At 31.4% G+C, this 63,226-nt stretch overlaps 3 protein-coding genes across 7 annotated transcripts; 2 read left to right on the top strand and 1 right to left on the bottom strand.

The window, feature by feature from the left end:
• Positions 1–20,535: 20,535 nt before the first annotated feature.
• On the top strand, positions 20,536–25,338 carry LOC105112964 (glutamine synthetase cytosolic isozyme 1-1). Its single transcript, XM_011008908.1, has 13 exons — positions 20,536–20,771; positions 20,864–20,903; positions 20,988–21,091; positions 21,296–21,344; positions 21,434–21,540; positions 23,740–23,827; positions 23,919–24,047; positions 24,131–24,205; positions 24,293–24,346; positions 24,438–24,475; positions 24,605–24,764; positions 24,875–24,935; positions 25,023–25,338. Exons 1-13 carry the CDS (start codon positions 20,698–20,700, stop codon positions 25,112–25,114), a joined length of 1,071 nt encoding a protein of 356 aa, XP_011007210.1. The 5' UTR covers positions 20,536–20,697; the 3' UTR covers positions 25,115–25,338.
• Positions 25,339–36,718: 11,380 nt separating this feature from the next.
• Positions 36,719–54,705, top strand: LOC105112963 (uncharacterized). 5 transcript variants are annotated; one of them, XM_011008904.1, is made up of 25 exons: positions 36,719–37,110; positions 37,572–38,176; positions 38,303–38,427; positions 38,524–38,618; positions 38,708–38,926; positions 39,439–39,529; positions 39,996–40,047; positions 42,862–42,927; positions 45,369–45,526; positions 45,751–45,821; positions 45,915–46,109; positions 46,284–46,286; positions 46,421–46,528; positions 47,198–47,287; positions 47,436–47,511; positions 47,830–47,926; positions 48,004–48,073; positions 48,164–48,343; positions 48,422–48,544; positions 49,136–49,219; positions 50,086–50,270; positions 50,498–50,636; positions 50,726–50,782; positions 53,932–54,003; positions 54,133–54,705. In XM_011008904.1, the coding sequence occupies exons 2-25, from the start codon at positions 37,605–37,607 to the stop codon at positions 54,238–54,240; spliced, it is 3,036 nt and encodes a 1,011-aa protein (XP_011007206.1). In that variant the 5' UTR covers positions 36,719–37,110; positions 37,572–37,604; the 3' UTR covers positions 54,241–54,705. The 5 variants fall into 5 exon arrangements, with proteins under 5 accessions (XP_011007206.1, XP_011007204.1, XP_011007205.1 ...); XM_011008902.1 differs by having other exon boundaries at positions 46,248–46,286; XM_011008903.1 differs by having other exon boundaries at positions 36,720–37,110; positions 46,248–46,286; positions 48,167–48,343.
• A 7,551-nt stretch (positions 54,706–62,256) lies between these two features.
• LOC105112962 (uncharacterized) lies at positions 62,257–63,181 on the bottom strand. Its single transcript, XM_011008901.1, has 2 exons — positions 62,637–63,181; positions 62,257–62,527 (listed from the first exon to the last, which is right to left on the bottom strand). The coding sequence occupies exons 1-2, from the start codon at positions 63,142–63,144 to the stop codon at positions 62,523–62,525; spliced, it is 513 nt and encodes a 170-aa protein (XP_011007203.1). The 5' UTR covers positions 63,145–63,181; the 3' UTR covers positions 62,257–62,522.
• Positions 63,182–63,226: the final 45 nt, after the last annotated feature.

The following is a 63,226-nucleotide window of genomic DNA, read 5'->3' as shown; positions in this document are numbered from 1 at the left end:
GAAAGAGATAGATGGAAGAGGTTAGAGAAAATAAAATCTATAATTCATTAAAAGTTATAAAAATATATTTATTTAGGATTTTTTTTCTTGTATCTATTTATTTTTTTAAATAAATTTCAAAAAATAACTAATAAGATATTATTAATTATTTTTTAAATACCATAAAATTTCTAGGCTTTATAGTTCTAACTATATGCATGATATAGCAGTTCAAATTTTTGGAGAACTTACGAGTGTACTTTATCACTTGAGTCAACATTTATTTTTTTTCAATAGTTTTTTCTTGTTCTAATTTTAAGTTATCATAAAAAAATAATAAAAAATTAATAAGTCGCCATGTAATGAGATTTCAAAAAGAATTGATGACATTATTCCAAAGATAATGTCTATATTAAATATAAGATTGAGTATCCATGTATTTTTTTTTATGAGTTCCTATGTAAGAAAATTGATGAAATACTATGAAATGAGCTTCACAAATCATGATGAGAAGAAAGGAAAGAGAAAACAAAGAAATAAAGAAACAAACTTTGTAACCCCACTGAAACTCTGATTATAACACCATCAATATCATAAAAAAAATATTGAGAAAATGAATTCAATAACATCAAGAAAGATTATCAACAATAATTAGAAATTGTTATGCTTGTCGTTCAAAGATGGTAAGTGACTCACTTACTTTTGGCAGTAAATGTGACCCACTTCAATTATTATTGGTGACTCATCCATTGCATTTTAGTATCCATGTATTTTTTTTTTTAATGAGTTTCTTTGTAATTTTTTCTATAATATCAAATAACACATCAATAATAAAATAAATAAATAGTTTAGTTTATGCCCATGTCATTGCGAAGACAATCTAATTAGCCTGTGTTTTTTTTTTATTAATGAAAAAGAGTTGATGAAATATCATATTTTGTACATGTCATGAATGAGAAACATTACATTTAATAAAATAAATATCATATTTATGATTGGTGACTCATCCATTTTATTTTAGTACCACGTATTTTTTCTTTCGATGAGTTCCTTTGTAATTTCTCTTATAATATCAAATAACATATCAATAATAAAATAAATAAATAAATAAATAAAGAGTTTAGTTTATGCTTATGTCATAATGAAGATAATGTAATTAATCTTTGTGTTTATTTTTTTATTAATGAAAAAGAATAGATGAAATATCATATTTTATACATGTCATGAATGAGAAACATGACATTTCAAATAAATGATAAGAAGGGATTCACAAATTACAATGAGAAGAGAGGAGAGAGAAAACAAAGAAATAAAAAAAAAGACGCTGTAAGCTCACTGAAACTCTGATTATAACACCATCGGTACAATCAAAAAAATTTCAAAGAGATAAATTCATTGACATCAAGAAAGGTTACAAACGATGATCAGAGTGTCACACTTGCTGTCTAAAAGTGATGAGTGACTCACTTGCCATTGGTGGCAAGTGTAACCCACTCAAGTTACAGTTTGTGACCTTTCTTAGTGTCATTGGATTTATCTCATCAAGATCATTTTGATAATACTAATGGTATTGTAATTAGAGGTTTAGTATGCCTCCTGAATCTTTTTTCTTTTTGTTTCCTTTTCTTTCTCCTCTCCCTCTTCACAAATTACGAGGAGAAATGAAAACAAAGAAAAAAGCCTTGGAGACACACTTAATCTCTTATTACATCACCATTAGTACCATATAAAAAATTCTCAACGAGAAAAATACAACGACACTAAAAATTTCACCAACGGTACTACAATGGGCTACATTTGTTGCTATAGGCAAGTAAGCCACTTACCATCTTTAGATGGCTTGTGTCGCACCCTCGCGGTGGAGCATGGCGTCACAATGACCCTTGATTGATTTTGGGGCCTTTTGTTTTGATTTGTGGATAAAGAAGTTGCCACCAAATATTATGGTCACTAGGAAACCTAACTAGTCTTTCAGAGATTTTAAGGCAAGGGACTAGTTGCGTAAAGAAAATGTATTAGCACCTATAGTATGTCCTAACTAAGGTAATCTGCTTGGTGTTTGGTTTGTCTTATAATTGCTATGGTGTTGGTGTTTTCTAATCCCATCAGTTTTCTTAGGATAAGTTTGCTATGATAAATAAATTTGGACTCAAAGTCTTAAAAAGAAAGAATCCTTGGTCAATGTGGATCACATTCTTAGATATATCTATGAAGTACTAAGGAGAATCAATGTAGATTTTTTGAAATCAGTGTTTAATTTAAACTAAATTTATTAAAATCCAAGAAGATTCCATGTGCTTTAAAAGCTCATTTTCCCCCTAGTATTTCAAGAGTTTGTGACTTGTAAATCGCAAAGAAGATGGATAAAAATTTAGAAATCTAAGGAAATTAAAAGCGCTTTAAAAGCCTCTTTTTGCCTTAACGTTTCATATTTTCACGGCTAATAAACCGTGGAGTCAAAATTTAAAATATCCTTAATTATAATTGAGACTTCTTTCAAGAATGTGTGATGACTTATTATTTCTAGAAAATTATTTTGGATATTTACTACTTAGGGTTTCTTTATTCAAATATTAACAGTGAATAATAACAAATTATTCCCAATAATATTTTGGATATTTTTTCCTTAGGGATTTCTTTATCCAAACATTAGCAGTGAATAATAGATGAATTCCCCCCAAAAATGAGATTTTTATATTTTTTGAAATATTAGCCAACATCCTTTGGAGTTTTACAAACATGTTGTAAAATCCAAAAATACAAGAAAATAATATTTGTCTCATTACGTCGAAAACCAGATATTCTAAATACGAGATTAATATTTTTTTTACAACATAAAAAAACAAAATAAATACATGAGAAAAAAACAACAATATTACTTTTTTTTAGGGGGGCTAGGTCCAGCTCGACCTACGTGGTTGGGCTGAACCTAGTAAGCCTAGCCGGGTCACTAGTCCAAACTAGTGACCTGGCTGGGCACAAAGGCATGCGTGAGTTTCCTCTCATATATGCCTTGGCTAATCACTGTTCAAGTGAATTAAATTTCACTTGAACAATAACAAATGTATTAAGGATGCATGCAGAAACTATGCAGAAGTTGGGAATAACAGACAACTTAATTGGTCTGCTACCGATCGGGCTTTTTTTGCCTTTCGCTGCTTTCGTTCGTGGGTTCTTCTTCTGTATCTTTGTTCCCCTTGTTCTCTCCTATTTTTTGTCCTGTTTTTTATGTTTTCTTTCTCTCCCTCTTTGGTAACTGAGATGGATGAAGACAACGGTACTGCAGCTTCTGCGCACAGTTGATGGTCACTGCTTCTGTAGACAATTAAAACGATGGCTACACCGGTTGGTGATCTATTTTCCTTTTCTTTCCTTCTACTGATGTTCTCTATAGAGATGATGAGGAAGACGACTATGAAAACGTGTTATGCTGGTTGAGTTCATGCCCCTGCCTCTATGTTTTTCTGCTTTTGACAATGGCATTCTGCTTTTTTTTCTTTCCTTCCTCTCCCTTTTTTCTCTTCTCTTTCCTGTCCTCCTTCTCTCTTTTTTTGTCCTCTTTTTTCTTTAGTGATGAAAGGATCAAAGAAAAAGCCTCTTTATTCCCCTGTTATCTGCATTATCCTCTCCTCTCACTGTCTCTTTTTGTTTTGTTTTTCAGCTCTCTCTGTTTCCTGCTCCTTTCTTCCTCTTTTTTATCCTATTCCCTTCTTATTTCCCCCCTTTTCTCCTATTTTCTATCTTGTTTTTTATGTTTTCGTTCTCTCCCTCTCTGGTAACTGAGAAGGATGAAGACAACGATACTGTAGCTTCTGCACATAGCCGGTGGTCACTGCTTCTGGGGACAATGAAAATGATGGCCATGCTGGTTGATGATCTATTTTCCTTTTCTTTCCTTCTGTTGATGCTCTCTGTGGAGATGATGAGGGAGACAACGCTAGTTGAGTTCATGCCCCTGCCTTTGTGTTTTTCTGCTTTTGACAGTGGCATTCTGCTTTTTTTTCTTCTTTCCTATCTCTCCCTTTTTTTATCTCCTCTTTCCTGTCCTTCTTCTCTATTTTTTTTGTCCTTTTTTTTCTTTAGTGACAAAAGGATCAAAGAAAGAACCCTTTGTTCCCCTATTATCTGCACTATCCCCTCCTCTCATTGTCTTTTTTTGTTTTGTTTTTCAGCTCTCTTTATTTCCTGCTCCTTTCTTCCTCTTTTCTGTCCTATTCCCTTCTTCTTTCCCCCCTTTTCTCCTATTTTTTGTCTTGTTTTTTTGTGTTTTCTTTCTCTCCCTCTCTGGTAATTGAGATGGATGAAGACAACGGTACTGCAGCTTCTACGCATAGCCGATGGTCATTGCTTCTAGAGACATTTAAAATGATGGCTACACCGGTTGGTGATCTATTTTCCTTTTCTTTCCTTCTGCTGATGCTTTTTGTGGAGATGATGAGGGAGACGACGATGAAAACATGTTATGCTGGTTGAGTTCAATCCCCTGCCTTTGTGTTTTTCTACTTTTGACAATGGTGTTTTGCTTTTTTTTCTTTCCTCCCTCTCCCTTTTTTTCTCTCCTCTTTCCTGTCCTCCTTTATTTTTTCATCCTTTTTTTCTTTAGTGATGAAAGGATCAAAGAAAGAACCCATATGTTCCCCTGTTATCTGCAATATCCCCTCCTCGCACTGTCTTTTCTTTTTTTGTTTTTCAGCTCTCTTTGTTTCCTACTCCTTTCTTCCTCTTTTTTATCCTATTCCCTTCTTCTTTTCCCTTCTTTTCTCCTATTTTCTGTCTTGTTTTTTGTGTTTTCTTTCTCTCCCTCTCTAGTAACTAAGGATGAAGACAACGGTACTGCAGCTCCTGTGTACAGCTGGTGGTCACTGCTTGCTGATGCTTTATGTGGAGATGATGAGGGAGATGGCGATGAAAACGAGTTATGCTGGTTGAGTTCATGCCCTTGCCTTTGTGTTTTCTTCTTTTGACAGTGGCATTCTGTTTTTTTTTCTTTCCTTCCTCTCCTTCTTTTATCTCCTCTTTTCTGTCCTTTTTCTCTATTTTTTTATCCTTTTTTTTTCTTTAGTGATAAAAGGATCAAAGAAAGAACCCCTCTGTTCCCCTGTTATTTGCATTATCCCCTCCTCTCACTGTCTTTTTTTTTCCAGCTCTCTTTGTTTCCTGCTCCTTTCTTCCTCTTTTCTATCTTACTTCCCTTCTTTTTTCCCCCTCTTTCTCCTATTTTCTGTCCTTTTTTTGTGTTTTCTTTCTTTCCCTCTCTAGTAACTGAGATGCATGAAGACAATGGTACTGCAGCTTCTACGCACAGCCGGTGGTCACTGCTTATGGGGACAGTGAAAACGATGGCCACGCCGGTTGATGATCTATTTTCCTTTTCTTTCCTTCTACTGATGCTATTTGTAGAGATGATGAGAGAGATGATGAGGGAGACGATGATGAAATTGTGTTATGCTGGTTGAGTTCACGCCCCTACCTCTGTGTTTTTCTGCTTTTGATAGTAGCGTTCTGCTTTTTTTTTCCTTTCGTTTCTCTTTTTTTTTCCTCTCTTCTTTCCTGTCCTCCTTCTCTCTTTCTTGTCCTATTTTTTCTTTAGTGATGAAAGGATCAAAGAAAGAACCTATATGTTCCCTTGTTATCTGCATTATCCTCTCCTCTCACTGTTTTTTTTTTTTCCAGCTCTTTTCTTTCTCTCTCTTTTCTATCCTACTTCCCTTCTTCCTTTCCCCCCCTTTTCTCCTCTCCTTTAGGTCAGCAGAGGCAATATATATATAGTCTATACACAGCTCTTATTAGAAAAGATTTAATGCATTAATCTAGGATGCAAATCCCAGCTGATTTGCAGCCAAATAATACAAAAGAGGAAACTATAATATTCTTATTGATTATGTGCTGATTCTAGTGATTTCTTGCCAACATCAACACATCATCCTAGCCATCTATGTTAGGGATAAAATCCCAGTCATTAGATGATGGTGAGGTTCTTCTCTTTATGGCAATTTACAGCTGTCAAAAGCTGCTGTCTCTTATGAATTCTAGCTACACAAAAACGTGAATTCCTTTATTTGGTGTGGTAGAAATCTTGTCATTTATGATGATCCAGTCCCCCTCTCCAGCTTCCAATATCCTTTTTGAAAGTGACAAGCATTTGCTATACCAAGTGTTATAAAACATAAATCTAGATTAGTCATTTAACAAGCAGAGTATTAAAGAGTAAACAAGATAACAAATACAAAACATGCTAGTATCAAATATTAAAGTCCATATTAAGTTTACACTATACTTATTCTTACACTATTAGTGTAACCTTTTCACCTTGACTTAATAAATTTAGCTAAACATAATGAAAGAAAGAAAAATAAATAAACAAAATAAGAACATAAATAAGATAAAAGTTAACCAAGTAAAGGAAAGGAATTGAAAGGCATAAACTTGATATTAATGAAAACAAAACTTACGAATTACAAAAATACAAAGAGAGAAAGCAAGAGCATGATCTTGATCTGGAAACCAAGATGCCTAAATGCATGGAAAATGTCTCCTTTTATAGGCCAAAATTAGAAACTATTGATTTGATAATTAATTGATGAGTGGATAGCCAACTCTTGACTTGGTGACAATTCTTATCTTCTGTTGTCTACTCGAAATGTCATTGATAACGTTAGAACTAGAACCACTTGAAAACATGAAAGTTGTAGGAAATTATCTCAGCTTTCCAGAAAATAAAATGGAGGTCATTTGGACTTTTAGAACTCTATATATGGGCTAAACACTGAACAATACTCAGGCTGTAGGACAGATTCATACTTTGTTGTTGCTACAATTTAGACTTGAAAATGGCCTTTTTATATGAAAGTTGTAGGCCTATGTCTTACCTTTCCATCCATATAAAGTAGACCTAAATCTGAGATCTACAGCTTTAGATATGACCCAATTACCGAATAGTGTTCCAGTTTGGACTGCACCAACATCTCTTTTCTAAGTTTGGCCATCTCTTTGTCATTTCAATTTTAGTTCTTAAACTCATCAATCAATCCTTTCATTTATGTGATAGGACTACATTTAAAATGAACATTTACCATAAATTAAAGGTATCTTATATTATTAGATATATTATTATAAAACATGCTTTAGTTAAGGAGTTAATGATACTTCAAGTGCAAAATGATGATATAAAACCTTGATAAAAATACACTTTTAAGTACTAATCACTTATTCAATTAAATCCCTTATTTTAGCACTTTTCAATTCAGTCCTTGGTAAAAACAAAAAAGTCCTTCAAATCAGGCCCGCAAACTTGGGCTAAACCTTTCTCACGACATGATTCTCTACTTTCACATTAGATATTCAAATGGGAATATCTTGAGCTTTTGATATTGAAATCAAGCAATTCAAAAGCCCAAATTCATTTGCGCGTCTAGGATTACAACTTTGATGAAGGATTCGAAGTGAGATAAAATCATTTTAGAGAACAGAATCTGACATTAATCTGGTTGATAAAAAAAGGTCTCTTGATCTAATTCAGAAATTGATAATGCCGAGCATCCTGATATGACCAAGAATATGACCTAAGAATAAAGAATAAAAATTATGATGGAAGCAGAGTCTTTAGTGCAAAACTCGAGTCAGAATTCTTCTCGTGGTAAAATCTCTGCTTTCATATTAGATATTCAAACAGGCATATCATGAGTTTTAATATCAAAATCAAGTGATTCAAAAGCCCAAATTCATCTGAACTTATAGAGCTACAACTTTCATGAAGGATAAAAAATGAGATAAATTCATTTTGAAAAGCAAAATCTAGTTGTAACCTGGTTAGTCAAAAGAGTCTCCTAATCTGATTTAGAAACTAACAACACCAAGCATCTTGATATAACTGAGAGTATGATCTAAGAATAAATCAATAACATTTATGATGAAAATAGAGTTTTTTAGTGCAAAACTCAGGTCAAGATCTTTCTCGTGCAGAAATCTTTCCTTTCATGTTAGATATTCAAATTGGAATATCTTAAGCTTTTGGTATCAAAATCAAGCGATTAAAAAGCTCAAATTTATCTATGCGTCCAGGACTAAAACTTTGATGAGGAGTCAAAGTGAGGTAAAATCACTTTAGAGAACAGAATCTGACAGTAATCTAGTTGGTCAAAAAAGGTTCTTGATTTGATAATGCTGAGCATCCAAATCTGACTAAGAGTATGCCCTAAGAAAAATGATTCCTAGGACCCAATAAAGGTATAGGTTAATTTTTCAACATTTCATGATTGATATAATATAGTTAGGATGGTTAGATATCATACGAAATCAAGTCAGAATCAGAGCATAAGTTGGACCAAAAAATTACAACAGCAGCAAAACCATTTTTTTTTAGTGCAAATTTTGAGGGGTTTATCCAATCTTAGAGACTAGATAAAGAAGGAAAAAATTTAGCATTATGAAGACTCTTGATTAATTTAAGAAAACCTGATGATTTTGGTAGCAAAGGGGAAGGATAAAAAGTGCAAAAAACAACTCAAACAGGGTTTCGAAAAAAAATATTTTTTTCTCTACTTTTGTCAATCTTATAGCAAACATGAGTTAAACTCCTACACTCAGTTTAAAAGAGGTATACACCATCTCCAGCATGTGGGGTCTAAAAAATGAGTAGCAACAACTAGTGTGGCTCACTTCAATCATAATTGATGATCTTTTTTAATGTTGTTAGATTTATCTTGTCGAGATTTTTTTGATAGTACTAATGTGTCTTTTGGGGCCTCTTTGACATATCTCATTTCTAAATAATGATAATTTTGAATGTTTTTTCTTTTTCAATCGTGACATGTATAAACTATGCTATTTTGCCAACTTTTTTAAAAATTATGTTATTTTGCTAATTGTTTTTTTAAAAAAACCATGCTAATGTGAGTTCTCATGGCTATAAAAGTTTTTTCTATTCTCTTAATTTTTTAAGCATAAAAAAAATAAGAAAGGGTTCTACTTGTTTATAAATTCAATACGACACAATGAGTCTATACTGTCAATGTTGGTTGACACTATGCATATTAAATTGGTGCTTTGATAAACATGTTTTTCACTAGAAATCCTATCATAAATGAAACTATTTTATATCAAAGATTGTGTTATTTCTAGGGTTAAGGCTGCTCCATTCTTTGAAATAGTTATTGTTGTGCTGATTCATGTGAATTTATCAAGTATGTTTTTAAAGATGCATTAGTATCTTCAATGATAAGGGCATTGTATACTTTTTAATCGCTAATATTTAGGATCTAGTTAGCAAATACTTGTGGTGATCTTATTTGGTCCTCATTTAAATTATCTAGTGGAAGTCTAATGTTTCTTTAAAGGATAAAAAACATGGGATTTTTTTTAGCAAGGATAATGTCCAAACATAATCATAGACATGTTTCTAATCAATGCTTAGTTTTGTAATAAAATCCAAACACTACTTTTTAGGATCATATCAACATCATATTTAAGCTCCTTTGTTAAACTCATGAATCTTAGTTATTATCCTAATATTATGTTGAAAATGAAGTCTTTCAATTCAATAGTATATCATCATTAATAAAATTAAGGTCAAGAAATGAAGAGAAGATATCTCGGGTTAGCAACTTTGCAAAAAAATATAATGCTCATGAAGAGATGCTATATTCAGGGAGAGGAAGATGTTAGGACAACTACACCAAATGCCTTTGTTCATTCTCTATCATAGCTTGAAAGTTTAGCGACTTTTCAAATTGATTGAAACATGGGACATATATATATAAAACCATCAACTATTTTTAGATCATAAAAAATGCTTTCTCATTTGACATGATTGAGGAGCCTTATTATAAAGTATAACTATTAGACAACAAAAACAACATACATAATTTGACCATTGTTACGTCCTTTTAACAATTTTTTTTTGTTAGTATCTTAAATGTTTTTATAAGGTGATTATGAGTAATAAAATGTTCTAGTAATAATGTTGTTTTAACTATATCTAAACTACCATGTTGAAATTATTTTGTCTGCATTTTGCATTCTTAAAAATGTATGAAGAGAGTCAGTTATTGGAAAAACTATATTGAATGCTGTAATGGAAAGTGTATCTACAAGTGCTCAATAAGAGGGTCTCAAAAAATGGATTGAAAATTGCAAGAGTTGTCAAACAACTTTATAGGAACAAACAAATCAACCTCAACTATACACTTATATGTGCCTTTACTAATGTATTTGAAAGGTATTTTATAAGCATTTATTGATAACAAATTTTAATATTATTTGAGACTGGTATCTAATAAGAAGTTGTTATTATAAGAGGCAACATGGTAGTTGTTAAGATTTATATTCCTTTTCATAACATATTTTGATTGATCATCTTAGCATTTATAATAAACAAAACCATTCGCGTCGAAAATAGTTTTTTACTTGATTTTTTTTTGGGAAATACTTTGAGCACTAACCTAATTTATACATAAAGCTTCTATATTGGTAACACTATATAGATTTTGTGATGAGAATAAAAAAGAAACATCACATGATTCATTGCATGTCATGTTTTGACTAATTACTAGAGTAAAAGCCAAGATGATGAAAAAGGCATTCAATAGACTTATTTATGACATTCGAGCCGAGCAACTTTTGAGAAGTCCTTTAAGGTGGCGTCAAACATGAAGTTGGGTTCAAAGGACGATCAAGCTTTGATCATAAGACCCAAGCAAGAGATAAGATTGTTTAACATGTTTTAGAGTTTGGTTACACAATTTTATATTGATTATCATAACTATTAATTTGATTGTTGGATTGAGCTGAAATTCTATCCTGAGATTTTAATAACTGTATTTCCTATAGGGTTAGAATTTTATAGTGATCAAATATTGGAAAGACCATATAATAAGGCCAAGAATTTACTTCAAGGATTGAGATTTTATTTATACAAGTCTTAGGCTTTATGTTTTATTTTACTTGTACTTTTAAAATAGCTTATACTTGGTTTTTAATTTAGTCCAATATTTTAGTAGGGTTTATTTTGTTGACCTATAAATACTTTTTTCAGTTTGTAAGTTGCAACAACTTGATGATTTCAGAAACAATATTAGGAAGGATATCTCTTGATCTTGGTTCTTTATTCAAAAATTATCAAAGATTCCTTCTTTAAGATGTTTAATATTTATAACTTTGGTTCTTGGTTCATTATAATTGTTGGGATTTTTATTTAATAACTATAATTTCTTGATTTAGGTAATCACTGGGTTAGGTTTCATCAAATTTAATTTTGGATTTGTTGGGTTAAGATTGAATCTTGATTATAAATTATAGGTTTCTTACCCTCTAGATTCATATTATTATGAATCATAAACTAGGAGATAATATTTTAGCAATCAAGATTAAATTATTTATCTAGGATCTCAGCTAACATGATCGAATCAACATGTTAAGTATTGCGACATTTGAACTCAAATTCAAGCCAAATTAATGGATGGCAATATGGTAATTTAAAAAAAACTTAATAAAAAAAACATCTAATAAAAGTGAGAAGTAATGATAATAGAAATGCAACAATTACTCACCATTGAAAAAGAGGAAAAAATTTCAATACTAGTAATACTATGATGAAATTTCCTTGATTTAATGAAACTTATTGTATCATTAAGCTTAACTTAATGAATTTTCATAATGGTATTTGGCTTATCTTAATATTTATACATCCTTATTTTGTGAAGCTCTTTTAAAATTTCAAGTTAATTTAAATTTTAGTAAATATAATAAAAATATTTAGATTACTATAGTGTCTGCAGATAGCCATAGAGTCTTGGTCATTATTAATTATATATATCATGGTCTACCAATAAGACAAGAAGGGACAATGATTTTCATATGATTGAGCCATCAACATCACCCTTGAGACCAACATCATATATGCCTTTATAGATGTTTTGCTAATATTTATATAATCAAAACAACTTTTCTCAACATTGACAAACACATAAATAAAACATTATTGGTACAACTGACCACCTACAAAAAAAGTGTCATCTTTAAGGTGTTCGTTAATCCAAAATAGTGTGCAATGCTTGTATTTAAAAGTTATATCACCAAAGTCTGACATATGCATCATTTCTACATGTATAAGCATTTTTAAAGAAGTCTATGAGGATAAAACAATAAGATTCATCAAAAAATAAATTATAAGAAAAGAAAAAAACATTATATGAAGGCTTACACTCTCAAATCCTTTTATAAAAAACCTGGCTAGATAATCTTGATTATTGAGTAGGTGAGAGATATATGTTATGGTTGACATTGGAAAGTGCGATAGAGGTAGATACAAACCTTTTATTAGTGGAATCATTAGGAACTTGCAGGTCAGATCGATGTTTTTCAACTCTATAAGATGATGAAATGTTTAGAAAAATAATAGGATTGATCAAATTTAAAACATGGTTAGGAGATGATCGACTAAAGTTGATTGTGTGTTATTAAAGGAAAGGCCATCGGCCATGAAAATGGTAAATATTTGATAATAATTTGATTTGAAAGCTTGCCTAGAATGAAATCACTACCGTTGACTTATACGTGACTAACTGAATCAATGATGTCATCAAACTAGTTATCATGTTGTAAACTATGAGAAGGAATATCATATCATAAAAAGTGATCAACATCATTGTGATCAATATTTACTTAATAATTAGAACAATCAATTCTATACATAAAAAAAAATTCAAATCGGAGTTGTTAAGGATTATTTCACAAGGTCAAATTTCATTGTGATCCTGGCTATAACATCAAAGGATTCATTAGGAGTATTCATTTAGTCTATTCTAAGGTCACACGACTAAAAGATTGATGTCTCCTCCCAAGTGCAGGAGTGTCGAAGCAATAGATAACCCGGCAAGACAGGGGTCGAACTACAAGGAGGTTAATTATATAAATTATAGATAATAATAATACAACAACAATAACAATAATAACAATAACAACAACAACAACGATAACAATAATAACAATAATAATACTAGTAGTCGTAGTAGTAGTAATACTAATAATAATAGTAATAGTAATAGTAATAGTAATAATAATAATGATAAAGAAAAAGAATGATAAAAAGAAGAAAAAGATGAGAACTTTGAGATGGAATATTAATGTAAGGATTAAACAATGATAATAACAAATATCAAGGTTAGAGGTTCCACTAATGGTATGTCAAACAAGTATAGTATAAACTCTTATTATTCAATTGGAAACCACACACAAAAGATGTTCCAGTCAGATTATAGCTTGTTAACATGATTACATTAGTCATCTAATTGGACCCTCCTTTGTGTGTGGTTTCCAATTGACTAATTAGAGTTTATACTTTACTTGTTTGACATACCATTAGTGGATCCTCTAACCCTGACATTGTTTGTTATCATTGTTTAATTCTTACATTAATATTCCATCGCAAAGTTCTTATCTTCTTCTTCTTCTCCTCCTTCTTTTTCGTTATTATTACTATTATTACTATTAGTATTATTATTATTATTATTATTATTATTATTATTATTATTATTATTATTATTGTTATTACTATTATTGTTGTTGTTGTTGTTGTTGTTGTTATTGTTGTTGTATTATTGTTATTTATAATTTGTACAATTAACCTCTTTATGGTTCGACCTCGGTCTTGCCGGGTTATTTATTACTTCGACACTCCTGCACTTGGAAGAAGACATTAATCTTTTTGTCATGTCAAATTTTTGCTCTATATAAAAATTGTAGGCCTATGTTTTACCTTTCCATCCATATAAAGTAGACCTAAATCTGAGATCTATAGCTCTAGATATAATCCAATTACCGAATAGTGTTTCGATTTGGAGTGCACCGACATCTCTTTTCTAAGTTTGGCAATCTCTTTGTCCTTTCAATTTCAGTTCTTAAATTCATCAATCAATCCTTTCATTTATGTGATAGGCCTGCATTTAAAATGAACATTTACCATAAATTAAAGGTATCTTATATTATTAGATATATTATTATAAAACATGCTTTAGTTAAGGAATTATTGATATTTCAAGTGCAAAATGATAACATAAAACCTTGATAAAAAAATGCACTTTTAAGTACTAATCATAAGGCCTAAAATGAAGTGGATACAATAATAAGTCTTTGGCTTACTTAAGACATCAATGACATTGTTTCCATAAGAGTTATATATTTCATTCACTACAAGAAGTACTTAATATTATTGAGAACTTATCTTATAGCCTTTGACTTACTGATTTTACAAGGATTTCATATCAAATATTAAGAATTAATTGGTCAGAAATTTATTTTTACCTTACAAGGCATCATGTTTTTATTCAGCAAGAATTTTTCAACAATTATTTATCTTTGGTATTTTTCCCTATCATATACAACAAAGGGTGAAAAATAGTTTTAGACTATTATTTTATTTATTTTTATTATATCTAAACCTTATTTTAATTAGTTTGGGCTTGATTTAAATTGGGTAAATGTCTAACCCATTAGTGTTAGGGTGTTAATTTCAAGATAATAAATACTTTTTGTAAGGATCAAATAAAAAAGATTTGATAATATTATATGCTTGCCGAATGTATTCAAATTCTATGAGCAAGATGATTCTTTAATAAACTAAATTGACATATCGAAGATTAACTAACTTCGTGGTATCTTTCTTATACTTCTCGTTCATAAATTGGCATTCATAGGGTGAGGGTTCTTATTCCAATAGTTTTAGTACTTTAGGACATATTTTCATTGAGTCACACTCATATTACACCTGTTTTGGTTTTTCAGAATTTGTTATCAATCTAGTTATGAGTTACGTGACTATATGATCATGAGATTTGCATCAGTTGGTATCAGAGTTAGGCTCTGAAATCAGGTAGGAACTTTTTAAAAAAATTATTTTCTTTCTGTTTCATAAGTTTAGCTCTTTGTGTTTTTGGCATCTCAGAACAAAACGAAAGTGTTTTTTTTATTTTTTTTATTTTCCTTAAACATATAAGTAATATAACAAGCAAAAAAAAAATAACAAGAAGAATAGACGTTATTTAATCTAGTTTCAATTTTGTTGTGAAAACATAAGCAATAGAGAAATCAAATCAAACCATTTTAAAGTCACTTCAAAATTCATATACTGATTATTTGGGGTAAAATAACATTATATGTTAAATTTGGGCTCTTTTTTATTTCATTTGATTGGGGTTTCGATTCTAAGTTAAATTATATCGCAAACTTAACATACACGAGTTATCAATACCTAGGCATAAGATAACAATTTATAAACTAAAATATATTAGTGATAAGGCACAAGGATACTACATATCAAATTTGAGATTGTTCCAATATCGTTTGATCTGAATTTCAATTCTGGTTTTTAAAATTGTATAACATGTCAAATTCACGTCTAGTTATTAAAACATGTTTAGTACTATTTTTTTAAGTATTTTGATTTTATTTCTTTTATATTTAGGTTATTTAGGAGTCAAATAAGTGTTTTCATTATTTTTTTTATTTTATTTTGAATTTTCATATCATCTATATTTTGTATGAATTTGCTTTGTTTCTCTCGAAATCATAATGATAGTTTTGTTTTGCTTATTTTCTTTATATTATTGATTCTTGAGTCACTTTATATATATTTAGATTGCGTTATGATAGCCATTGATTTTGGTTCATTGATTTTCAATTTTGAAATAACAGTAATAAGGTGAGCTGAGAGGTAAAAGGCATAGTTAATTGAGTGAAAAGTCTTGAATTGTGTGAAATACGGGAGTTATGAGGATTTTTTTGTGTTACTGATTAGTTTTATAGATTTCAAGATATCTGAAAATAATGACTCCACTATATTAAAGGCAGATAACACTTTTCAGATGCAAGCCTTCTCCAAACAACTTGAGGTAATAACTAAGGTGATGAAAGATCTGAAAGATGAGATGACTTTAATGAGACAACAAAATGATGGTGTTCAACATAGAGTTGATCTGATACAAGTAAGGAAAAGAAATTTAGGTCACGAGTTTCAAATACTTGTGATTATAATGCTTTTATGATGATAGGTAAAGAGCACGAGGCAGAACGAATTACAAAGGTTTATAAAGAAATCAATAAAGAATGGATAGTTTTGGTTCAACATTGAAATGATGAAAAACAAAAAAAGAGCATCAATGGTTCATACAAATTACAAAGGTTATCATTCAAAAATATATATACAAATGGATGGCAAGAAGTACTATTTGAAATTATGTTCAGCTATTGCTTTCATACAAAATTGTTAGCAGCAAGTGCGGGCAAAAAAAGAAGCTCTAATGAACTAAATTAACCTACAAAGATTACCTAGCTTCGTGACATCTTTCTTATACTTCTCGTTTACAAATTGGTATTTGTAGGGTGGAGGTTCTTATTCCAATAGTATTGATGTTCTAGGACAAGTTTTCATCTTGTCACATTTCTATATGACTTGTTTTGGCTTTTCAAGATTTGTTATCAATCTTATTATGGGTTGTATGACCATGTGATCATGAATTAGCATGAAAAGGAAAAAAAAACTAAAAGGAGGAAAGAAACAATGAGTTAAAAGGAACAACCAAAACAAACCTAGGTTATAAATGCCAAGCATAACAAATCATGATATAATCATTAGCTGGTCGGACACCTTTTTTCTTGACATTTTAGGTATACATACATACATAGATATAGATGTGTGAGAAAAATATGAAAAATATAATTAAAGTGTAAATGAAGGCTAATCATTATATTTAAACTAAGATAACTAGAAAAGACATTAAAGATACAAAAAACAGGAAAAGTATCAATTGGTGCACCTTGCATGAAAGGCTAAGCAAACCTATACAATCTTATGATATGACATGATATATATGAGTCATATGGTTAATTAAGCATTCATATCAAATAGCATCAATGATATTCTTTAAAAATTAAAATTAAAAAAAAAAAGAATCCTTAACAATATAGTCCTTGTAAATAAAAAGGTATAAAAGACAAGGAGAAAACACATTAAAACACACTCAATGAAAACAGGAGGCCAAATCCTAATTCAATTCAAAAAGGAAAAACCATGTCTAAAAAGCAAATAATTAGATAAACAAAGAAATTTTTTAAATACAAAGAAAGATGCAAAACCCAGATTGAACACAATAAATTATGATGGAAAACTAGACTAGGCATTCCAATAAAAAAAAAAAAAGAATATAAGCTATGGGGATGAATATAAAAAAAATAAGCAAAAGGTAAGCTAGAACACAAAATAACCAAAGGACATCAACGAAGCTTTTAGTGAAACAAAGCATATTCGTATGTTGCATCTAATGTATTGAGCTTGATCTACGTGTTAAAACAAAACAAAAATAAACAAGTGAAAAAAAAGGGGAAAGTTGGATGAAAAAAGCGATAAAAAGGGGAAAGATGTTATAAAAATATTTTGAATATTAAAATAATTATAATAGCAAACTTATAATATTTTAAAAATATTTTTTTATTGATTAAGTTCACACATTTCTATATTAGTAGGTAAAGCATTAACAACTATATTAATGGTAATATGTTGAGTGTTTTTTTTTTAATATGTAAAAAGAAGTGTAATCATGAATAAACATTAATAATTTTCATCATGTGTTTTCATCGATTTATAAAAAAATTGCAACTAAACTTATCTTGGATTTTTGGGTATTTGACTGTCTTTTTCATTATATAATTCATTGTTATAAGCTTTTCTTTTTATTTCTAATAATATCTCATTGCTCATTATACATATTTAACCGACCATATTATAATAGATAAGCTTTTTCAATGAATTAATGAAAATAAAGGATTAAAATAATGAGATTAATTAAAATAACTCTTTTAATAATGGAATAGTAAACACTAAACTGAAGAATAATAGTTATATCAAAACTTAAAAAATGAGCAAACTAAGCACGTCGATGAATGTTTTAATAATTATTTGGGCTATCTTGTGCAAGCAAAAACAGTATCTATCTTTTTCCTTCATTTCCAAACTCAAGAGTTAATTAGAAATTATATTTAAAAAAAAATAGTTTTAGAACATAAACAAAGATTGGCTAAAATTAAAAAAACATTATTTAAAATTAATTTTTTTATATTTTTTTGTTTTGATATGCTAATATTATAAATAAATTTAAAAAAATAAAAAGAAATATAATTTTGATGCATTTCTAAATGAAAAAAAATTTAAAAAGCAATCTCTGTTATATTCTCAAATACCTTTTAAGTATAGCATTCTTTAGTTTTTAACTAGTTCATTAATTTTTCATCATTTATTGAATACATTCTAAATCAAAAAAAAATTAATAACAAATTTTTCATAGAAACTAATCTATTGACCTAGTAAAACATAAGCCTATTAAATCTTAAATGAATGTTTTTACAAACAAAGTAATTTTCACGTCTATTAACAAAAGTTAAATCGTGAAGGGGTTTCACTATAGTTTTATACACATATTATTATGGATTGCTATAGTAAAATTATCCTTTTACCCTTGAATGAGTTAAATTTAAGCTTTTGATTTGGGGTTTTTTTGTTTTTTCCTCTAGCTTAGTGGTTATTAAAAGATTATTTGGGGTGGTATGTGTCTTTTTAAATTTTTTAACACACTAAAAATATTTTTTTACCTCTAGAGTCAACAAATTTTTGAACTGTTACCTAGGAGTTTTCTTGACTTTTCACAATTTCCGTAACAGTAAAAATATTTCTCTACTCTCAAGATAAAAAAAAAAAAAAAGCTAGGCTGATGTTTTAGGTTTTTTCACTTTCCATGTACAATAAAATAACACCTTTAACCTTAGAAAAGACAAATATAAGGTTTGCCTTTAGGGGTATTTTAGTATTTTTCACATGGGTATTTTGTGTAATTAAAAGGGTCATAAGGGTGTTTTGGTATTTTTATATTTTTTTAATTGTATAATCCAAAAGCTGCTAGTTTGTGTTCCACACACTAGGGGGCGTATGTAACGCCGCTTGGTAATCAAATTTGGCTATTTGTTGTTTTTTAAAATGCGCAACTATGCTCTCTTTCATATAGTGTGACGCGTGTAGGCTAATAATGGTTGAATTGCCACCAATGATCAATTTTTTTAGTTTTTTCTTTCTTTTCTCTCTCTTGATAGCTAAAGTACACAATTGTCCTCTTTACTTGTTGTTTTTCAATTTTAGTTTTTATTTTTTATTTTTTTATTTTATTGTTATTCCTTTTATAGAAGGTTTTTTTTTTTCAATTTTGTCCTTCAAATGCAATTTCTCATATGTTTGTTTTTTATTTTAGTTCTCATTCTTTTAATTTCTTATTTTTTTTATTTCTTTTATAATTCCACCATTACTATTATTATCAATAAGTAATATCATCATTATTATAAGTAATAATTATGATGATAATGAAAAGAATAAAAATAATAATATTATTAGTTATAGTAGTAGTGTAATAATTATAAAAATAGTATAAGCAATAATAATAATAATAATAATAACAACGATAAATGTAGTAATCACGATAATAATACTTATAATAATTATGATATTACTTATTAATAATAGTAGTAATAGTGATAGTTATAATGATAGTGACAATATTAGTAATAATAATAATAACAATAAAAATAATAATTATTATAATAATAATAATGATTATTTATCATTCAATATTATATTTGTTGAGAATTGAGTTTCACTATTTTTTCATGTATGGTATTTTTTTTTATCTAATATCCTTATTACTAGTTTGAAAAGTTTACATGGCTCGATGTTATTTTTTATTTTTTATCTTTTTTTTTTAATTTTATTATTTAACATTAGTTTTTGAAGAAAAAAATCATTCAGGTTTCCTTTAAACCTATTTAATAAACTAATTCATATCGAGCTAACTCTTGAAGATTTATAGTCTTACTTGAGTTTATAGCATTGCAAAAAATCTTCGCATTATTAATAAATTTTTTTATGTTTTTAAAAAATGATTCCACATATGATGAAACATTGACAAATAAACTAATTTATATGAAACTAGTTTAAGATTTAAAACATTTAAAATATTTTTTTAATATTTTTAATATTTTTTATTATTTAAAAAATAAATTGATATTAACTCGTTACATAATGCAAACTAATCTACATGTTAGATAGATAATTTAATTTGCTTATCCCTATTTACATATATTTGGTAGTGTAATATATTTTTTTTGTTATTTAAAAAATAAATTGATATTGACTCATTACAGAATGTGAATTAATATACTTGTTAGATAAATAATTTAATTTGCTTATCAGTATTTATATATATTTGGTAGTGTAATATATTTTTTTGGGTATAATTATTTTAAGGTAAGACAACATGTTTATTTTTTAAAAAATTAGTTATCGAATACAAAATCCATTCTTTTATAATTATATAATTACGGATTATATATTTTTGCATAAAAAGTTTATAATTAATTTTTTTAATACAAATATTTTTTAACCACAAATTTCATAAACTTGATCGGTGCTCCTTGACTTGGGGGATGCAAAGTTCGTGTTGAATATTCTTCCTAGAACTTTCGCTGAATTCATGTTTTACCTCCTTGTTTGTTGGAAAATTTAATAAGGTGGCATTGACTTGGAAAATCTCCTCTCCTTAACAACCCCCGCCACGCCTTCCTTTCTCCTCTCCTCTCCTCTTGATTATTTGACTATTGCCACTCTCCACCCTCTTCACAGCATCAACGATGTCTCTCCTTAATGATCTCATCAACATCAATCTCTCTGATACTACTGAAAAGATCATTGCTGAATACATATGGTACTCTCTTTTTTCCCCTCTTTCGTCTACGATCATGATCACCAAGTTGTTTCACTCATGTTAACACCTTTTGTTTTGGTGTGTGTTTGTAGGATTGGTGGATCTGGAATGGACTTGAGGAGCAAAGCAAGGGTGGGGTTTATTTTCTTTCTTTTTTGGAGTTCTTGATCACTTGGGGCCAGTGTTTTACCTTCAGTTTTGTTATGTATTTAACAGACTCTGCCAGGTCCCGTGACCGACCCTGCCAAACTTCCCAAATGGAACTATGATGGTTCTAGCACAGGCCAGGCCCCTGGTGAAGACAGTGAGGTCATTTTGTAGTATGTACCAATCTTTCATCACTCTTAATTTGCATATCACTTTGCTTTCGATCTTGATCAGTGGCCATGCTATGATTTCTCGACGAGTAATGGTAGATCTTGCTGAGTATTTTTCTTGAAATAAGAGGGTTCGATCAACAGGTTTTTTCTCCCTCTGCATCTAACATTTTGATCCCTTTACTTCTTGAATCTTGACTGTATCAGCCCACAAGCAATATTCAAGGATCCGTTTAGAAAAGGAAACAACATCTTGGTAATTAATTCTTGGCCGTTAGATTCAATTTTCTCGAATCTATCCCGTGAAGGGGAAATAATGTCTCTTGGGCTTGAACCAAATTTTAGGTGATGTGTGATGCCTACACACCAGCTGGTGAGCCAATTCCAACAAACAAGAGGTTCAATGCTGCCAAGATCTTTAGCAACCCTGCTATTGCAGCTGAGGAGCCATGGTAATCACCTTTCCTGATTCTACAGGAGAAAACATACCTATCATATCTCTCTGAAAAATAATAGCTTTTATATATATAATACAGTATGTAGTAACATATTATACACATAGATATGTAAAATATAATATGGTTTTGTGGTTATCACATGCCAGATGGCATTTATTGTGTTACAGTAAATAATATTTTATATTTTTAGATTATTTTATTGTATTAGTATCAAAAATAATTTTTTAATATATTTTTATATAAAAAATATTTTAAAAAATAACCCACGAATCAAATACCATCTAATACGTTGGCAATTTTGGTTGTGATTTACGGTGGTGTCCTTTCCGAGGGGTCCAAAGCCATTATTTTTCTTTTCTTTAAAATGACTTTTTTTTTTTGCCTCTGTATATGAAGCACATCCGCACCCCAACTCGGCACAGATGGTGCCCTTTGGAATCTTAAAATGGTCAAAGTCATTGTCTTTATCGATAGCAATGGTTAATATGTATGAATTTTTTAACCACGAGTTGGTGGGATGTGTGCATAGCTTAGTTGCCATTAATATTTTCCTCAGCCTAAAGATTTTTTTGTTTTGGCTAAAAGTCCATTGACTTAATTATATAATTTTGTAAAACTGAAAAAGGGGTGTTTTTTTACTATTTATCCAACATGGATTTAAGCATTTTTTAGAGCTTAGTTTATTTTTACATTTCATAAATATTTTTGAAAAAAAATTATATTTTTTTCTTTATCTTAAATGATTTTTTTATATATATTTTCAAACTATTTTGATATACAAATATCAAAAATTAATTTAAAAAAATTAATATTTTTTATAAAAAAAAATCACTACCACAATATCTAAAAGGTTCCTAGTCATTCAGTTATAGCTATTTTTAAAAATGTGTTAGATTTGTAGTTATCTTATAATACCACATACAAATCTTTCATGCTTAACCATAGATTTAGGGCTTAAAAGTATGAAATTCATATAGAAACTGAACTCTTTGGTTTTGTTTCACCAACTTATTTATGGTAATAAGAAGATTTAGAGATAAATAAGTGTACAGTTTTAATTGTTTTGTCATGCTATATGTCTTGATCTGTCTAAAGAGAGGATATGATAGACTCGCTCACATATAAATTGCTTTGCATTGTTGTTGGAAACTTTCTTGTTAACATCATGATCATCATCACAGGAATTAAAATAAATTGTTGACATTATTATTCTATCTATTTATACAACTTGCACATTTTCTACAAAGTTTCTTGTTTCAATAATTTGAACTATGTGAGGTCATCTAGCTTCTAATGCAACTAGGGCTTGAACCAAGCAATCGTTTGTCCTACATGGACAGCCGGATTGATTTGTGTTATGGGTCGGCTTTGTGTTTCTATAGCATTTTATCTTCTGTATATCACTTTCTTTACACTTCATGATTGAATAATTTATATGGGGTTTCAAATTTATTTGTTTATACTTCATATGGAGTCAACTATTGGGGCATGAATTAGTCAACATTGGGCTTTAGTGTTTTATAAAACAAGGTTCGGAAATTGCTCTATGCTATGATAACATTTTGTCAACATGATGTTTTTTTTTTTCCAAGGGTTGACTTTCTTTCCAATTGTTTGCCTAACCTTTCTTTTCTATGAAAATAATAATTTCAGAAAAAAAAACTCTTTTGGTTTAGGACTTTGCCTTTCCCAAGTGGATGTCTGCGAATAAAAAAAAACCCTTCTGGTTAGGTGTCCGCTACTGTGACAGAATCAAGTGCTTAGCTACCACCTTACAATAATGACTTTATAGGATTTAGTAGCTGGTTGGTCATATGCTGGCATGTGAGGATCAGTTAGCATCAGAAAACAACAATGGTTTTGACCAAATCCTTCAACTATCTTGATGATCATGTCTTTCACTTCTTACTAATGTGCTCCTACACCGTAATACAAGAATGTAAAGAATCTTGTACACCTAGAATGCTGTTTTCTACCACAACAACAAAGGTCAATCAGCGTAAACTGGCTCAAGATCTATCCAGAAACCAATAATTATATTCATTAGCTTGCAAAAAACAGAATTATTTATCAGTAGCAATTATATTTTGTTTCATGATATTCTGGGATCGCCTTCTTTTATTGCATTGACCATAAATTTGATTTCAGTTAGCATTGATAATTAATTCTGGATGTCTTGTATGCTATGATCAGGTATGGAATTGAACAAGAATACACTCTTCTCCAGAAGGACACCAATTGGCCTCTTGGATGGCCAGTCGGTGGCTTCCCTGGTCCCCAGGTTCGGAGTTTGTTTCGATATCTTCCGAGCATGATTAATAAAATAAATTATCAGAATGTCACTCTACAAGTTCTGTGTTCATGTAATTCAGGGTCCATACTACTGTGGAGTGGGGGCTGACAAATCTTTTGGCCGTGATATTGTTGACTCCCACTACAAGGCATGCTTGTATGCTGGCATCAACATCAGTGGTATCAATGGTGAAGTCATGCCTGGTCAGGTATGCTTTTGATTGCCATTGTTGTTTTGCTGGTCTAATAAACTTATTTAGTATTCGTGCTTATGTGTTGGATTAATTGACAGTGGGAATTCCAAGTTGGTCCAGCCGTAGGAATCTCTGCTGGTGATGAAGTGTGGGTTGCTCGATACATTCTTGAGGTATGTCACAACTACAAAGACATTCTTGTCGATATATTTTCCTTTTAAATGGAATCTTCCAACATCTTATTTCGCTTGGTCACACAGAGAATTGCTGAAATCGCTGGCGTCGTGGTTTCTTTTGACCCGAAACCAATCCCGGTTTGTCTTCCTTACAATCTGTTTTTTTGTCAGCTTGTTTCAGAACGTCGTGCATTTAATTAAATCACTTGTTTTTCATATCCATGTCCAGGGTGACTGGAATGGTGCTGGTGCTCACACAAACTACAGGTAACGTAACGCACTAAACCAAAATCTTTTAAACGAGCTCGCTACATGCTCATAGACCTTCGATTCTTTAGAGCTTAAACATTTAGAAAATGTACTTGTTGATGGTTTGGCTTTCATTTTTCCCCTCAGCACCAAGTCGATGAGAAATGATGGAGGGCTTGCCGTGATCAAGAAGGCCATCGAGAAGCTTGGTCTGCGCCACAAGGAACACATAGCTGCCTACGGAGAGGGCAATGAGAGAAGGCTGACAGGTCGCCATGAGACTGCTGATATCAACACTTTCTCCTGGGTAAGTTCAGCTCCTTAATTTCCTTTTTTTTCTTTCACACACTATAGAACCATGCCATCCTTTTAATTGGCTTTCTGTTTAGTAACTTCTTCACTTTCCAAACCATACAGGGTGTTGCAAACAGGGGAGCATCTGTCCGCGTTGGTCGTGATACTGAGAAAGATGGAAAAGGTAAAGCACATCCTGTTGATTTGGATTCATGACCTCACAATTTCAAATTAAGAGCATAAGCTTATATATCTTTGTTATAATTGACAGGTTACTTTGAAGATAGAAGGCCAGCATCCAACATGGATCCCTATGTTGTCACATCAATGATAGCTGAAACTACCATTACCTGGAAGCCATAGAGAGGGAATTGAGTATTGGAAGATGATGGATGACAACAATTTCTAAATTTCTCTCGATCCAAGAATAATCAATAACTCTATTTGTTTTTCTCTGCTTTGGATTGATGGATTGCTTTTCATTCTGTTCCCATTTTTCTTATGGTTTCCTTTAAATGCCATTCTGATGGCTGTTGATCAGTTATGAACATATCCACCTCCTGTTTAATAAAAAGGTAGTTTAATTAGCCGTCGTAGTGTTCTGCGAAGGTGTTTAAGATCATCCATAGCTGTGCTTATCTGTCATGAATCAAAACATGCTTGCACACTCAACCAAATCCATAAGAAAGATGTCTCCAGCGCCAGGGAATAGTAGCATCAAATGATTCATAAGCCCAGGCAAGCAAGAAATTTCTGACGGCGTTTTTTGTGTGTTTGTTTCTTTCTTCGAGGTGCATTCAGGAAATAACTAAAATAATACCAATAGTTGTTAGTTATTCCCCATCAACATAAAATTTCCTGGTTCCGGCAATCAACTGGTATCCATTTCTGAAAATTTCCTGAAAGGTTCTCTTTGTTCTTTGTTCTTTTGATATTTCTATCCACTGCCAAGGAGAAAGAAATGCTTGGATTGATGAGAATTCTGTGGCTTTTGATTCAAGATGGTCTTCATCTACATTACGGAGTGTAATCCTCTCTCCCAATCCAAGACGACCACCCCGCTGTCTCTGTGATTACTGATTAGAAGCGGAGACCCCCTAGTGAAAATCCCAGGTCTAAACTGCTTGGACATCCCTTTGGAGACCTTGAAGGTTTTTTCTTTTTGGTTACTTTGATGTGGAACCTGAAAGAAGTTTGTTAATCAGCAAGAAGAAGTAATATGAATTCTCAAGAAATCTGTTAACTGCTGCAAGACACCGTTGCTTTTTGGCTGGAGATGGTGGCACCAACAGAAACAACAACGAAAAGAGCGAAAGCATGGGCGATAGCTGCAGTGAGTCCAGGGGGCAGCAGCCGCAGCACTGTCTGTGACTTTGGCAAGGGCCATGTCGAACCCTTCATTGGCAAAGACAATAATAAGAAGGGTGGAGATGAACTCAGCCAAGGCTTCCTTCAAGGCATCGAGCGGAGTCGGCTCATGGTAGCGGCCCACGACCATGTTTTTCATAAAGATCAGACGATGGAGATTGCTTTTGTGTTTTTTTTTAAAAAAAACACTGACCACACATTAGCTTTCGTGTTTTGGTTAAAATATTATTTTTTTAATTAATTAATTATTATATATCATAATTCTATATAAATTTTATTAAAAAGTTTTTATTGTTATGAAAAAAAATAATCTAATTTATATATAATATTAAACACATAATAGGAGTACTGGTCTTAGCAAACCTGTTGTATTTGTTTTTCTATATAAATTTTAAAAGTGACAGCTATTGATATTAAAAATGTGACTCTATACAGTTTAAAATAATTTTCTTTTTCTTTTCTATAATTAAATATATATGTATTTAATATTTACAAGTATTTAAATTGATTTAGATTTTCAAGAAAATATTAGTAAACTTGATTCATTGTTTTGAATTATTGATCAATCAATTGTAAAAGAATATATAATTTTATTTAATTACATTAAAAAAATTCTTTTCCTCTCTTGTAGTTTTTTTTTTTAATATTTCTTCTTGTATAATTATAGTTAAAGAGAATATGTTAATCCATATATTTATACCATAAACATTACTTTTTTAAAAAAAATATATCAAATTTAAATTATCTTTTGTGTAACAATAAAAGAGTCTAAACTTTATAATTATAATTAAAACATGCTTAAATATTATCAAAAAAAATTGGAATTCAAATCTGAAATATCTTGGTGAATCTTCTTCTAAAGATTTTTCTCTTGGTTAATCTTCCTCAAAATATTTAAAAAAAAATTGATAATTAAATAGAGATAGATAGAGTTATCATTAACTATAAATCTTGAATGCATTGAGAATTTAGTGTGATCCCCTCGTATGGCATGGCACCGTGTAAATTTTTTTCACAATGACTTTATTTTTGTTATTTTTTTAAATTTAACCCTTATTTAACTTAATTATAGGCCAAGTTGTTAGGGAACGGTGAGATTGAAAAATAGGGATCCAAGTAAAAAACACAGATAAAATGGATGGCAGAGTTTGGATAAAAAGTTTATTATGGTCCTCATACTTTCTAAATTATAAATATTACAATTTAAGGGCAAAATCAATTTTGATCCTAAATCTTTTTATTATTATTATTTTTTGTTGTTAGTTTGAAAAATATGAGAGAAAATTAGCAAAACCCAACACTAAAGAGAGAAGATTTATGTTGGCATCGATTTTAACATAAAGAACAATCAGTATTATAGCTCGTTTGTTTACGCGACTGCGGCTGCGTTTTAATTAAAACGCAGTTTGCAGCCGTTTGGTAAAGCAAAAAATTGATTTACTGTGTATGGATCCCACATAATTTTCACGGTTGAAACGCAGTTAATAAAAAGCAGAGAAATGCTACTTCTCATTTACTGTTTGTGTTAATTGCACTGTTCATCAAACTGTTCATACAGGTTTTTTTTTTTTAATATTCATTTAATTTTATTAATATTTTTTTGTAGGTTTTTTTTTTTAGTATTCATTTAATTTTATTTTCAAAAGCTTTTTTAACCAAAAACATTAAACTATTTTTTCTTCAACTTCAATTTCAACCACAGTTTTAACCAAATACCTATTTTTTCAAACCAACCTCAACTAAAAGTACTTTTTATAAAACAACTTTTTTCAAACCACAACCACAACATCTACCGCAACACCAAACACACTCTTACTGTCTAGTTGTTTCTTTTGATGAATGGAATTCATATTAGATTTTTTTAATCTTGAAATTACTTAAAAAAACAAATCTAAACTTGATAAGATATTTTATTTCAAGTTGATTTCAAGTTTTGAAATGATTTTTTTTAGTTTTTTGAGATTATGAAAGAGTTTTTCAAGTTACTTAAGATGTTTTCTAGATATTTTTGGTAAAACAAAGTTGAAAAATCACTTTCAGGTAAAAAAAAACTTCTCTCTTTATTTTTCAAGTCATCATAGTGCTCGAAAAATGAACGTTATCAAACAATATATTATGTGACTTCTTTTTTTCATAATAAATGCCTTATCAAAAATAAAAATAAGGGCAACACTAGCTTTTTTTAAAAAAAAATACTTTTTTAATTAATTTTTTTAAAGTAATTTTTAAAATTATATTTAAATTAATACTCATTCTTTTTTTTTACCTAACCTCTTTTTAAATAACAGTTATTTTTTAGTTATTTTATATTTATTTAAATTTTTAAGAGATTATTTTAATACATCTATAATTTTTTTATGTTTTATATAAATGAAACTTATTTTAAAAAAATACAAATATTTATTTTCAGATTATATTTTTAATATGTGTAACATTAAATAATATTTTTTTATCATTTATTTTATTTAATCAATTTCATATGTATATATTCTTATTATTTTTTAATTAAACAAAAAATATTTTTTATGGTCATAGATCTAAGTTGCAATATCAAATATCTTGGTTTATATTTGATTTTTATTTTTTTTATCTTCAATTATGATTAATAACTTTTTATTTATTTATTAATATAAATAGTTTTTCATTTATTTTATTAGATGTATATATAAATTTTCATTTTTTTTATATAAAAAAATCGTTCAACACATTTATATACTTTTTTTTTCCAAAAAAAAAAATATCCACGCCAGATAGCTGGTTCTTACCATAAAGGGCACATAATACCCAGGGTTTTATGAAGCAACAAAATATCTCCCACATGTCGATATGGATAAATGAGAGGTTGAACTAAGAAGAAATTGCAAATATGGTAAATAATTATATTGTGATAACTAAAACTTTACTTTAATTTATGTATGCCTCAATCTTTTTTTATTTTTTAATATATATTTTTTAAAATTTCATTGTTATGCTTGATGATTAAGAGTATGTTTATCTATACGTCAGTGACTATGTTTTACAAAAATCACAAATTAATTGTATTTGATTAAAGTTTAAATAGGTGTTTTTTAAATATAAGACTCATAAAAATAATAATGAAATGCAGTTTTAAAAGCAGCAGGATTTAGCTGCTTCGCCAGCACTATTTATTTTTGTTAAGTGAATGGTTTAGAGTCAATAAATTCACTATGCACATAAGTAAACATATGAACAGTGCAATGAAATTTTTCACTGTTCACATAGAAAGAGCAGCATATTGACATAAAACACAATTAGTCTTTATTCACTTGCTGAACAATGAAAGAATCCATTTTTTTAATTGTATTTTATAAAAAAATTAGTGTTTAATATTATTTAATAATATTATATAAATTATAGGGAAATCGTATAGTGGCGTAATATTTATAGAATTTGATCGCAATTCTAATTTTATTCTTGATGATATTTTACCTACTGTTGTTGCATGCTTAAAAAACTAAGAAAACTGTAGTCCTTATTAGATATATTTTATATATGATGAAATTATAGATAGTTTAATAAAATAATAAAAAAACACTTTATATAAAGTATTATTTATTTTATGCTGTTTTAACCAAACATGTATACAAAGGTGGAGTGAAGGGGGGGCAAGCAAGGGTTCGGGTCCCTGCAAGACTTTTATTTATTTATTAAATGTAAGGTGCTATAATAGGCTATAAAGTGATCAAAAAAGTGCCTATGTGGAAAATAATAGGCGACAAAGTGCTTACATGGAAAGAAAGAAAAAAAAATAAAGTGATCAATGTGTTTATTTGTCTTTTCTCCCCCTGTAGACTACAAGGTACAACCCTAATATAAATGCTTGCAATTGGCAACGCAACCGGTCAAAATAAAAACAACAATAAAGATATAGATCACAAATATAATTTTTGTGTGGAAAGATTGAAGTAAAGTACTGTTTAATTTATCTTTTAATAAACAAAACAAGGTAATTGAATATCAATAACTTAAATTTTAAATATATTTTTATTTTGTGATTGAGATGTTTATTAAGAATTTGATGAGATTTTTTTATAATTTTATAATATTTGCTTTTTTTTTAATCAAATTTACTAGTTCTAACAATTTTTTTTTGAATTCTTGTTATAGTGATTTTTTTTCTAATTAATTATATATATTTTATTGATTTGTTTTGATTATGCATGGATTTTTTTAATATTTTATTTTTAGCAGAGCCACTAAAATTATCAATTTTTTTCTTACGATATATGTTTTGATTTTAGGTTGAATCATGAACAAAATAAAAAGAATTGATTCTTTTTTTAAAAAAATATTGGTAACTCACAGCCTAGTGAATCAACTCCAAGTAATGTTGAAGTTATGGTTAAGCAGCCTTAATATGTTTCAGTTTACAAAGAACTTGTGCTGATAAATGAGCAGCCTCTTACTAGAATCGATATTGCTCATTTAATTAGAGATCCAAATCATCCTCAAATTTGAGAATACTCGGTTAATCACCAAGATGAAATTTGAAAGGCATACATTAATTTGGGCCCATATCAACTTTTAATGTTTGAATATCCGCTAACTGGTAAAAAACATCCTTGTTGATTTCAGTCTCATTGGTTCAAAAGTTATCCATGGATTGAATATTCAAAGAAAAGTACTGCATTTTGTTTCCCTTGCTATTTATTTCCAAGTAAACCATCTGGAAAGCCAGGATCAGACATATTTACTGTTAAAGGATTTAATTGTTGGAAGAAAGTTAATGATGGGGAATGGTGTGCTTTTTTTTACTCATATGGGAAAAAAATCTAAATTCAGCTAATAGATTTACTACTAGGTGTTTAGAAAATTTGAAAAACCAGTCATGTCATATTGAGAAGGTAGTTGAGAGACAAACTACTTAAGAAATTTAGAATAATTGATTGCGTATTAAAGCTTCAATAGATATTGTTCGTTGGCTTACATTTCAAGCATGTGCTTTTAGAAGGCATGATGAACGTCCAGAATAAAAAAACTTAGGTAATTTTCTTGAAATGATGAAACTTTTAGCATCATACAATGAACAAGTAGGTGCTCTTGTTTTGGGTAATGCTTTACAAAATGCTAAATACACCTTACATCAAATTCTAAAAGAAATTTTGCATGTCTTGGCTAGAAATGTTCATTCTTCAATTAGTCATGAGATTGGTGATGTAAGATTTTGTTTAATTATTGATAAAGCTCGAGATGAATCTAGAATAGAGCAAATGGCCTTTGTTATTAGATTTGTTGATAAAAGTGGATTTATACGACAATGATTTTTGGATATAGTTCATGTCAAAGATACAATTGTTGTAATTCTTAAAGAAGAGATTTCCTTTGTTTTATCTTATCACAATCTTGATGTTCAAAATATTAAGGGTCAAGGGTATGATGGTGCCAATAATATGCGTGGAGAGTGGAATGGTTTGCAAGCTTTATTCATTAATAATTGCTCTTATGCATATTATGTACATTGCTTAGCTCATCAATTACAATTGGCTCTTATTGATGCAGCTAGAGAAATATCTAATGTTCACACTTTTTTTTTAGAATTTGATTTTTATTATTAACATTGTTAGTGCTTCTTATAAGCGTAATGATGAATTATGGATTTTCTAAGCATCTACAATTGAACATTTAGTTAATATTGGTGAGATTGAACGGGTAAAAGAGTCAATCAAGTAGATAGTTTGCAACGACCTAGAGATAGCAGATGGAGTTTGCACTTCAAATCAATTTGCAGTTTGTTAAAAATATATGGGGCAGCTTGCTTGGTTCTTGAAAACATTGCTTTAGATTGATTTACTTATTCTCAACGTGGTGATGCGGTTTTTTCATTTAAGTTGCTAATGTCATTTGATTTTGCATTCATCTTACATATAATAAAGGATGTTATGAGAATTACTGATATGCTTTGCCAAGCCCTGCAACAAAAATCTTAACACATTTTAAATGATATACATTTGATAACTACCACAAAGACTTTAATTCAGAAGTTAAGAGATAATGGTTGGAAAACTCTTTTAGAAAAAAAATGACATCATTTTGTAAGTATCAAGACATTGATGGAAACCACACACAAAGGAGGTTCCAATCAGATTATATATTGTTAACATGATTACATTAGTCATCTTATTCAATTAATGCTAATACTTGTAAATCTCGTCAAGCATTCATGATTATAACTTATGTTAACAACAAATCAAGTTCCTTTCATAGCTCAGGTGTCGGTTATACCATACATTATGGGCTATGAAAGTGCCAAACATTTGTTGTACCAAGTGTTATGTAACATAAATCAAGATTAGTCATTTAACAAGCAAAGTATTAAAGAGTGAACAAGATAACAAATATAAAACATGTTAGTATCAAACATTAAAGTCCATATTAAGTTTACATTATACTTATTCTTACACCATTAGTGTAACCTTTTCACCTTGACATAATTAACTTAGCTAGACATAATGAAAGAAAGCAAAATAGATAAACAAAATAAGAACATAAAAGTTAACTAAGTAAAGGAAAGGAAATGAAAGGCATAAACTTAATATTAATGAAAACAAAGCATAAAAAATACAAAGAGAGAAAGGAAGAGCATGATCTTGATCTGGAAATCAAGATGCCTAAATGCATGGCAAATGCCTCCTTTTATAGGCCAAAAATGGGAACTATTGATTTGATGACTAATTGATAAGTGGGTGACCAACTTTTGACTTGGTGACAATCCTTATCTTCTCTTGTCTGCCCAAAACGTCATTGATAACGTCAAAATTGGAGCCAGTTGTAAACATGAAAGTTGTAGGCAATTGTCTCAGCTTTCTTGTGTAAAAACTTCAGCTCATTTGGACTTCTAGAACTCCAGATATGGCCAAAATACCGAACAGTGCTCGGGCTGGAAGACAGATTCGGGCTTCTTTGTTGTTGCTACAATTTGGACTTGATAATGGCCTTTTTAGATCTTGGGCTCCATATGAAAGTTGTAGGCCTATGTCTTACCTTTCCATCCATATAAATTTGACCTAAATCTGAGATATATAGCTCTAGATATGACCCAATTACCGAATAGTGTTCCGGTTTGGATTGCACCGACATCTCTTTTCTAAGTTTGGTCATCTCTTTATCCTTGCAATTTAAGTTCTTCAAGTCATCAATCAATCCTTTCATTTATGTGATAGGCCTGCATTAAAAATAGACATTTACCACAATTTATAGGTATCTTATATTATTAGATACATTCTTATAAAATATATTTTAGTTAAGGAGTTATTGATACTTCAAGTGCAAAATGATGATATAAAACCATGATAAAAATGCACTTTTAAGTACTAATCACTCGCCATAAACAAAAATTAGTAACAATTGAACATTACTACTGAGTTGATATATTTACACTATCATTGATCAACAATTGCAAAAGCTAAATAATAAATTCAATGAGTAGCGATCGAGCTTCTTAAGTTGAGCACATCTTTAGAACCTAGAAATAGCTATAAATTATTTAATATTGAAGATATATGCTTACTTGTTGACAAGTTCCATCCTCAAGATTTTTCTGACAAAAAAAAAAAAAATTCATTTAAGACTTCAGTTGCAGCATTATGAGCTTGATGTACCAAGATATCTAAAGTTAAAAAGCATGTCATCGATTACTGATTTATGTCAAGGATTGGTTGAAACAGAAAAATTAACAATTTATCCATTAGTTAACAGTTTGATTTAGCGTATTTTGACTCTTCCTGTTTTGATACTGAACGAGTTTTCTCAACGATGAAGATTGTTAAAACAAGACTTCATAATCGGATGAAGAATGTTTTTCTTGTAAATTATTTGATTGTCTACATAGAAAAAGAAATTGCTGAAAGATTCATACTTGATATGATAATTAATGATTTCTATTTTATGAAAGAACGATGGACACAATTAAAATAAATATATAAGAATTATTTTTTATTTTATTTCAAAGTTTATCAAACATAAATAATGTTTTGCTTTAGCTTATGTTTCTTATATACTTTGTATGCTTATATTTGATAGGTATAAAGACCAACAACATTAAAGTAATGGATACATTATGAAGATAAAATTAATTTCATTACTTTGACTCAATTTGATATTGCTCCAAACCTTTTACCTTATATAAAGATCATTATATGTTTGTAATAAGTTATTTAAATAAAACTAAATCATACAGATTTCTTTTACAACTCATGTACAATAAATTAAAACAAATATTATATTTTATTATATTATTTTTGGTTATCCCTAACAAATAATTCTAGCTCCACCTCTGCATATATAAATATCAAATCAACTTTAATTAAAAATATTTTTTATAAAATATTTTTTTTAAATTACAATCACAAAACTCACCATAATATCAAACACGTTCCAAATAGTTAAAAGCAACCTGAAAGGTTTGTAGCTGTGTTTTTCTTTTTCTTTTTTTTTTAACCTTTTTTTTTTAATTTAATCACCAAATTTTCTTTTAGTTTTATTTCTATGCATTAAGTTATTTTGGATTTTTGCCTTGGAATCTGTTTTGATAAACTCGCCAGGGTTCTCGGGGTGTAAAAAAAATATTTGTATTAATTGGTATTTAATTTTACAAAAATAATTTTAGTTTTATTAATTAAAAATATTTAAAATGTAAAGACCCAAATTAACATTATAGGCAAACACTAATGGTTTTTTTAACCATTAAAAATGTGCCTTTTACTTTTTCGTTATTGCCTTCAGATTTTGTCAAACTTCTTTTTCAACCCTTAAGTTTTAAAAATTATAAGTTTTGGTGTTTAATATCATTTTATTTACGCAATAATGATTGAGTTTAAAAGAGGGGAAAGAGAAATGAATTCATTTTCTCAAAAGGAGCTTAGTAGCAATGGTTTTTCTCGATAGACATGCCAAAAATAAATAAAGGTGCATTTTTTTGTTTTTTATTAAGTCAAGTTTTATTTTTAGAGTGATTCTATGATGTTTTTGAGTTTGAAAATATGTTTATGGAAGTTTTTAAGATATTTTTGAGATAATTTTAAACCAATTATATTTGTGATCTAGGTAGGCTAAGATGCGTGGATGTAATTTTTTTATAAATAAATAAATATTTTTTAATATATTTTTTTATTTTGTATTATTTATTTATTTAATTTTTAATTGATACCCTTCCTGTTACATTTTAAATTATTAATTATTTGATTAAATACAAATAATAATTTTAAAAAATAAGTTTATTAAACCCACTTCTTTTTTACTTCCCTTTTCATTTATTTCAATTATATTTATTTAATTTTATCATTTAACATTGAGTATGTATTAATTTTTTTATTTCCAATTTCATTCTTCAACCTATTTTTTTTATTTCCCCTCTTTAATCTTACATTTTCATGGTTTCAATTTTATGTTTTAATATTTGATTATTTTTGAATTGGTCTTTATAACTTATTTTAGTTTACTTTTTGTGAAGTTACCATAATTTTAAACAAATATCCCAACATTTATTTTTTTATTTTGCAAAAAAAATTATAATATAATTAAATAAAAAATAATATCATCAAACTCAATGAAATTCACAATTTGAACTGTGAGTTTTGTTGATTAAGCAGGAAAGCCCATGTTTATCTATATATTTCTTCATGGTAGTACTCAAATCATTTTAAAAATTATTTTTAGAGCCAAATCATAATTTTTATCTATCATCAAATTATTTTTAAACTTATAAAATCAATTAGGTTATAGGTTATATTAAAGTAATTTTTACATTATTTAATTTTAAATCAAGATTAGATTTAATATTTTTTCTTATAGTTAATTTATTTTATCAGAATTGCATTATAACATATAGGTTGTGAAGTAAGAGTCTGTTTAGGTATGTAATGAATATTTTTTTATTTATAATATATCAAAATAATATTTTTTAAATTTATTTTTAATTAAAAGTGCATCATAATAATTTAAAATAAAAAAATATTTTTTTAAATCATGGTTTAACCCGTAATCCTAAACAACTTCATGAATTAAAACCAGCTCCTCCATTGTTAATTCCTAGAGCCCATTTTTGTTTTTATTGTAGACAAGAGCCCATTTCCATAAAATTGGATTAATACACCTATTGGCAATTAATGGAAGATTTCTGTACTTATATTATATATACATATTTTTAATTAATGGAATAAAAAAAATAACAAAGAGCATTTAGCTTTGGGACACCAATATTAGGATTATTTTTTTTATTTTTTTATTTTTATAAATAAACTTTATTTAATTAATATTTTATTTGAAAATAAAATACAATGTTTAGCTATCTTATATTTTACTCATTTGACTCAAACTAATACTCAATATTAGAAAAAACAAATAGGTCCTGAAATATAGGCCCAAGCACCAGCCCACATAAACCCATGATGTATAAAAGAGGACAACCTAAGCACTTGAGAGTTCAAGAATGTGTTAAAATTAGTTTTTTAAAGGCATTTTTTACTTTAAAATATATTAAAATAATATATTTTATTATTTTTTAAAAAGTTAGTTTATTCAAACAATGCATAAATATCAAATAAAATTAATTTAAAACTATTTTTTTTTTTAAAAAAATTAAAAGCTCGGTTCTAGCAGCTCTAAAACAAAGCAGAAGAGAAAAAGAAAACCTTGAAACCTACATCAACAGATGTTGCCTGCAACATAAAACCTGCGACCACAACGAACGCTCTCACCTCCATATCCTTTTCTGCCCCCCTTCTCTCTCTCTCTCTCTCTCGACCCCAGATCTTATCTCTCCCTTTTATTAGCAACACTTTCGCATTTCCTCTCGCTTCCACTTTTACTTCTCTCCCTGTCAACAACGAAAGAAAGAAAAAGAAAAGAAGAGAAGGAGAGAGCTTGTTTGTATGCAATTAGTATGAGCATGTGACTTCACTTTTTTAACTAGATTTTGAAGTTTCTAATTCACTAAGATTATTAATCTTTATCAAGATTTTTTGGAGCAACTGGTAAGTGTTCTTTTTGTTCATGTGCGTGTACTGCTGCATTATAAGTTCTTGGAGGGTTTGTTAACTGCCTTTTTTACTTGAATTCATAAGTGTAACGGGTTCATCTTATATTTTGATAATCTAGTTCTATTTTGTTAGTGTTTTTGATTGCTAAAAATATTAGAAAGCGAAAAATTGGGACTTTGAATGTTCTTTTATCATTTTCTTTGTTCATCTGGAATGATTGGAATAGCTAAAGGAATAGTTTTTAAGGGCAAAATTGCTAATCGTATGTCGATAGTTCTTTGCCATTTATGTTTATGCATTGCTGCCTTACAATTTTTTGGGGGCTTGTTGTCTGCCCCTTTTTTGGTTGAATATATAGGGAGTGGCAATGGGTTCATCTTAGATTTTATAATCAAATTCTTGTTTTGGTACAGTTTATGATTTAATGTGAACCTAGTGTCCTCGTTTATTTGCAGCACTGTAGGTTTTAGTAGGAGCAAGGAGCTGCAATGTATACTGGAATATTTAAGTATAGGAATCAGAGATGGTGTTCTTTCTTTCACCCATCAAAGCATTTCATTAGGCCAAACTGCCATGATCGGCCTCTGAGTTGTACAACAGTTGTGAGGGACCACTTTTCACATGTTAGTTTCATTAAAAGACAGCTATTACATTCAATTTCATCAAGGAGTACTGCCTTTGGAAATAGTGATAGTGGTTTACATATAAAGTCTAATATGTGTTGGACGAATATTCAATTCCGCACATGTAGTTCGGGAGCCAATGGAAGGAATACAAGTGAGGATAAACATGGCCCAGTGAAAGATGGGGCTACCTTTGATAATGAGAAGACTCAGCGAGAAAGAGTTAGTGAAGATGCAAAGCATTGCGATGCACACGCTCAATTAGGGGAACAAGATCAAAAGGAGTGGCTTCATAATGAGAAGCTTGCTATAGAAAGTAAAAGGAAGGAATCTCCATTTTTGACTAGACGAGAAAAGTTTAAAAATGAATTCTTGAGGAGAATTGTTCCATGGGAGAAGTTACATGTTTCTTGGGATAATTTTCCGTACTACATCAAGTAATTACTCTGACTCGTCTCTGTTATTTCTCATCAATATCTTCTTTTATCTTAAAGTCATTGGATTTTGCTATCACTAAATCAATCAGTTTGGGAAGGAAATAAATGATTTCTGTTTTCTGCCAGTGAGCACACCAAAAATACTCTGGTGGAATGTGTTGCTTCCCATTTGAAACATAAAAAATGCACCACTTCCTACGGGGCCCGTTTGACATCTTCAAGTGGGAGAATTATGCTCCAGAGTGTTCCAGGTTTATTACCAACCGTTTGTTTTATTGAGTCCTATTGGTGTAAAAACAAAAACTGAGCTTTTGAATTGATTAACCATCTGATGATGCCATCTACAGGAACTGAGCTTTATCGGGAAAGAACAGTTAAGGCACTTGCACGGGATTTACAAGTTCCCCTGTTGGTGCTTGATAGCAGTGTTCTTGCTCCTTATGTAAGATTAATGTATCCTTTTGCGGTGATATTTCTGTATTTCTGATATCCAAACTGAGTTTTGATGATCATTATTTGATCTTGTACCAGGATTTTGGTGATGATGAGATTGAATCAGATGATAGTGCAGGAGAGGAGAGTTGCTCGGAGTCAGAAGTTGAGGATGACAATGATGCAGTCAACGAAGAGGAATGGACAAGCAGTGCAGAGGCAAAATCAGATAGTGATGACGATGCAGTTGACCTGGAAGCAAATGCTGAGGCAGCCCTGAAGAAGCTTCTTCCCTGTAGCCTTGAAGAATTTGAGAAGGTATGTTCTCTAAAGTATCAGCTGTCTGATAGAAGGTACTTTACTGCTTCTCTTCCGGTGCAAATGGGAGGAATGGTTAGGAGGGAATTAGGAATGCATTTTCTGTGAGATGCTAGCTTGATCTCAGCAATAGTCTGTCTGGAATTGGGGATAACCCAGTGACTTGGAAAGCAGCTCCAGTTGTTTGATACAGACGAGACATGAGTGTTTGAAGGGAAGAGACTTCTGATGATGATGTCAAAAAAAAAAGGCTTTTGATTTTTTAATATGCCTGCCTGTTTGTTTCTGATTCTTTTTGCAGCCGATCTTCATGAATTTATGGCTGCTGTTGAACTTTCCATAATTATAATTTATTGCTTTCAAAATTTTCATAATTAGGATTTTTATTTTCTGTATTTTGGGCTTGACAACTGTGAAAAACTGTAAATATTCTCTAGTTTCTGGCCAATAGAAACAATTTTTTTCAGCATGGACATGATAGGGTTTCTTATTGCTTATTCATTTTGTGGCAGAGAGTTTCTGGAGAATGTGACAGTTCCTCTGAGTCCTCAAAGAATGAATCCGCAGGCACTTCTGAGATCTCCAAAAGGCCACTTAACAAAGGCAACTATTTCCAGCTAGCCTTGCACTGTGCTTTTATTTTTTTGCCATTTTAGAACTGTGCTCTGTAATATATATATTTTTTTGCTTGACTGTTAATGTATTCTTTCTCTAGTTTCTGTTTTTGAAACAAGTGAGTGCAAACATGTTTCTCCAATAAACTTTGTGTCCATTGTTAGCTTATGGCAGTCATTACAGTTTGGTTTAATAGTAGTAACTGTTGCATGTTTTTTAGGTGAAGATGTTTGCATGACTGTTCTTGGATTGTTTTATGTTGCGATGGTAGTTCAATTCTGATTGTTTCATCTTCTATTTGAACAAATTCAAATATCAATATTCACAGTATATTTTTATTAGTATTGATTTTAGTTGTTTCACTTTATTGGAATTTTCTTTTCAAAAGAAGTTTGGCATTTTTTTTGGTTTTCTTTGTTCATCCATTTATCTTGCTTTGTTCATCCTTTACTAGGGGATCGGGTGAAGTACGTTGGGCCGTCCATACGCATTGAGGCTGATGACAGGTGCCTTTTCATCTTCCTTTTTTTTTTTGGCGTATAAAGATGTAACAAGCCTTTTCTTGTTTTACACAACTAATATAATAGTGAGTTCAATAACATAATTAAATATTTTGAAAATGCATTTATACAAGGAATTTGTAACTCATTCAATAATCTATTGAAGGACTTCTTATAGATCTTAAGGGGTTTGATTCTCTGTTTTGTTATACATTTTATTAGTGGCATGTTGTGTATTGTTCTTTTGTGGTTTTGCTTGTTTCAAATATTGATATGTGACATGGTGTATAGAGTGAGTAAAAACTATGGTTCTTAAGCTCTAAGATTACTAACCTAAGCTGTAGAGAAATTTAGAAAAAACTCTTTGGTGTTTTATAAAATCTGAATAATAATCTTGACCTTAAAATAAACTAGGATTCCTAATTAAAATCAAAATCCTTTATAGTGAATGATTTCTAATTCAAACTTAAGTAATTAATATAATTCTCCTATCATTAGAATTCCTAAATAGTAAAGTACTAATTAAATTAAAAGTCCTATTCTACGTAGCAAAAAGAATCCAAATGCAATAAGGTACAATCCTACATAGTAACTTTTAAGCTTTATTTGAAGGCCTTCTTGATCTTTGATCATCATGAAATTTTAAACCAATAAGAAACAGGGCCTTCAAAATATTCTATAAAAATTGTAGCTCAATCTAATGGTGATATTAAAAGTTTTGATTGATTTACCAAACTATGTCTTAAACTCCTCAAAAACTAAAAATCTAACCATTAATGAAATAATAAAATAAATATTATTATGCTAAGAATATGGAAGAAATTTCCCCATGTCAGTCCACTTTACTTTTGAAAAACTCGCCCTCGAGTTAGCAATCACAAATTGAACTTGACCATCGCAAAGGAAAACATACTCTGAATATAACGTTGTAGCTAGTCTATTCATGAAATTGCATGTGTTTGACCTGTGAAATTCAAAATTTAATTTATGATATGCACATGCGAAAGAAAAATCCATATCATTTTATGTTCCTACGAAGTCTATTGTAGTTCCTCCACACATTCTCTAACTTCAAACTTGGGTTCATCATCATCTATGACCTTTAATGCTTTAACCATTGTATGTAAAGGAGCACCAAAATAATTTTCCATAGTAGCTTTAAGAAAATTGTTCAGAAATAACAATGTCCTCAATGTCCTTATTTGCAAGTTCTTCATCTGTGACTATAAGATCATCGTTTGCCACTAACTTCTTCAACTTAAGGTCAAAAGATTGAAATTGACGCTCTCTTATCAAGATATCTTCAACATGATTACTTAACTTTGAAATTTTTCTGTCACCAAACTCCTCCAAATGTTTCCTCCTTGCCTTTTGAGAAGGTTGAACACAAGGCAAATAATAATAATCTATTTTCTTGTCTACCAAATACAAAATCTTATCATAATCATCTTATATAAACTCCAAAATTAATGATTGTCTCAAATCTTGCCAAAATGAAATTAAAGGCATACAAATACAAGTTCTAAAGTATAGAAATTCAAACCACCATTCTTTAAAGTTTTTTTTTGATGATAAGGAACATTATTGAATTAAAAGTAAGCTTCCAACTATGCCAACCACTTAATTAATCTTCTCTTAAAAAACCTCTCATTATAGAATGAAATTCAGGAATAGGTCTGGGGTTTGGCATGTCTCGAGGTAAGTCTTTGGGAAAATTCCTTTCTTCTTCACTATCCTTGTTTGCGTTACCCATTAGTCAAACTAGATATGCTATGGTTTGCTCCAAATGAATAAACCTATGTTCCTAAAGATGTAGTTTCTGCTCCTAAGCCTGCACAATGACTTGGAGGGTCACCACTCCTACATCGCAGAGTGGGTTCTATCATCTCCGTCCATGAAAAAGAACAAGAACAACGTACTCTAAGACCAAAGACCAATTGACACGACGTATAATGTAAATAAAAGCTTTAGTTCTCAAACCTTAAGGTATATACTTAAGTTGTAGAGAAATTTAGAGAAAACTCTCTGGTGTTTTATAAAATCTAAATAATAATCTTCTCCTCAAAATAAACTAGGACTCCTGATTAAAACTAAAATCCTTTATAGGAAAAGATTTCTAATTAAAACTTGCCTAATTAATAGAATTCATTTAGTATTAAAATTCTTAAAAGTAAAGTACTAATTAAATTAAAAGTTCCAATCTAAATATGACAGAATCCAAATGCAACAGGGTAAATAAAAACAATCTTGCATAATAACTTATGAGCTTTATTTGAAGGCCTTCTTGATCTCCGATCATCATGAAATTTTAACTCAATGAGAAATAAGACCTTTAGAATCTTCTAAATCTTTTATCAAAATTGCAGCTTGATCCAACTATCAGATTAAAAGTTATGCTTGACTTACCAAACTATGTCAAAGACTCTTAAACTTCTCGAAACCTAAATCTTAACCATTAATGAAATAATACAATAAACTTTATTATGCTAAGTATATGGAAGAAATTTCCCCACGTTAATGTGCTATTTCTGCATCTAACAATTTGTATTTTTTATGCATGGTTAGGGCAATTTCTTGTCCTTCATATTTTTAGTTTTTTTGGTTCTTAATTTAATTTTCTTTTCTTTTTAAAAGAATGTGATGTATTTTATATGGGTTTGCTAAAGGCACATATTTGAAAATAAGATGGTGTCAATTTATTTATTGGTTTGGTGCCTAACTATTATGACTACGGGTATCATGATCAAAGGTTGTTTTGGTAAATTGTTTTTAAAAACATTTAGCATGAACTCATCAACCACATAAACTTTGACATCACAGGGTCATATTGGGGAAGATACCAACATCTGATGGTCTGAAAAATGCTTATACAACCATCCGTGGCAGGTGGGTTGGTAATTTGTCCTAATTTGTAAAACAAAACCACCTAGATAATATTCTTTTCCTTCCTGTTCATCAATAGGAGAAAGTTAGGGGAGGTTTATTGCGGTATAAAAATTAGAACAAGAAAATTTCATAATCAGAAGAAAAAAGCACTCCAATCTCTCTACATGTCTGGTATGGATACTCCTTCAAAACTTTTGCGCCAAAGACCCTGATGGAGTTAAGAAAACCAATTTATCCTGAAGTAGCTGAAAAGGGCACTGCTTATTTCAAAAGATTCTTGTGTTGTGTCCAATTCAAATGTGATAATTATTGTTAATGTTGATATAGAAGCCATAGCACCGTTGACATTTTATTGGAGCTGCATGTGCTCTTTGTTGTTTCATTTTCTGTCGGCATGCAGTTCCAAGGCAGCTCCTTTCATTTGTGCAGTCTTTCTTGTGACTATTGCACCAGACAGAATTATTTTCTTTGTTGGGTGGGATTACATGGTTCACAAAGATGGAGTTATTAGAGGTTCCTGCCTTATGATGTGTGGTTTTGCTTTTATTTTCTGAATCAAGCAATTCCAACTTTGGTCCATTCTAGAGAGCAAATGTAGATGCATTTGCTATGTTGAATCAAATAGTTAAATACTTACATGCTCCAACTAATTAGCACAGTTCCCACATCCTTCCAAAATTCTTCAGCTAACCTGCTAATCATGACAATTTTCTTTTAAAGGATAATTGTCTGGGATGGAGACCTATCCCTGTAACTTTTTTAAAGCACTTTAAGTGCATCAATCATTTTTTTTCCTTTTTCTGAAGCATATCAAATATTTTTGCACCAGGGATTTAGCTTATTGATTTTACAAGAAATTTTTTAAATCAACCAGAACTTGTAGCTATAAAGACACCAAGATCTGCATAGCGATAGTTAACTAATTGAAGCAAATACATAGAGACTGAATGAAGCTTAAAAACATCACTGGTCATGCTGATAACAGTTGCATGCCTTATGTACTGTCTAAAAAGGAAACAATTAATATATGTTTGTCTTCATATGAAACTTTTAAGTATCAGTAGGAAACTGATAATTTTCTTTCAGCAACTTTACAGCATATAGATGTGATGAGAGACAAATGCAAAGTTGTATAGTATCAGCACTTTTGAATTGATTAGCTAAACAGCTTTTCTTCAATATTTATTTACTAGGGTAAGTGACAACTGTTGGCAATACATTCTTCATATAGTGGATGATTCTGATGAAGTTGTAACCAGCAAACTGTTGGTGCACAATTCTTGATGATAATCAGTTGATGCTGCGTTTCTGGTAATACTTGCGAGATCTGGTGTGGTTTGAATTACAGACAACTTTGAGGTCACATAGTGTTCTGCCACTATCACAATCTTTTGGCAGCATTGCATACCCTGCTTTTTCCAAGTTCATATTTTTGGGCAAACACAGCAACTTTCAGATTTGTAGGCATATTACTTTTGACAATTTGAAAGAGTAGAAAGAGTGGTGAATAAATGAACAGTCTTTTGCTTTTCCAAGGCTTTGTCTTCTAACGTTTAATTCTCAACTTTGAGGATGTAACATATGAAATCTTCTGCATCTTTTATGATTTAGCCTTTTATGCTACCCTCTGGACTAATTTCAAGTGAAACTTGTGATAATCATTCTAGCCATAAATTTTCTCTGGAATTGCCTTAACCAGATATAAGCTCCCGTTTCCTTTCAGATGTGTAGGCATGTTACTTTTGACAATTTGAAAGAGTAGAAATAGTGGTGAATAAATGTTCAGTCTTTTGCTTTCTTGAGGCTTTGTCTTCTAACATTTAATTCTCAACTTTGATTATGCAACATATGAAATCTTCTGCATCTTTTATGATTTAGCCTTGTATGCTACCTTTTGGACTAATGTCAAGTGAAACTTGTGAATCTGTGATAATCATTCTAGCCATAAATTTTCTGTGGAATTGCTTTAACCAGATATCACTCTTATTTCCTTTCAGATTTGTAGGCATATTACTTTTGACAATTTGAAAGAGTAGAAAGAGTGGTGAATACATGAACAGTCCTTTTCTTTTCCGAGGCTTTGTCTTCTAACATTTCATTTGCAACTTTGATGATGCAACATATGAAATCTTCTGCACATTTTATGATTTAGCCTCATATGCTACCCTTTGGACTAATGTCAAGTGAAACTTGTGATAATCTTTTTAGCCATAAATTTTCTTTGGAATTGCCTTAACCAGATATAAGTTCTCATTTCCTTTAACAACTCAATTACACCTTTAGTCTCATCAGTCATACTTTGCCTTGGATTATCAAAGCTCAGAGAATTTTGGCCATCAGCTGTGGGAGAACACTAACTCAATTGGCATTACAGTGCATGAACTTTCATATTCATAAAATTGACAGGCAGAACTTTTGATCAGAGAGTGTTATGTTTTCAGGCCTTTATCAAGTGGTCAACTTGGGGAGGTATATGAGGTGAATGGAGATCGAGTCGCTGTGATTTTAGATATTGGTAATGACAACAAAGAAGATGATGGAGAGAAGGATGAGAAGCTCACGGAGCAGCCTGCAAAAGCACCAGTTTATTGGATAGATGGTAATTTCTTGCATCAGTGAGGATTTAACTAGCTATTTAAACTGAAATGATGTAAAGTTGATCAGAGTCATCAACTGTATGGAAATTGTATGGGGTGTTGAAGCAACATTTGAAAGTTCTGAATTAAAAAGTCAATTTTGAAATTTAAAACTGGCTCCCCCCTTTAACTATAATATTTGTCAGTGTTTGTGTCTGTAAATAACCTAACTTTGGCTGTTGTGTAGCTAAGGATATTGAGCATGATCCCGACACTGGAATAGAATATTGCTATATTGCGATGGAGGTTTTATGTGAGGTATTATTGCCTGGTATTTCCTTTTCCCTGTCCAGTGTTCCTCTCCTTGATTTTGCGGTTAAGAATTGATATTTGTTCTTCCCTCATTTGCAGGTTTTGGGTTCCGTGCAACCCCTTATTGTCTATTTTCCAGATTCTTCTCAGTGGTTGTCTAGGGCAGTTCCCAAGTCAAACCGCAAGGATTTTTTAAGCAAGGTGCAAGAAATGTTTGACAAATTATCAAGTCCTGTTGTTTTGATTTGTGGACAAAACAAAGCTGAAACTGGGTCAAAGGAGAAAGAAAGATTCGTAAGCTTCTAAAGTTTTTCAAGTTATATGCACACATACATACATGTTGGAAGCATTTGATTCCATAAGCTGTAGATACGATTCTCTCCCATTTTATTTTCATTAGTATCTTTTCTCTCTGAATCTCTTATTCAACAGACAATGCTACTCCCGAATCTTGGACGGCTGGCAAAGCTGGTAAGGCTTGCAAAACTCTTAAAATATTGTAAATTGGAAAGAAATTTATTGATTAGTATCATATTTATCCAAGGCAGCTTTTGAGCTTCGTTATTGTTTCTATGTAATTAACTGAGAACTGATTTATCTTTCAGCCTCTCTCCTTGAAGCATCTCACTGATGGACTCAGAGGTGCAAAGAGGTCCAATGAAAATGACATAACTAAGCTCTTCACAAATATTTTGTGCCTCTATCCCCCAAAGGTAATTGACTTATGTATTTATCTGACCTGTTTCAAATAATGAAAAGATGGTAAATGACTGTTGTATTTACTCTAATCTGTTTCAAATAATGAAAAGATGTTTGTTGTATAGTATAACTGTTGTGTACTAGTGTTTTGTTTCTCATGTTTTTGTTTTACTTATTCTTTCCTACCTTGCCCCTCTTCTTTCTTGGGATCCCGTAAAGTGCATTCTTTGATACCATGCTTTCTAGGAAGATGAGTGATGTATGGCTTAGAATCAATAAGAGTGCATGAGCGATCAGCCTTCTACTAAAGCCAAATGTTAATTTAGGAGCCAAGAAGTTGTTAACTCGCACAATTTAATAAAAATGTATAGTGTGCCATTTAGTGCCTAGAATTGAACAAAAGTGTGTGCCTGTGCTTAAGTGAATGTGCTTTCCTTTGAAGGAAAATGTAGCGGTAGGGATTCTTTTACAGTTTTTGGTGTCTTGTGAGACCATGACTGAAGCTTACTTTCAGGTTTAGATGGTAGGGTTGGAACTATAGATCCTTCTTGTCAAACTGCACTGACTTCTGTCCTGATTAGATATACTCTACTATATCTTAAATGTGGCATAATCTCTCTAAATTTTTTATACTTGTTTTGATTTTATATGTTTTGGTTTATATTTTTGCTTGCTTCTTTCAGGAGGAAGATCTTCTTAGAACATTCAATAAACAGGTTGAAGAGGACAGAAGAATTGTGATATCAAGGAGCAATTTAATTGAACTGCACAAGGTAGGGAGTCACTGTCAAAGTTCGTTTCAATCCCAGCAGTGTTTTAGTTTTAACTGTTGCATGGAGTGGACTATTTGAAATTGCAAATTGCACAAGGCAATTTGATACCCATTTGTCTTTGAAATTTACTGATATAATTCTATTGCAGGTTCTTGAAGAAAATGAGATGTCATGCATGGACCTATTGCATATAAATACTGATGGCCTCATTCTAACAAAGCGGAGTAAGAGCTGAAGTTTGTTATTTGAGCTGATCTCAGCTTATTATTGAACTTTTGGTTCCATATTCAAGATCACAATATCCTTATGTTGACTATGGATTTTTAGGGAAGAGAAATATAAAATGAAAGTTTTCTCCACCAGAAAAAAGTCCCAAGTTTAATATCAACCTGATAAACTTTACTGTTGCTTTTCCAAAAATGTTTATGAGCCTAGCTAGTTTGACAAGTTGAACTTTACAAATGAAGGTTGAAGAATTTCTTTGCTAATACACCATTTGGATCGGTGCTAAGAATTTCTTTTTTTCTTTCATTTTTCCTCAGAGGCTGAAAAAGTCATTGGCTGGGCTAAGAATCATTACTTATCATCATGCCTGCTCCCATGCATAAAAGGGGATCGATTGTCTTTGCCCCGAGAAAGGTATGACTACCCCATCGTTGTATGTTAGTCAAATTTTTGGCACCTAGAAGCTGATATCTGTTCTTTTTCATGGGAAGCATTGAGATGGCGATTGTGAGGTTGAAGGAGCAAGAAACCATATCTGAAAAGCCATCACAGAATTTGAAGGCATGTGTATACATTTTATCTTCTCAATGTTTTGAGCATGTTGAAAGCTTTACATACTATGTGCTGATCTCTATTGAATATAAATATCAGCAGAACTTGGCCAAGGATGAGTATGAGAGCAACTTTGTCTCAGCTGTGGTAGCTCCAGGTGAAATTGGTGTCAAATTTGATGACGTAGGTGCTCTTGAAGAAGTGAAGAAGGCTTTGAATGAACTTGTCATTCTTCCAATGAGGAGACCAGAACTTTTCTCTCATGGAAATTTGCTGCGGGTACTGATTTTACTCTTCACATGAACAATTATTTGTTAGCCTTATTTCAGAGTGTGATTTTGTAAAGCTTTTTTCCAGCCTTGCAAAGGGATTTTGCTTTTTGGACCTCCTGGAACTGGGAAAACCCTTCTTGCCAAAGCGCTTGCAACAGAGGCAGGGGCAAACTTTATCAGCATAACTGGTTCAACTCTTACTTCAAAGGTACAATAAAAAATGGATGTTGTATCCATTTAGTGAGGTTTAGGTTCCAAGATGAAGAATTGAGTCATGTTTCACATTCATTTACCTACAATAAAAGAACTGCTTTTATTTTTTATTTTTTTTTCAGAAAGAGTCGGGTAACAAATTCATCCTGTCAGTGGGTTCTAAACCTATTAAGGATGCTTGGGAAAAAAGAGTACAGAGACAAGAGCACAAAGCTCTTTATTTCATTTCTTATGTGTGATATATGAATTTATGGCATTTTAACACTTCCAAACTGATATTGATCTAAAAACATCAACTTAAGTTATAAAGGACAGAGAATCGCGTGCTTTGCATGTGATACAAAGGCTATTATATACATAAATGCCTGCTTGTATGTTATCTTGTTTCTTCACCTTAAATTTGAGAAAAAAATTAGCACCGGTATACATATGCTTCTGTTGGTAGTTTTTCAGAAACAGATGTCTTCTATACAAAATACTGGCTGCTAAATCATTGATTATTGATATAGCTGAGTACTTTCAGTTTGTTTAGTCATTATCTTTTGTTTCTGTATGTTACTTAATGTTTTCCTGTTTCCTGAGACAGTGGTTTGGAGATGCTGAAAAGCTCACAAAGGCTCTCTTCTCCTTTGCCAGCAAGCTGGCTCCTGTCATTATATTTGTTGATGAGGTGAGTTTCTCCTTTTTCAGTGTACGCATGTGCATGAGTGTGAGAAACCAACTTTTGCACTTGTAAAGTTAAATTTCGTTGTCCTCATGTTATAATATTGTTCAGTATACAATTTTTAACCTTAGTAAAAATCAGGATGTGAATAATAGAAAGAAGCTATTGTGGAACACTGAGAACTTCCAGAAAGAAATCTATCTCACTTCTTTTTCATGCAATAAAAATGTTGTTTACAAAATACAGGGAAATATGAAAGTTATCTTAACAAACCTTCATCCTTGTCTTCTCTTCTAGTTCTTAATCTGACTACAATTTGGATGCTGGTGAAACTTCCTCAGCAAATAAGATAACCATGGAGTTCTTATAACAGTTTTTTTTTGTGCACCAATGGCCTGTCCCATGATCATCACTGAGATTTATGATGGATTAATGGGAAGTGTTAAAATATTGGTGGAAATTGATTTTGAATTATATTCTCTGTAAATTGTAGGTCTCTAATGTCCTTGCAAAGTGATAAATTTTGTTGTTTGTATCATTGTGTCACAAATTGTGCCGTGAAACTTTTTTTTTTAAAATTGAGAAACTTTTCAGTATCTGGAGAAATTCTTGTAGAAAATGTTGTCATAATTTAATAATTGGGAAAAACAAATTGCATCTTTGTCTAGTTTCTCCATTTCTTGCCTTTAGGTGTCTGTACAATAATCAGGTGAATGGTGTTTTGATAAATAATCTTCCTTTCCCTTTCCTTTTTCTACCTCATTTGGGGTCATTTTGACAACAAACAGCATGAACATTACTTTCTTACGACATTTCTTAAACACCTCCTACATTTGTAATGTTATTCTATTAACTGAATTTTGTATGTGTAGGTTGATAGTTTGCTTGGTGCTCGTGGTGGCTCTTTTGAGCATGAAGCTACAAGAAGAATGAGAAATGAGTTCATGGCAGCGTGGGATGGATTGCGATCAAAAGATAGCCAGAGAATCCTTATCCTTGGTGCCACAAATCGACCATTTGATCTTGATGATGCTGTAATCCGCCGGTTACCTAGGAGGCAAGTTTGCTTGAGGAAATGCCTTGGTATTTTTAGTATTGCAGCCTATCTTTTGTTTTAAGATATCATATTTGCCATGTTTCCATATGTCTGCTGCTGTTTAAAGCTTGCCATGTTTCCACATGTCTGCTGCTGTTTAAAGCTTGCCATGTTTCCATATGTCGTGTCTGCTGCTGTTTAAAGCAATAGCAATGTCACTAGTATAATTGTGTTGTATCATTATTTAGAATACACGTGGACCTACCAGATGCTGAAAATCGTATGAAGATTCTCAGAATAATTCTGAATCGAGAAAATTTAGAAGCTGACTTCCAGTTTGACAAACTTGCAAATGCAACTGAGGGATATTCCGGAAGTGATTTAAAGGTAATGTAGTAGTGGTTGCTTCTAATTTCAAATTTGCGTTTCTTGGAAGAAAACATATGGCCTTAATTGTCTCAAATTTTGTTTTCCAGAACCTATGTATCGCTGCAGCATATAGACCAGTTGAAGAACTTTTAGAAGAAGAAAAGGTGATTGAGTTTAATATATTTTTTCCATGATTTACACCTTCATTTTATACTGGTCCAGGGCACCCAATATGTCTGTTTTTGTTAGAGTACTTGTGCTTGGCTGAAATGGGGAAATTTCTTCCATATTCTTGGCATGATAATGTTTACTGTGTTATTTCATTAATGGTTAAGAGTTTTAGGTTTTAAGGAGTATAATAAAAGTTTAAGATGCAATTTGATAAATCAAGTATAAATTTTAATTTGATTGTTGGATCGAGATAAAATTTTAATAAAAGATTTTAAAGGTCTTGTTTTTTATTGTTTTGTATTGGGTTAAGATTTCATGATGATGGGAAATCAATAAAGCGTTCAAATAAGGCTCAAAAGTTACTTACCGTGTGAGATTGTTTTTATTTTCCTTGTTGTATTGGGATTCGTTTTCCTATTTAGATTAGGACTTTAAGTTAATTACTATTTTACTATTTAGGAATCCAAATTCTAGATGAATTCTGTTAATTAGGTAAGTATTAATTAGAAATCTTTTCTATAAAAGATTTTAGTTTTAATTAAGAATTTTTTCCTATAAAGAATTTTAAAACTAATATAAATAGAGGTGTCCAATTTATCTTAAAAAGAAGATTATTATTAAAACTTTTAATAAAACACTAGAGAGTTTTCTTTAAATTTCTCTACAACTTAGGTTAATAATCATAAACCTTGAGAACCATAGCTTTTAACCAAGTTAAATGGCACCAATTGATATTAGAGTAGTTTGGCCTTTTTTATGGATAAAGACAATAGCAACCCACCCTGTTATGCAATAGTGGAGGTCCTTTGTGGCACTGTGTGGGCCTAGGAACAAAAACTAGATTGTTTGGAGCAAACCATAATAGTTAGCTCGGCTAATGGGTAATGCTAACAGGGATCGTGAAGAGGAGAGTAACTTGCTTGGAGACTTACCTCGAGATAGACCAAAGCCTAGACTTGCTTTTGTATTTGATGAGATTCCTTTCAATAATGGGAGATTTTCAACTAAGAGATTTATTAAGTGGTTGATAGAAATGGAAGCTTACTTTTATTTCATTAAGGTTCCTTATCAGCTAAAAGTAGGATTTATTATATGCAAACTTTCTTGTGGTGCTAGAGAATGGTGGCTTGAATCTCTAGATTTTAAAATTCTATTTGTATGCATTTAATTTAATCTGAGCAAGATTTGAGACAATCATTAATTTTGAAGTTTATACAAGATGATTATGAAGAGATTTTATATCGGGTGGATAAGTAAATAGATTATTACTATTTTTCTTATATTCAACCTTCTTAAAAGGCAATAAGGAAAAACATGGAGGAGTTTGGTGAAAGCAAAATCTCAAAGTTATCTAATCATGTTGAAGATAACGTGATCAAAGAGGTTGTTGACAAACAATTTTAGTCTTTTGATTTTAAGTTGAAGAAGCCAGTGACAAACAATCTTATAAACAAAGACATGGAGGACATGATAATTTCTTACAGTTCTCCTAAAAGTATTTTCAAAGATTATCTTGAAGTTTCTTTATATTTAAAGGTTGAAGTATTGGAAGTCATAGGTGATAATAAGGTCAAGCTTGAAAAAAAAAATTGAAAAAACTAAAAGTGGACTTTATAGGAGCATAAAGTAGAACATTAAATATGGAGTTTCCTTTAAAATGTGCATATAAATTAAATTTTGAAGTTCACCGGTCAAGGACACATAATTTTGTGAAAATGGTGGCTACAATGTTATATTCAAAATATCTGTTCGCTTAGAGTGGAAGAGTTCAATTCTTGAAGATAACTTGAGGGCGAGTTTTTTGAAAGCGGGGGGGACGGACATGGGGAAATTTCTTTTGTATTCTTGGCATAATAATGTGTATTGTATTATTTCATTATGGTTAAAATTTAGGTTTTGAGGAGTTTAATAAGAGTCCAAGATACAATGTGGTAAATCAAACATAATTTTTAATTTTATTATTGGATTGAGCTAAAATTTTGATAGAAGATTCTGAATACCCTGTTTTCTAGCGAGTTAAAATTTCATGATGATTGGAAAAAGGTGTTTAAATAAGGTTAAGAAGTTACCATGCAAGATTGTCTTTATTTTTCTTGTTGTATTTAGATTTTTTTTTTCTATTTAGATTAGGATTTTAAGTTAATTAGTGATTTACTATTTAGGAATCCCAATGCTAGATGGATTCTATTAACTAGGTATGTGTTAATTAGAAATCCTTTTCTATAAATGATTTTAGTTTTAATTAGGAATCCTTTCCCATTTTTTTTTTTAAAACTAATATGAATAGATGTGTAGTTTATTTTGAGAAGAAGATTATTATTAAGATTTATTTATAAAACATTAGAGAATTTTCTCTAAATTTCTCTACAGTTTAGGTCTGTAACTTAAGGGTTTGAGAACCCTAACTTTTAACCACACAATATGCTGTGTCATTGGTAGTGTTAGGTATGTAACTTTAGGGTTTGAGAACCCTAACTTTTAGTTTTGATCATAATTTCGATGATGGTCTTCTTTCCTTTCCTTGCATGTATTCTGTCTTGCATTTGGTCATGTTATTTTCAATTTGAAACTAAGGCACCTGTTTGGTTAGCATCCAAACAGTGAATATTTATCTGTCTTTGCAAGCAAAACAGGCTAGATGTTTCTGCCACATTTCTCATTCCCCCACCTTTTAGTGAACATATGATCTGCAAGGTACCTTCATCAACAGTTAATGACTTGCGCAAAATATAAGAAAGCAATTTAATGCTGGTATGCAACAGGTTGTGGCATAGCATGAAAAAAAAAAACTGTTCTTTGTAATATAGTTAGTTTATCAAGTAATGTTCATTGTCTGTTGTGTATGGTGTGAAAATTGTAAAAGAGCAGAAATATATTACTGCCTTTTAGTAAGGTTACACAGTAGACGGTATCCTGATTCCTAAACTTTAGACCTCGCCCCAAATGCCCTGGGGAAGCACCTCAGAAATACCCTTGTTTGCTACTATATCATGTGTGCATCCCGTCCCCCTTCTTTGAATCAACCCTCCAGCTGCAGACTTCTAATTCTTCCTACCATGTGTTGCTTGAAGTCATTTTACTTCTGATTTGTGGCCAAGTATTTGACTCTGCTCTTTTTTCCACCTGGTCACTTTTTCTACAGGGTGGCAAGAATGGTGCAACTCCTGCATTAAGACCACTTAATTTGGAAGATTTCATTCAGTCGAAAGCAAAGGTAACAATTTAGTTAATTGACTGTTCTTAGCAGTTTGATACAAGGTTAAGTTGGGTTGCAAAATCATGCATTCTCCACATTGATGTTATGAAATCTATGGTAGATTGATATCTATTACTTGTTGTATAGGTGGGGCCCTCAGTTTCCTTTGACGCAGCAAGTATGAATGAGCTGAGGAAGTGGAATGAACAATATGGAGAAGGTGGAAACAGAAAGAAATCACCTTTCGGTTTCTGAAACGTCCTCTTATCAGGTTCCAACTTCAGTTATTCTTGGGGTAAAAAAGGGTGAAGAAAAGAAATGAAATGACCCTTTCCTAGTAGCAGCTAATCCTCAAAGTAGAGCTTCTGCACTTTTTGGTGAACGCTGGGCAATGTCACATAGGCTTCTTGTAGGATTTTGGCCCTTATTTACGGGCTGCTTTTCTGCCATGTATATTACCCCAGAAGTTTTGACATTACATGAATTTTACATTTATATCCAGTAATTCTCAATAATATAGTACAAAGTAGCTGGTTATGCCAAATCCATTTTTTTGTGGTTCGTCTTGGAAGTTGACGAGAACTTTACCAAGGCATTGGGAAATGGCATGTAAAAGGCCGTGGAAGTTCTTTACATCAATGATTTTAATCTTCTGGTGTTACAGCTTGTTAATCGTAATTCGACAATAAAATACCATTAGGACTATTAGCATTCATGCAATCATGCTTCAAGTAACGATTTGAAGTAAAGGTCACTGGTGTCCTGATCCTAATGCCACTCCTCTCCCCAATTAAATATTAACATCAACAAAACTACTACAACAACTGGGATTTGTGATGATGCTTCATTGCAAAGCACATCACCAGCCTTTTATTTTATTTTTCTGTTTTCCTTCTTATTTTTTTTTCTTTCTTTGGTCAAAATATATGAGATTAAATTTGAAATTGTGGTAAAAACGGTAAAATTAAAGGATGAAGGATTGAAATGCAGGACAAAACTGAAATGTAGAACACAAAAATATACACCGCTATTAAATTTATGAAAATTTTCATTTTAGTCAAAACGTTTATTTTATCCCTATTTCAATTTAAGAGAGGAGAGTGAGTGAAAGTCTCTAAAAAATAATGAAAAAAAAAAACTTGTCTCTTGTGAATTGCTATGATTTAGACAACGAAAAGAGACTACCATAATTTAGGCAATCAAAAAAACTAAATTTAGGATGAAGGGGTTTCATTGACGAAATAAGTTCAATGATTTTGATCTTTATCTTTATGGGAAATCAGATTGGGCTTGGAAAGTTCTATGATTTTAGGTTTTTTTTTTGTGATTTTTTTTTTTGCTATTTTAACGTCATAAGTAGGCTTATTGAGGTTTATAACCTGTTTTTTTCAAGTGTTTTTGTGCAAGAAATTAGTTAAAAATGAGTTTTTTGATCTAAAAGTTAAAAACCTGACTTCCTAGCAGGTTTTTGACCACATGAGGTGGTTAATAACCAGGCAATAAGTAATGAGTTGATTTCTTTATATTTTTTTAAATAAAAAAGGGTTTTATTTTAGAAAAATAATATAACCTTACATGCATGAGCCTAAATTTTCAAGCTTGAGCGAGCTTGAGATCGGGTGGTTGGCCAGTCCAAGTAGAATCTGGCTTGTCTTGCTCACTTTTTTTTTTTTTTTTTTTTTTAATTTTTAATTGATATGCTCTCTTTTCTGAATGTATTTTTTTAGTTTATATTAATTTTTTAATTTCAAATTAAAATAATACACTTTCTCTCTATGTTTTAAATAATTTGTTGACTTTTTTAAAAGAAAATTAACCTCTAAGATAAAAAAAATAAATAAAAACTCATAAATTCAAAATAAAAGTGGGTGTTAAATATTTACACACTCACATGTCTTTTGTTTTAATAAAAAATATTGGTTGAAAAATTTAGTATTTAATTAACATTAGCAGTTTTTTATAATTTATTGATAAATTTATTTTATTAAATATAGATTTTATCTTCGTATTTCTCAATTAAAAAGAATGATATAATAAAACTTATCCATAATATTTATATATTAGTTTATTATATTAAAAATTAACTTGAAATTTTATATGAGATGACATATTGAGGTTGTGAAGCAACAGCCACGTGGAAGAACACAAAAAAAAGAGATCAGAGGTTGACTGGAGCCCTTGCCAAAAGGTGGCGGAGCTGTTTCACAGACTGCTCTGTTGCAGTAAAATGGAGATGTAAAAATCAAGTTGAATATAATAGAGAAGATTAAACTCTGATTATTGGCAGCTTCCATTCAAAAACAAAGGTGAAAGCAAAAAATGAATCACAATTGAATGTAAAATGGGATTGTAAAAGAATGATGTGATTTCGCATCATGCTCAACAAGGAAATGTGAAAGAATGATGCGAAAACGTGAAAGGAAAGCAAAATCAACAGAGGCAACATCATCATTTACAGAGCAAAAGAGTGATCAGAAGCGTGGATCTCATTAATCATGGCGCCATATCGATGCCAATCTGCAAAGGTTGCCATTGGTTCAATGCAACTAAGAGAAAACCAAAGTATTGATTTAGAGCAGCCTTTCCTTAGCTTGCTGTTTTTCTACTGGATTTTACACAAACAAAACCATCTTGGTTTTTCTTTCCATCATGGTGCTGCATGGAATTCTTAAACCCTTCTTTCCAGTCATAATCACAGATTTTTGAAGGAATTACAGTATTATTTTCTAACCTATGCAAGAAATGAAGGGCAGGAATGACAAAGATGTTCGTTGTTGAAGCAAGAATTACAGTAAAGGGCCGTAATGACAGAAAAGTTTGATGCAACTGTAAAGGTTGTAAAGGCAACATCAACACATTGAAGGGCAGCAAGAAAAGTGAAGGTTGACGTAGCAAAGGCTGACGAAAGGAGACAACGTTGTTGAATAGAAACTGCATAGGGATTGATTTTTTGATTTCCTTGTCAAGGGTGTTTGTGATGGCAGAAATTATCTTGTCAAGGGTGTTTGTGATGGCAGAAATAATTGGCGGTGGTTTTGAAATACTCAGAAGGGGGTTTTGAAATACTCAGAGGGGATAAAACATATTGTTTATTTCAATAACAACAAGTTTACAATTAATTAAACAAAAACATAAAATATATTGTTTATTTCAATAACAACAAGCTTACAATTAATTAAATAAAAGCTCAATACACGCTCTTTTTCAATTAATTAAATAAAAGCTCAATACACGCCCTCTCTTTTTCTCTAGTGTTTCTCTCTAATCTCTCCATACATAATTGCATAAACTTAGCTGCCTATTTATACACAAATTAAAAATAAGAAAAAATCAAACTTCAAGTATGAAGGCGGCTGGCGGTATATAACTAGTGGCTGGGCAGTTGGGCGGTTGACAGGGACGGTTGACAGTTGGTGGTTGCCTTTCTTGACCTTCTAGATTAAGTTTAATACAACAAATCTCTCCTTTAAACTTTATCAAGGAATGTCATGCCAAGCATGAACTTCAATCTGATAAATACTTTTACCATAAATACTTCTCTTTTCAATGGCTTGGTAAAGATATCTGCAACTTGATCATCTGTCTTGCAGGATATCAGCTCGACTTCTTTGTTCTTTACATGCTCTCTGATAAAGTGATGACGTGTATCAATATGTTTACTTCTTTCATGATACACCGGATTCTTTACCAATGCAATCGCTGTTCGATTATCGATATAAATCTCTGTAGGATTTTCTTGAGGAAATCCCAAAAACTTTAGCAAATTCCTTAACCATATTAAATGGCATACAGCTGAGTTGGCGGCAACATACTCAGCTTCACAGCTTGATAACGTGACAATTGATTGCTTTTTGGATGACCATGTGAAAGATGTATCTCCCACGAAAAATACAAACCCTGTTGTACTTTTTCTTTCATCCAGATCTCTACCCCAATCACTATCCGAGTAGCCAGTAAGATTGAAATTTGTACTTGAGGTATAAAACATACCTTCATTTATTGTGCCTTTGATGTAGCGAAGAATTCTCTTGGCTGCATTCAAGTGAGACTGGTCTAGTGTTTTCATATATCTACTGATAAGTATGATTCCATAGAGTATATTCGGTCTGGTACATATCAAGTTCCTTAAGCTTCCTATTAAGCTTTTAAAGTAAGTTGGATCAACATTTCCAACTTTACTTTTCCTCAATTCCACTCCATTCTCAACTGGAGTTGATACCAGATTGCAGCTTTCCATTTTGAACTTTTCAAGAATATCTTTGGCATAATTGCTCTGGGATACAAAAATTCCTTCTTCTTTCTGTACCACTTCTAAGCCAAGAAAATATGCCATCAAATCATTGTCTGTCATCTCAAACTCTTATACCATGCTTTTCTTGAAGTCTTCAAACATGGTAGGTTTGTTTCTAGTGAATATCACGGCATCAACATATAGGCACACAAATAATATGCTGCTATTTGCTTCTTTCTTCACATATATTGTGTCTTCATATGGTCATTTTTCAAATCCATTATCTTGAAAATACCTGTCAATTCTGGTCTTCCAAGCATGCAGAGCTTGCTTTAAACTGTAGGGGGCTTTCTTCAACTTGTATACTTTGACTTCATTTTCAGCATTAATGTATCCAAATGGTTGTTCAACATAGATCTCTTCTTCTAGGAAGCCATTCAGAAATGGTGACTTCACATCGAGTTCATAGATCTTTCATCTATGTTGTGTAGCTAGTGAGATCATTAGTCTGATTGTCTTTAGCCGGACCACTGGAGCAAATACTTCTCCATAGTCAATGTCTTCTCTCTGTTTGTAGCCTTTTGCCACTAATCTTGCTTTGTATCATTGCACTTCTCCTTTTGCATTCTTCTTTGTCTTATAAACCCATTTGACACCTATTGCTTTCTTGTTTTCTAGTAGATAAGTCAGCTTCTAGGTATCATTCTTCTCAATGGCATGTCTTTCTTCATCCATTGCTTCTATCTACTTTTCTTTTGTGATAGCTTTATTGAAGTTAAGTGGGTCACTATCTGCAGAGAAATAAAATAGAGTTGTATCTTTCATGATTTGAGTGGCATCATACATGTTTTCTAGATTTCTCATTCTTCTTGGTCCTTCTAATGAGGATGCTGATGATGGTGTTGATGATGATTCTGGTGTGTTTCTCCTGTTAAATATAAAGAATCTATGTACCGAATTTTGTGGCTCATCTGCAGGTAATATCAGACCTTCTGCAAGTACTGTTGGTACTTCTTCATCTTCAAGGATCAAATCAGTGCTGATCCATTTGACTACTTCTTGGTCATCATTCCATTGCCAAGTTTTATCTTATTTAAAGATAACATCTCTACTCATAATTACCTTCTTTGTGATGAGATTATACAACTTGTATCCCATCCTTCTATCACCGTATCTGACAAAGATGTATTTCTCACTTTTATCATCAAGTTTGGTCCTTCTTACATATGGGATCTTTGCATATACCACACAACTAAAGACTCAAATATGAGTAACACTTGGTTTGTGACCACTCCATGCTTCTTGTTGAGTGATAGCTTGCAAACTTCTAGTTAGGCAGCGATTCAGTAGATACACTACACATGATACATCTTCAACCTAGTATTGTGGCAGCGATTCAGTAGATACACTACACATGATACAGCTTCAGCCTAGTATTGTGTGGGCAGCTTCTTTGCTTTAAGTAGACTTTTTGCCATGTCAAAAATCGTTTGATTCTTTCTCTCAGCTGCACCATTCAGCTGTGGTGTATAAGGTGGTGTTGTTTGATGTCTGATGCCTTGTGTACAAAAGGCTTCAAAGTCATTTTCTAACGACACAACTCTCAGAGACTTCATCTAGATGATCAATGTGGGGGCATACCTTTGACCATCTTTTTACTTCTTAGTATCTTTAGAATTGTGAAATTCAGATGTCCAAGCCTTAGGTGTTAAAGCCACTCTTCACTATTGGTGATGACACTCAAACACTTTGCTACATCATATTGGATGTTTAAAGGAAACATCCTATTCTTGGACATTTTCACATAGGCAATTAATTAATCTTCCATTGTAGTCTATAATTGTCAGATGACAATTCTTTATAAAAAATATATAACCTTTCTCCATAAGTTGACCTATACTCACAAAGGCGATGTAGCTTTGATCGCCATTCTTCAACTTGATTGGGATGTTGCCTTTACCTTTGAATAGAACTTTTGAGGCATCTCCAAAAGTGACTAGACCTTATATGATCTCATTTAGATCACCAAATAGATCTCGTTGGCCACATATGTGATTGCTGGGTCCAGAATCTAGATACCAAATATTCTCTTGATTCTTGTCAAGTCCTTGTTGGACAAATAATGCAACTGCTCCTCTGCTGTTGGCATCCTCCTTTGCATAGTTGGCTTGCTCACGTATCTTTAATGGAGCTTTCCTTTGACATTCAGTGCTATAATGTCCAAATTGATTGCAATTATAACATTGGATATTTCTTTTGTCATGATTATTGTAACCACCTCCTCTTTCTCTAGGAGTAAATGCTTGTTGTCCTTGACCTTCTCTAGTGGTGTTTCTACCACCTTTTCCTCTAAAATCTGTACTCTAAGAATCTCTTCCTTGAAATCGTTAAAATCCTCCTCGTATTTGTTGACTTTTTCCTCGAGTGGTATATCCACTTGTTAAAGTCTCCCCTTGCTCATATCTGTCTTTGAGAGACAACTTTGCTTGTAAGGCATGCTCAATTGCCTTATCTCTATTTCTTTTTACAATCTTTTGCTCATGAGCTTGCAAAGAACTCACAAGCTCATCCACTGTCAATGTGTCCAGTTTTTTGGACTCTTCAATAGCGACAACAACAAAATTAAATTTTGGATCTAGGGATCTCAAAATTTTCTCAGTAATCCAAGCATCTGTGAGGGCTTCTCCATTTCTTCTCATCCAATTAACTATCATCATAATTCTTGTATGATAATCAAAAATAGATTTCGAGGACTTTATTTGTAATAATTCAAATTCACCTCGCAAAGATTGGAGATGAATCTTCTTGATTCTGTCAGCACCTTTGTATTTTTGTTGGAGAGCCTCCTATATCTCTTTTGATGTTTCTGCGAAAACAATAATCTCGAATATGGCTTTATCAAGACCTTGATAGATGATGGTCTTTGCTTTGTTGTCTTTCTTTCTATTGACTTTGAGAACTTGCTTTTGTGCCTCTTGTAGAGTATCTTCTGTTTCTTTGGACTCTGGTTCATCATAACCATATTGCACAATCTCTATACACTCTTGTGATCCAAGAAATGCCTTCAATCTTATGCACCAACTATCATAGTTATCTTTGGTTAGCTTCAGGATAAGTGTTTGTGCATTTTCTATAGTCATTTTGCTCATTGAATGACTATATCATCTTTTGTGAGTTGAATTTGACAAAACGAACACCGTAGATGGGTTCAAAATGCTCAAAACAATAACCCATCTGAATTTGTTGAGAATGGGTCAAAAATAGGGTGAATCAGTTAAAAAACCAATTCTGTACGTCGAGCGGTTCACTGGGGTTGAATCGGGAATATTTTGGGGAATATTCTTCAGCGCGATTGGAGGCGTGGCTTACAGCTCGGATTAAGAGGTGGCTTATGCGGGTTATACGACTCAAAATGACGCGTGTGGACTCCAGTAGTCGTTTACCTTGGGGTGCGTCAGTTGCGCGTGGGCTACAGTGGTAGGCGGCGTGTGTGGGTTACCTTATTCTCCAATGAAGCTGATTTTTGCACCAGTGAGTTCGTATGGATGATCCCTACATTGTGGAATGATCAAAAATTATTTTTGAAAACTTTAAAAAATCAGATATAACCCAAAACCTTTTTTGTTTTCGGACGAACGGGGCTTTGATACCAATTGCTGGTTGGAGAAACCACTGGTGGTGGTTTTGAAATACTTAGAGAGGATAAAACACACTGTTTAATTCAAGAACAACAAACTTACAATTAATTAAACAAAAGCTCAATACACGCCTTCTCTTTCTCTCTAGCGTTTTTCTCTAATTTTTTAATATATAATTGCATAAACTTAACTGTCTATTTATACATAAATTGAAAAAAAATAAATCAAACTTCTAATGTGAAGGCGGCTGATGGCATATAGCTTGTGGCTGATAATTGGGTGGTTAATAGAGGCTGTTTATAACTGATAATTGTTTTGCATGACCTTCTAGATTGAGTTTAATACAACAAAGGGGATAATTGTTTTGCATGACCTTCTAGATTGTGTTTAATAAAACAAAGGCTAGTTATAGCAAAGATTGCCACTGCCGAAGCAAACGATTGCTTTGCACAGACTAATGAAAGAGGGACATTTTATTTCACTGAGAGAAGGCACCTCAGGGGCGGACGATGCTAAGGATCCCATTTTCTTGACGAGTACTGTTTTCGAGTCATCATGGTCGAGGAAGAGGGCTTACCTCTGCTCCAACATTTTTTGCCAAGATGGTCCCTTAGCTTTCGATGGGACTGTTTTAAAAGAACTCTGAGCTTGATAAGACTGTTAGTTGTTTATGCTGGCCAAGGAAAAAAGATTGGTTCGTTAAGCTTAAAGATGGTGTACGATAATTTTTAGGTATTGTTCAACGATGGGTAGAAAGATGTATATGACTCTGGATTCTATACCTTTCATATGTCGCTGTAGCGCTAAACTGGAGCCTTCTTCTTGCTTGTGGTGAACGATTGGGTTAGAGGTTGTCGTGGAGCGGTAATGGCTGTTTTTGCTGCTGCAAAGATCAGCGCGAGGTGGACCAAGGACTGCAGGAGTTGTTGGGCTTGATGGAGGGGGGGCATTAGAGTTCGATGCAATCGGTTGCATGGCCGTTGAAGCTGCTGTATCAGTGTAAGGTGGGCCAAACATTGCTGGAGGAGGAGCTCCAGAGCTTGACGCAACAACTGTCATGACTGTTGAAGGTGCTATTAGAGGTGTGTCTGTAGTGATGGGGTCGTTGTCAAGCCTGTTTGTCACGACGGTTCCACATTGATACGACAGATCTGAAGGCTCCAAAACACAGCTGGAAAATAATAGTCTTGGTAAGTTTTTGAATATCAGAGGTGGGAAAATGGATGGATTGTTGTAGATGAACTGATGTGTCGATGATCCTAAGAAATTCTCAGCTGTTTTTCCAAACATATGAAAGTTCGTGACATCCTCTCTTTCAGTGATGATGCTGTCTAGTCTGAACCAGAGAAAAAATTTGAAAATTAATTGAATA

The sequence above is a fragment of the Populus euphratica genome, unplaced genomic scaffold (assembly GCF_000495115.2).
Source record: "Populus euphratica unplaced genomic scaffold, PopEup_1.0 scaffold377.1, whole genome shotgun sequence".
NCBI lineage: Eukaryota > Viridiplantae > Streptophyta > Magnoliopsida > Malpighiales > Salicaceae > Populus > Populus euphratica.
Note: the sequence above shows the minus strand (reverse complement) of the source record. Positions and strands in the feature narration are given on the sequence as shown.

Excerpts from the sequence above, each read along its gene's own strand:
- LOC105112964 (XM_011008908.1), top strand. The coding sequence starts at position 20,698 with ATGTCTCTCCTTAATGATCTCATCAACATCAATCTCTCTGATACTACT. Across the intron at positions 21,541-23,739 it reads ATTGCAGCTGAGGAGCCATG|GTATGGAATTGAACAAGAAT; the intron begins GTAATCACCTTT and ends TGCTATGATCAG. Across the intron at positions 24,048-24,130 it reads GTGAAGTCATGCCTGGTCAG|TGGGAATTCCAAGTTGGTCC; the intron begins GTATGCTTTTGA and ends ATTAATTGACAG.
- LOC105112962 (XM_011008901.1), bottom strand. The coding sequence starts at position 63,144 with ATGTTTGGAAAAACAGCTGAGAATTTCTTAGGATCATCGACACATCAG.
- LOC105112963 (XM_011008902.1), top strand. The coding sequence starts at position 37,605 with ATGTATACTGGAATATTTAAGTATAGGAATCAGAGATGGTGTTCTTTC. Across the intron at positions 38,619-38,707 it reads GCAGTGTTCTTGCTCCTTAT|GATTTTGGTGATGATGAGAT; the intron begins GTAAGATTAATG and ends ATCTTGTACCAG. Across the intron at positions 45,822-45,914 it reads CGATGGAGGTTTTATGTGAG|GTTTTGGGTTCCGTGCAACC; the intron begins GTATTATTGCCT and ends CCTCATTTGCAG.